At 41.2% G+C, this 71,305-nt stretch overlaps 5 protein-coding genes and 1 long non-coding RNA gene across 7 annotated transcripts in view; 4 read left to right on the forward strand and 2 right to left on the reverse strand.

Moving 5' to 3' along the window:
* Positions 1–19,337: 19,337 nt before the first annotated feature.
* LOC311269273 lies at positions 19,338–19,738 on the reverse strand. Its single transcript, XR_014624067.1, has 2 exons — positions 19,656–19,738; positions 19,338–19,480 (listed from the first exon to the last, which is right to left on the reverse strand). It is a non-coding gene; the product is annotated as an uncharacterized lncRNA (long non-coding RNA).
* Positions 19,681–35,571, forward strand: ubtd2 (ubiquitin domain containing 2). The gene is made up of 3 exons (XM_084373342.1): positions 19,681–20,029; positions 25,591–25,827; positions 33,135–35,571. Exons 1-3 carry the CDS (start codon positions 19,960–19,962, stop codon positions 33,644–33,646), a joined length of 819 nt encoding a protein of 272 aa, XP_084229468.1. The 5' UTR covers positions 19,681–19,959; the 3' UTR covers positions 33,647–35,571.
* Positions 35,572–37,418: 1,847 nt separating this feature from the next.
* il12bb (interleukin 12B, b) lies at positions 37,419–42,208 on the forward strand. The gene is made up of 9 exons (XM_084374511.1): positions 37,419–37,513; positions 38,643–38,736; positions 38,868–38,969; positions 39,917–40,090; positions 40,987–41,092; positions 41,175–41,344; positions 41,608–41,768; positions 41,859–41,977; positions 42,137–42,208. Exons 2-9 carry the CDS (start codon positions 38,643–38,645, stop codon positions 42,183–42,185), a joined length of 975 nt encoding a protein of 324 aa, XP_084230637.1. The 5' UTR covers positions 37,419–37,513; the 3' UTR covers positions 42,186–42,208.
* Positions 42,209–42,430: 222 nt separating this feature from the next.
* Positions 42,431–49,032, reverse strand: ublcp1 (ubiquitin-like domain containing CTD phosphatase 1). Its single transcript, XM_084374477.1, has 11 exons — positions 48,878–49,032; positions 48,266–48,557; positions 47,903–47,994; positions 47,515–47,600; positions 47,268–47,383; positions 46,898–46,996; positions 46,601–46,638; positions 45,892–45,990; positions 45,351–45,467; positions 45,117–45,244; positions 42,431–44,161 (listed from the first exon to the last, which is right to left on the reverse strand). Exons 2-11 carry the CDS (start codon positions 48,417–48,419, stop codon positions 44,134–44,136), a joined length of 957 nt encoding a protein of 318 aa, XP_084230603.1. The 5' UTR covers positions 48,420–48,557; positions 48,878–49,032; the 3' UTR covers positions 42,431–44,133.
* Positions 49,033–49,890: 858 nt separating this feature from the next.
* On the forward strand, positions 49,891–66,874 carry LOC311268922 (RING finger protein 145-like). Its single transcript, XM_084372885.1, has 12 exons — positions 49,891–50,073; positions 53,753–54,004; positions 55,912–56,020; positions 56,192–56,283; positions 58,144–58,379; positions 58,541–58,716; positions 60,203–60,343; positions 60,439–60,621; positions 60,919–61,066; positions 61,220–61,342; positions 61,490–61,723; positions 62,691–66,874. The coding sequence occupies exons 2-12, from the start codon at positions 53,821–53,823 to the stop codon at positions 63,294–63,296; spliced, it is 2,232 nt and encodes a 743-aa protein (XP_084229011.1). The 5' UTR covers positions 49,891–50,073; positions 53,753–53,820; the 3' UTR covers positions 63,297–66,874.
* A 3,638-nt stretch (positions 66,875–70,512) lies between these two features.
* LOC311269633 (transcription factor COE1-like) overlaps positions 70,513–71,305 on the forward strand; it is a 96,304-nt gene continuing 95,511 nt past the window's right edge. For both annotated transcript variants that reach the window (XM_084373936.1, XM_084373937.1), the window contains exon 1: positions 70,513–71,098. In XM_084373936.1, coding sequence (XP_084230062.1) covers positions 70,971–71,098 — 128 coding nt within the window. In that variant the 5' untranslated portion in view covers positions 70,513–70,970. The remainder of the gene's footprint in view (positions 71,099–71,305) is intronic.

Raw genomic sequence — 71,305 nt, forward strand, 5'->3', positions numbered from 1 at the left:
TTGCAACACCCGCAGTGTGACACCCCAACAATTGGAGCACATCCTCCAGTCGCCTTTTTAAAAATGGGAACCACTACTCACATCTTTCTCTCCCCAGGTACTGTCCTTGGCCTCCATGTGACACTGAAGTGGCGTGTCAGCAGAAACAGCCCAACAGTGCCCAGAACCTTCTGCATCTTAGGGCGATTCTGGCTTTTGCCACAGACGAGCTTAAAATTTAAATTAGCTGATTATCTTGTGACAGCTTGCTCTTTAACAAACAACCTCAGGAAATTTGGCGGACAAATAAAGTTGTTTATTTCCTCAGTTACAAATTACTAGAAAATGTTTGTTGCCACTTACCAAAGTCCCTCTTGTGACAAAAAGCAGTGCAGACACAGTTTATTACACTGGATGCTAAACCAATCCTTCCCTTAAACAGTGACAACTGCAACATTGCGGACTTTTCATATTAGCACCAGCACTCACTGTTAATCCATAATGAAATCAGTGATTTGTCAAGTAGCCAGTTGGGCTGAAGAACTGACAGAGAGGCTACGAGCTGCTGACCAAGTTGAGCATTCATCAAAAATTTAATTTCAAAGAGTTCTTCATGAGGCATACATGATGTCCATAACTCCTCAAAGGGCTCTTTGTCGACACGTCGACATGTGATTCTCCTCACACTGCAACCTTTTTAACTGAGCTCAGGAGACAGAGGCTTGTTGTGCTTATTCAGTCATCCAAAGACTTGCCTGTTTGCATTAAAGTGTACGCGTGTGTGTGTGTGTGTGTGTGTGTGGAAGGGGGTGGACGTGCAGTGACAGGTGCAAGCGGTCACAGCAGCTACAGTATCAGCTGCTGCAGAGGAAATACAATCAGCTATACCGACTCAATACACACACACACACACACACACACACACAGCTTTATAACATGAAAACACGTGTATGCGTGTGTGTGTGTGTGTGTGTGTGTGTGTGTAGGTGTGTGTCTATGTGGCCTGTTTCCATGGAACAAGTTTCCAATTTAGACATGTTCAGGCTGACGTACTCAACATGCGTGCCATTTTGCTCTGTGTCTATATGTTGGCTCTATCTGTTAGCGTCCTGGTTACTGTCTTTATTTTCACATTTGTGAAAAAACTAAAAAAAACTATATTTTTTTGACATAAGCACTACTATAAACCTCTTTTTGTCTCAAGTCTGTTGCACCTCTTGGCGAGTAGACTGTTTACCTGTAAACTCAAAAGTGTACCTGACACATGCAGTTGAAACTTTTGCGTCACTGCAGCGACATTAGAACATCGCCCACTGGAACAACATTTTCATCCGGTGTTACGTTTCTCCAGGAAACACGAAGAAAACAGCTCGAGTCACGCCTTGTGAGGAAACCATTTTCCTCTGATGTTCGATTACATAAAATAGTGTATTCTTAGTGCTGAGCGTTTAATTTGAGGGCACATTTCCTTTGAAAGCAGACCACTGAGAACGGACATTAGAATCGCAATGTTCTGATGTTTTATTAGACTTTCTAAGGATTGATGAAGCAGATTTTACCACATCCTATGAGTCACCATCGTCTTTCTTACTCTTTATCTTCACACATCTTGTTATCTCTGTGCCTCTATTTTTTTACTACCCTGTCCCTTAATCTCTGATCTGATTTAAGTTAATTTACTTCTGCAGTACTTTGCATTAAACCAATTGAAAAGAGTTGTAGCTGTATATGTTTAACATCCTCCTGCCTTCCTTCTCTACGTGTGATTATCTGCCGTCACTTCCCTGTCAAACATTTGTCTGGGTGTGTCTGTGTTTTAATGCGTGATGAGGTGTTAACTTGCATTATAGAGCTGACAACGAGCAGTCCGCATCAGTCACCAACAAACACACAAGCAGCACAAGAGCGCACACATACACGCACACACACACCCCTGTTGACAGGCAGATGCACTTTAATCCCTCTAGATGAAAACAGAGACCCTCTGAGCCCTCAGGCCTTTCTACACAGAACACAGAGCTGGAGGTATGCCCTCCGGATACACACACATACACACGCCATGCACGCACACACAAACACACACACACACACACACACACACACCCTCTCTCCTTATCTCTCGAATACGTACAGCAGTATATGTACCTGTGCCAAATGCACACGTGTATGCATGCAAAGATGATGCAGAGTATGCAGAGTATGCATACATAGATACAAGATGTCCTGAGTGTGTGTGTGTGTGTGTGTGTGTGTGTGTGTGTGTGTGTTACAGAGAGAGTGAGATTTGCCAAGTGTATCTTATGATCACAGAGAGTTTATAGATGGTGAGCTTGTGTTGCTGCCTGAACTGAAGCCGACCCAACATCTGCTGCCAAAAAGCAAGAAAGACAGTGAGAACAGACAGATATTCTGTCGGTGCGCTCGTCCGTCTGTCGGTGTCACGTACGTACAAACACACCACATTTCTCCCAAAGCGGTGTGAAACCCAAAAGCAGTGCTGTGCCATATATCTAAAGGTGACGTCGATGTGCGCCTTTGCAACACCTAAACACAGCAGTCCTTCTTCTTGAATATCAACGACCTGCACAGCAACACATGCATGTCAAAGTGTCTTCTTCTTTTTTTTTTTTTGCAATCAGAGGTTCAGTTTTGAAATTTTCAGTCACAAAGAGGCAGATAGAAGGGAACAAACAGGCCAAAGAGGATGTTGAGTGTGAGCTCATGTGGCTATCTAGAGTTTCATCACTACTAAATATAGCAACGTATGAACTCTATTCTAACATTTACAAGACGCCTTTCCGCCTATTTCCTCTGTTTTAAAAAAATATACCATCAACAGCGGCGCAGCCATGGGTGTGCTGCCCATGTGTCATCTAGATCTAAAATAGGAAGTCCAGCAATTTCAAAACAAATCTTAATATTATTTCTTATTTTTCCTTACACTGCTGAAATTAATTTAAAAAATTAGACTAAAGGCGTCCATAGGAGCTGTTGTTTTCACACCTTCCATTTATTGTCCATACAGGAAGCTGTGCAATGCATTCGGAGTGTCATGTTTCGGGTTGCCCGCTCCTCATTTACATTAATTTGACATCTGGCTACTTTATGCAAATCAGTGGGACCTCTAGAAACTCAAATAAAGACAGATTCAGTGTCGGCATAGCTTATCTCTCGCCTAAAATGTCACCAGAAACACATTTCACCAAGCTATTTTTAACACAAGACAGAGTTTCCAAATGAACCGCCATGTTGAACCGGTTTGAAACCCCAGAGCCGACCGCCCATGAGTGGCGTTCGTCCGATCAGGTGCAGCCAGTCGGTTTTTGCGTGGTTGTCAGAGGGCGTAGGCTGTTTTGGTCGAGCGTCCATGGCTCTGAAGCGTTGCGTGCACTCGTGTCAAACAACACCCCTGTGGACACGTACCATGAAAGAGAGACTTCATGTCCCCTTGGCGCGCGCGTTGCCTTTACACTATTCAATTGGCGGCCAGTGAGACATCACTGGGGCAAAGATGTCAAAACAAAGCTCTCTGGACAAGTTTTTTTCAGAGGCCATGCATTACGAAAGAGAAACGCAACAGCAGTCAGAAAAATGCAATCCAGGGAAAACTGGAGAATTTTAGTGAGTGCTGTTTGATATTGCTGCAACAGTTGTGCCATAATGTTTTGGGGGAATTTATTGCAACATTGAATAAAGAAATAAAGTTATTTCTTGAAACTATCACAAGCCAGTACCCTCCTGTTGATGCAGTAGTGTATAAAACTGACAGTAGGCAGCACTCTAAAATAAATCATCTGTTAATGAGATCTTAAAATAAAGAGGAAACTGTTGGGTTCATCTCCACATCACTTTTTGCTTCGGTTCAGGACCACCTAGAATGATATTTCTGATGTACGCATCTGTTTGTGTGCGTGCACGTTTGTGTACTTGTGACCAGGGTGACTGTTCATCTACAGTGGACTTCTGTTTGCACAGAGACATTACATAATGTTTGTCTGTCCTTGGGTGGAGGCATTCAAAACAAGAGCAGGGTACAAAGAGTAAGAGAGAGATGCATGCGGACGACACAGATACAAACAAACAGCATCAGAGAAATACACACAGACAAAATACAGTCAAAGCTGATTGATTTACAGGTTTGCTTCGTATAAGGCACCGGAAACTCCACTTCACTTAGTTTCAGGTGATAATACACTAATGCAAACATAATCCTGAGTATTATATTACGTGTCTGCGAATACATTCTGCTAAATCCTAAACACTTTAAAGTAAACTGTTGAAAAGTCATACATTAAAAAAAAAAAAAAAATCCATCAACTGGTCTGGACTGAATAAACTAGGCTATGCAAAGCGTAGTCAGTGTTATAATGTAACTAAGTACTGTACTTCAGTACAATTTTGAGGTACTTACTTTTTACTCCACTACATTTATTTGATAACTTTAGTTACTAGTTACTTTACAGATTGCGTGTTGCTGTAGAGCCAAAGCAGCTCATTTAAAATTGTTTTTTTTGGTTTTTTTTGGTGGTTGGATGAAAACGCACTGATTCAAATAATAAAAATGTACTTTTGATACCTAACTACATTCAATATCAGACTTTTACTGAAGTGACTTTCACTTTTACCAAAGTAATATTTTAACATGATGTCTTTACTTTTACTCAAGTATGACTTTTGGGTACTTTTTTACAACACTGAGATACGTTTCGTCAGAAGTAAGGGGTATAGGCTGTTTTATGTTTGGCCACCAAGAGAGTAAAAGAGGTAGAGGTCGCGAACTGGCAACAAAACCAGCTGTCTGGCAACTGGCAATAAACATCAAAGGAGAAGAAGAAGAGGAAGAAGAGACTAAACCATCAACAAGAGAAAAATGTAGAGAACTCTGTAGCTTCTTCAAACAGCTTCTTCTTTTCGCTTTCTTTTTCTTCTTCTTCTTCTTCTTCAAGAAGAGAAGTGACAACAGCTGATCTGTTATGTAACTTAACTTTTGACGACACTGGAAGGTGTTTCAATCTCCCACTAACCCTAACCATCGACACCCTCAGCCACAGGGAGAATTTTGCCGCCTCCTTTATCAACAAGAATAAATGTGCTAATTGGCCTTTCTCGTGTCTTTTAAAAAAGCTCAAGGACCTGAAGCGACCGACACACGACAATCCTCCCATTACTTCAGGCTCAGTCAGACCAGAAGCGAGAGAAATCCTGACCGTAAGTGGGATCCTGTGGGAAGAAATTAGTTATGGGAAACACACAACACTGTATCCAACAACCACAAAATGGCTCAACACCACACTGATCAGATCTGGTGGCTTTGGTCTATAAATAAGTCCTCTCTATCTTGCTCACACGTCATTCTGTGGTGGCACAGGCCAAGTGTCTGACTGTAAATGAGACCCTTGATCTGGTTTTGGATCATTGCCCTGAACACTTGTGCGGGGGTTTTGTAGAGGAAAGCACGTATATTTTCAGACTTGTTTTCCCTTTTACAGATTCTATGTACAATGTGTCATTTAATTGAAACTAACCATCAGATTTTGAGCCAAACCAAGAAAGAAAACATTGGTTTTCAGCCCACACTGCTAGGTACTTTTATTTTAGAGTCTGTTTTTTGTACCAATTTAACAAATGGGATAATAAATTATCTTGAAAAGTGCTGGTAGGTGGGTTGTTTTATTTTTTACGATTCTAAGATAGACAGGATTTGAGGTCAACATGGAGTACACTGAAGATTAGGCCTGTCGAGTGACACCTATACAGGGCTGCACCACACCAGCGGCAGGTTTGGTGCTTCTCCAGGTTGAGCGAGAGCCAGATTTGAAGAACTCCAGCTGTCATAAACACAGACAAGACCTGCAGATGTTTAAGGCTGTTCAGAAGTAGAGATGAAGCCCCGAGAAGTCTGTTTAAAACACAAAACCCTAACATCGACCGTCAGACAAAGAGGAGCCCCACTCGACATCTCAACCCGCGGATGCTATTTGGGGCCTTGCTGGTATTCTGGGAGTTGAAAGTCAAACAGTCCTCAGCTCGGGGTGTTAAGCTTCCTATACACTCTGTATAGATTCACTTGACAGATCCATATGTTACTGAGACAAGCAGGCGATCCCATCCAGCTTTACCAGCTCAGTGAGGACAATTTTAAACAAAACGTCCTGCTGATATTACAATCATATGTGTTATTTGACATTTCGCATTTCTTTGCATACCTTTTGCTTCATACTGTAAAAAATATATGGAGACCCTGAAGTACCAAAAGACATTTTTTTTTTCCGAAATGTTGGGTGCACAAAATAAAAAAGAATCATACTTCTTTGAGAATTAGAGGGATATATATTTAAAGGAGCAGCACCATCTAGTACTGAAGATTAACTGGAAAAACGTAAGGATAACCCATGGATATTTAAAAAGAGCTCGATAAAACTGTTTTGCCTAGTCCTGCCCTACAGTGCCAGCCTAGGCAAAGGGTCCATTTTATCCCAAACTACAATCTTTTCCCAAACTTAACCAAACTTTTTAAAAAAAAACACTTATTTTCGGGTGCAAAGCCAGTCAACATGCTCACGTTCAGACGCACCAACAGATAGACGGACATAAACAGTCAGATCTGACTCTGTGGTAGTTACTGCCACCCCAAACCCTTGCCTTTATCTTTTTATCTCAGCTACACACCTGTAAAGACAGACATATAAACACCAGGCAAAATACTCAAAATCACCTCTGTGTCGGTTCACATCACAAAAGTCGTCTCCAGGACCACATTCTGCAGTTATGACGCACACACACGGACTCAAAAAGTGAAAACATTATCAGCCATGACAAGTCAACATCCCAGGGGGACACAAACCCAAGCCTCCAGTGTGATGGTCCTGTGCTTGACCTACTAATCCAGCACAACCTCCTCCCTTTGTGGACTTCAGATACAACGTTTTCTGGCAGAACAATGAGTACTGCCCGGTTACAACACAGCAGGGCAGGAGTCTCTTGGGAATTGACTGCCAGTCAGCCCTGCTGCCAATTTGACCCAGTAGCCAACTGCAGTACTGCAAGAAAAACATCTTCTTGGCCCAGAAAAGTATTTTTCCCATAGACCTCCAGTATAAAGGGACATGAAACTACAAACAAGATGAAGTATTACTTTTTGTATTAATAGTATTTTAATCCACAAACGTTTTATATTTGGGAAAACCTTCCAGAAACCCATTGAAGGTGCTATTTGAAAGAAAAGTTAGTTTTTGAGCCTCATTCCCAACTCGTCACATAAAGACTCTCTGGCACCTTTACAGTGAGTGAGTGTGTTCTCGTGTGTACCTCCCCACTGTTCAAACGACACCTGACTATTTTGTGAGTGTGTCCGTATCTTCGACCGACTGAACACTTGTGGTGCTGCCAACGCTGCAACATATGGCATCACACCAGCTGACTGGGCAGCCTTGGCAACAGGCTGCATGTGTGTACCGGTGCGTGTGAGTCCATATATGCATATTGTTTGTGCGATCGTTCTGTGTGTAGCCTGTGACTGAATAACTCATATAGCCATCGTTTGTGTGTGTGTGTGTGTGGTACAGTTCCAGGGAGCACAGGAAGTTAAATATTCCCTGATTGTCCTGCTGTCGGTCTACATCCCACTTGGCGAGCACTGTTGGCCGTGTTGTATCGTCCACTACCCAACAGAGATCTGACCTGCGAGCAAAGGATCACCTTCATTTTTGTTCTTTATCTTGATTATACAAGCTCCACTTCATTTCTTCACAATGTTTACGATTTATTTACGGTTTCCAGACACCAGCACTGACGGGAGGCTCAGTTTGTAAAGAAAATAAGTGCTAACAAATGTGGACACTGAGGGAATAAACCCCAAACTCATCACAACACAACACTCCTGCCCGACGTCCATGTAACAAAAGTGCCCTATGGCGCCTACAAGTCTCCTCGGCGCCATTCTAAGAAATCTAATCAGCGCACGTTAACAGCATCGGATTACATCAAATCAAGCTCGATTAGATCTAATTAGATTAGGATCAGATCATCACTTAGACACCTTCTTAGCGCTGACAGCGTGAGGAGAGATCCAGCCGCTTTAATTCACGCTGGCTCTCTGAGGGCTGTCGTAACTCCTGCCGTTTCATTGTGACTTTTATTATCCAATTATGCCAGGACGCATTAGGTGACGACTCCGACACAGAAATCTAATTTGACTCTCACTGCTACCATAATCCACATGAGACAGGGAGGTGTCTCAGGCTCACTTTGTGATCACATTTCTGCGTTGCCTGAAGGTGATCCAGCTGTGACACACACACAGGGAGGAAATTATGCAGATAGAAAAGTGAGGAGGATGTGGTATTACAGCTATGCATGCATCAGGCCTTATGTGATGCACACTGGAGCTGAGAGGGCAACACCTCCGTCTGCAGAGGTTTTGTACCAAGCTACCGGTTGGTAAAATACCTATTTAATCCTTCTCTTGTCAAACAGGAGACTCTGCTGCTTTATTTCATTACGTTGCTAATTGCCCTTTAAGCTCTGCCAAAGCCTGCTGGATTTTTCCGCAACCAAAGTGCATGGCTTATTGCAGAGGACACTTGTGGAGACAGAGTACAAACAAGTCGGTAGAAATGTACAGGGGGGAGGAAAATGTAGGACGATGATTGCATTTTGGAGCCCTGATTAAAAAATGTGCCTTTTGTTCACTATGGGAAACCAAAACTGCCAAAATAAAAATAAATAGATAGATATATGAATCAATAAATACATTAATGTGCCATTAAATGCACCAACAATAATATTAAAAAAATAAATGTATTCTATAAAATGTGACACGAATCGATATTTGTTTTAATTTGCTTCCCTTTGAATTAACTTCTTTACTTATTTACCTTTCCTTTAAATTCATTTATTCATTCATCAGTCTGGTGAGCTTGTGACTGCTTCTGATGGCCACCAGTGTGGATAATACTGACATAAATGTAGGCATTAAATTAATTAATGTCTACATTTATGCCAGTATTATCTCTAAGTACATTTAATGGCATATTAATTTATCTATTGAGTATTTTATTTATTTGTTTCCTTATTTTTGATTGTGGCAGTCTTGGTCCTCCATACATCTGTCTGCATTCGCTATGAATGCCTTATAGCGTATTCACAAATTCATCGTGTGTTATCTCTACTCCTTCAGAGCTAATTTCCTGCCTTTTCATTTGATAATCCGGCTGTCGCAGAACAACATTTATGAAATGTATGAGGCTGCTCAAAAGGCTTCAAGATGTGTAATATTGCTCTTCATGCTCAGCGTATATGAAACTATTCAACCCGTCTCTCTGTTTTTGTGCCGGTAGTGCCTGAAGCTCATGTCATCAAGGTCGAACCTCCACTGATCATGTGGGTAACTGCTGTAAAGGTTGAGAAATCACACAAGCAAACATTTCAATTAAATGTCTGTGTATGACTGCGAATAGTCAAACTATAATTACTGCTGTGTCCTTGTGAAAGCCGGTTTAATCCTCCACAGGATATTTATCTCTGCAACATGGTCCGATCGATTTTTCACACTGAAAGAACAGCAGCAGCCTAAAGCAAGAAGTCACAGTCCATTTAATTAGCATTTTATAGTCAAGGTCATAATCATATTTATACAACTGTGCATTTTCTTACAGTTGTTGACTGATGTTGTGCATAAAATGATATGTCATTGAAGTTTTTTTTTACGCAACAGCAGCTGTTCTGTTCTGTATCTGTTCTGACCCTAATCTTCCAATGCACCTTAATTTTGTTTCTCTGGATAACTGTGTTCCCCTTGGCTGTGTCATTTTTTTGGATACTAGAACAATTAACAAACTGAGTCATAAAGAGTCGTTACTTTCAAAAGAGTGGTTCAATTCAACTTTGTTTGTTTTTAATGGCGTCCTGACCCTCTGGCAACAATATATTCACACACAGTATGATTATGTGGGACGGTACGATATCATGAGTTTTGCAGGGTTTGGCTCCTGAACAGACATTCTTACCTGATGATGGCCCTGAAAAAGTATCACAGTAGTCAGGGAAGTTGTTGAGATGTTTCACTAAAACTATCACATGATCAGACTTAGCCTGCTGTTGGACACCTTTTTGGGGTTCTCCTCCCTCTGCTACAGGAAACAACAACAAGGACCTCCGAGTTCGCAACCTACATGCTTAAAATGGCAAGTTATCTTCACGCTAGAACAGTCACTAACAGTACGAACGTAAACAAGCTCCCAGCTCTGACCTTTTCTTTTTTTGCCAATTTATTGCCAGACTATTTTGCAGGGGCACTGTCTCTGCATCCTGGGTTTAGCCCTGCCCGAGATGATTGTGTTTGGTTTAAAGACGTGCTAACAAGCCATAGCGTTTTTTCCCTTATACCAGAATGAATATTGGCGCTGACACAGCACTTTGGAGATAGATGATAGGTGAAAAGTACAAATGTAACTCACGGTGGCATTAAAAATCAGACGATCACCAGAGTCATTTGGATCTTTAGTCTTGGAACCATCAAATACTGCACAACACATTGTGCCAAATCGTGAAGTAGATACAGAAAGTGAAACCTTTTAGCTGCTGGTGTGCAGACTAAAAGCCAGGGAATCGACAGAGTCAGCATACTTCATCACTTGGGGGCCATGAACATGAACATTTCATGTCAATCCATCCTATAGTTGTATGGAGTGGTGGATCGATGGGCAGACGTGACCATCTATACAAGCATTGGAAAAACAACATATTTTTTTGGCGTTTCTAAAATTTGGTCCAACTAGAGTCCAAACTTTATATCTGTTTGCCATATTTCAGAAAAATGTAATGTAATAAATACAAATATTATGACTTTTTTGAACACTTTTGAGTCTTCACTTTTTGCAGACGGTTTTTCTCACAGGCCAGATCTGGATCCAATTGTTTCGGTCCCTTTTTAGGTGAGTGTTGAAGACAACAAGGATCAAACAAGCATATTAATTTATTACAGCTTAGGTTAGTATTTCACTTGAAAGCCCTAAAATACCCCGCTGCTCTAGATCAAAAGCCAGAGCAGCGCAGTTACGTAATAAGATTTGTCTTGGACATCAATGACACACTGGCTGTAGAGATGCACATAGTGCAGTGTAATGTATTGAGTCTGAAGGTTTACATCAGGAGGGATTATAGCTGTGTTTATGGAAGCTATACACTAAGTGGTGTGATAAACTGGTTATACATCCAGTGGACAGACAAATCTCCATACAACTGAGCTTTACCTTAACAAGGCAGGCCTGTGTGTGGGCGCTGATTTGTGTATGACGCACACACACACACACACACACACACACACACACACAGACAACAAGAGAGAGCGAGACAGCCTCTGGAATGATAAGATATACGAAGCCAGTGGTACCGCAGCAGACATGCCCAAAATTAGTAAGAGGAAGTCGGCTCTACCATGTGTCACCATTCCTCCTTCTCTAACCCTTTTAAAGCCGTCGTAATCATGGTAATTTTACAGTTTAATTATGGTTGTGTTGACAAATTAATAGTGAGGTTCTCCAAACTGGACGTCTGTTATGGTCTCATGGCTGAGGGCTTCTGTCCTTGTTGATAACAATAGTGATAATATGTTGAGTTGGAGTCTCATCAAGCATCCATTATACAATATTATACAATATAACTCCTTTTAAAGGAGTGAGTCCAGTAGCTTATCAGAGAGCTAAGAACCCACACTGACATTTGTACCAAATTGGAAGAAATTCCCTCAATGCGTCATTGAGACATCGCGTTCATGAGAATGGGACAGATGGACGGACAAACCGGCTCTTTCTGAGCTCATGAAAAGTTGACTTTATAAGACGTAGTTCTCATTGGACAGCGGGGACACAAACGTAAGATGATCTTGTAGAATATGATGTACTGCTGTAGATGAAACTACCCAACAACGGTTAAAATTAGCACAGCCTTCAACATCTACGGCAGTAAAATGCTGATCTGAATACGTCTTCCGTGGTTATAATAATTTCCGCTGTGTAAAGAAGACTCTTTTGTTGTAGCGATGGATACAGCTATGATTCATGTGTCAGGTTAGCACATCTGGATTTTACGATGCTCCCATTAGTCCATACGGATTTGTCCCAGCTTGGTCAAAATTTAAAGGTGGGAGTGCCCGTGAACAGCTCGTTATGTCAGTGAGCTGTCAGTCCACAGATTTTCAAAGGGATTCAGCTCTGGGCTTGGCGTCAAGAACTTAAACATTCTTGTTCAAAAGCCAGGAAATGTTGAAATGGTTTGATGTTAAGTCATTGTTCTGTTTGGACATAGCTCCTCGCTGCAGAGTAAGGTCTTTGGTATTCACAGTCCTGCATGTGGCTTCAGTCATCGTCCTCCTGTACGGTAAGCTTAAAATTCCCCCTGTCTTTGCAGCTCGAAGGCCCGAGACACGATGCTGCTCCTGTGCTTCACAGAGAGGATGTTGTTAAAATGGTAAATTCAGCCACAGCACTTTGTTTTGCTGAGGAGGTCAGCGTCTAACCTCGACAGGATCATGCGTTAACATCTCCCAGTGCAGCCGTCCGACTGTAACTCTGTCAGACGAGCCTACAGGTCATCAGTCTCCTCCATGAACAGAAGCTCATTCTCACCCAAACCAGCTTTAAATCCTGGTACTTCCATATTTTTCTGTTTAACGATGCAGCCATCTGTGTTCTTGTAAAGTCCTCACAGTTCATATTGATACTTTCCCACAAAACAGCATGTGCAAGAGGATAAAACAGAGGACTTAATGTATCTGCGCACAGATGCTAGGAATTAACTTGGAATGGGTCTTTTGCTCAGGAGGTGAGGTGGAATCACCCTCCACTGTTTTTCTTGTCCCTCAACAACAACATTAGCGCCATAAAGTTCAACATGTGGGGCTAAACGCTGGAGTAACTCTGTTCACTTCAGAAATTCTCTTTAATGATTCAACTGGGGAGAATAAATCTGATTTTATAATTTTATATTATAAATGGTCTTTCTTGTCACATCTTAATAAAAACATAACTTCATGTAGAAATTGCCATTTTGTGTGATTTGGCACCCCCATGTCATAAGAATATTATGTGTTGAAAACGTGTATGTTTTGAGTAAACATGTATGTAATGCTGTGATCCTACCCTCTCTCTGAAGTTTGAAGTTTCTGCATAGTGCATAAACAAGTGATGGGGGGTGGGGGGACGGAGTGGATGAGACAGAGACACCATTCACCCTGTTACAAGACACTGTACCATCAACATGAGGTTAAAGCTGTTATTTTACTCTTTACATCATTAAGGCTGGCCTTTTGTTTTTCAACCTGCCTGCTGAGTGTCTTGCATTTGGGTCCTTTTGGGTTAAAACATCACTTATTATTATCATGAATCATTCAGTAAAAAACAATGTGAAAAATGCTCATCATAATTTCCCAGAGCCCAAAGTGACGTCTTCAAATTACATCTTTTATCCAACGAACAGTCCAAAACCCAAAGACTCTTCATTGAATGAAAAAGAAACGTGGCAAATATTTACATTTTCAAAGCTGGACGCAGCAAATATTTGACATAAAATGACTGAAACAATTAGCAAAATACTTACATACATGTTCTTTTGATTGACTGCTTGATTAATTGACTAGACAGACAAATAGATGTCTCGGTTTAAATTAGAAAAAATAAAATAAAACAGACGGGAAAAGGCAAAAGAAAAACAAGGCAGAGCGATAATTCCCTTTTCTTTAACAACCTGTCTGTCTCTTGTTCACTTGCTCTTTCTTATTTTCGGTTTTCATCCCTTTCCTCCTCTTATTTTCCTCCTCGCTCTGTCGCGCTGTTTTCATTATCAGAGAAGCGTGTGACACGCTGGAGAGTCAGTGGGGGGTTGTGACTGGTTGGGACAGAGCAGGTAATAGTAAATCAATGAAAGGACAATCAACTGCCAGCCGTCTTCGCACACAGCTGGATGTGAGTGATTTTAAAAGCTCCATACAGCCCAGTCTCTGCAGTCATCATCAAACACGCTCTGTGGTTATAGGTGTGGGTGAGGGGTTGGGAGGTGGGGGTAGCCTCTTACAGATAACAGTAAATCAATGGATCCACTCGCAGCTTTATCTTCAACACAGATGGGGCAGTTGAACATCTTCAAATGGCCAGACAATTGGACCAGCAGCATCAGATAGATAATAGGGCAGATATAAGGCTGAGGACTTTGGGCCATCCGAGTGTCAGGCAGTAGAGAATAAATCAATGACAAGCCTATTAACCTCTGTGACAGCTGCTCTGCTGACGAGATGAAAGGGGTGGAAGGAAGAGAGGCTGCCGAAGGAGGAGAAGAAAGACAGTGAGAGAACAAACAGTGAGGGAGATAAGAGAGAAATGTCAGACAAAGGAGAACTTCTGAAGTCTGTGGTGAATGTTGGAAAAGGCCTCGCTCTTCTGTTTTTTGTATACTGTTGTTTTTTCATCTGTAAAAGGAGGCCTGGTGTCTGTTTGCCCTGCAGGGGTTGCAGACAGCTGAACAATTACTGCCAGAGAACGACCAGTGAGGCAGTTTTCTGCTTTCACATTTTCAGCTAACTTGCCATGATTTTCCACAGATGCATCATATCTATGTTGTGTCCAAAGTGCATGTGAGTGGTACAAAATATAGCAACAGAAATGTGACTTTAGATGACTAAAACAAAAAGGTGCTGACAGGGCCAGAAGCCTTGATGTACTACAGGACTGTACCAGGTGTAATATGTTTTATTCACTAAAAAAAACAGAGAATAAAATGATCCTCAGTCATCAAACTCTCCAGCTCCATCTACTGTACTGACTGAGCCATGCACAGACAGAAGACTGTACATTTATGCATTTGTTGTGCTGCAAATATATGCTGGTTTTCTTTGTGATACTCACCATTGTATTCTGTGTAACAAAGTCAGTTGGTCCTCTCTGGCTCGTAGACATGATAAAAAAAACCCAGTATCTTTTCATCTACTGACCCTTATTGAAGATTCACCACCCTGTGTAACATCGATGCTGGAATGGACCACAGGACCTTATCAAACCTCGCTCTGCTAACCGTCTTATGTTTCAAGTCCACTTGAAAAATCTGCCTTTAGTTTTTGTGCACCAAACAAATGGAAAAAATTACAAAGCATTCTCAAGGTGGGCAGTTTGCACAGAGTTTTGTTCTTTTGAAATGTTTGAACTTGTATTTTTTGTGTATCTCGACAACAGTGCAAAGGAAAAAAAACTCAATTATTTTTGAGGCTTAATTAGGGGTTTGAATTGAAATATCAGTCAATTGACATTTTAAAAATAAAAGTTGTGTCAAGATAACATTAGTAAAACTTTATCATAACATTCATTAATAAATGGTAATGGTGAGTTAAATTTAAGTTAATTGTTATTTCACTGTTAACAAATAATGAAATGCTTTATGAATTATTTTCTAAAGCAACATTATGTATCGTTTTTACCTTAAAATATCAGCTTCAGAATCATGTTGATGGTACAGTGTCTTGTAACAGAGCGAATGGTGTCTCTTTCAGTGAGAGGGTAGGATCACAGCATTACATACATGTTTACCACAACACATATCATTGTTATGACGTAATGAGTTTTGTTTGTAGTTAGCACCTTCATTATGTCTGACAAACTGTTGCACAAAATGCCAATTTCTATATAATGTTGCTCTAAGTTAGCTATAGTTCACTGTTAAACAATAAAATGCTTAAGCAGTTGTTTATTGTAAAGTTGCAACTAATACTTATTGTAAATGTTAATAATTACTGTGTAGTTGTTCTTTTTTATACCTATGCAAAGGACATTTTAGAATGCACTTGATTTATTTAAATGCCTTTATTTATATTGTCAATTTTTTTCCCTACCTCAATGATATTTTGTCATGCTGTTGTCTATATGATTGCATGTTAAAATCTTCTCCGATTTGATTATCATATTTCTATATATTACCCATACCATTACAACTTCCATTATTTTTAATTCTGTTTTTTATAACATATTTGTAAGTGTTACGCAAGGTGTGGAAACTGGTCTTATTCTTGTTCAAAACATACAAGGAAGTCTGCAGAAATCAATGCAACTTCCAAGTCTTTTACTTTTGCTTAGTTAGGGATCATATGCACTGTATCAGGTAGCACACTTACCAATGGATCTCATGTTTTCAACCAGGAAGTTAAATTAGAAACATGTCATGATATTATAACTATTTCGAAAAGTTACACAATAGTGTTTTCGCAAGCCAAGACGCTCTCCAGAGTATGTCTTGCTTTAACTGCCACGAGTCCTTCTGCCAATAAAATGTTTTAATTAAATGATTTGTGTGTTATTTACATCAAACTACATCCACAACAGTCACTAGAGGTCACTGTAGTAGTCACAAAAGAACAGCCTATTCTCGCCCTGAACAGTGTGGGTAACATTTCACAGCTTACTGTGGCATCTAACAATGCTGCAGCGAACAAACAGTTCTAAGTCTAGGATTTTAATTGAAACCATAAACCACATTTATAGTTTCCTTTTAACCTTTTAAGGACATAACAATGTGGGTTTGAGATTCTGTGATGTATAACAGCCTCAGTAATCTCTACATAAACTCTCTCCTTCGTCCCTAAAAGAGGAACATTCCTAGAAAATCACTTTCCTCAGGCAACGTACTGTGGCACCTCCTGAACAAAACATCCTGATATGGATGTTTGTATCATGAGTGTACACATACATAGAAGATTCAGCTGAATCTCCTGCTGTGACCTTGATCACAGATGCAGTGACATGCTAAGTGTATTATCAGTAACATGTTACATCACATTACGTCATGCAGACAATCAGAGGAGGGTTTCCATGTAACCTCGCTCCTACATTGATATGTCTTCTTTCAGTTCCTAGTAATGGGAAACACTTGTAATTCCAGACAGCCTTGTTGTAAAATTACCCTCGCTATCCTGTTGCTGTTGTGTGTGTGTGTGTGGATAAACACATGAGTGACTCTGTGTGTGAGTGTGAGTGTGAGTGTGTGTGTGTGTGTGTGTGTGTGTGAGAATGTGTGTCAAGTTACACTCAAGTCTGTTTGGGACAGTCCTAAAGATAGTGAACAGGCAGGAGTGTGTTGATGTGGTGTAACATCGCAGCATTTGGATTCAAAAATACAGCAAGTAGAAGAAAAGAAAAGAGAAGAGAAACTACTATGAGTGTAATTAAGAAGCCTCCTACGTGAGAGAAACTGAAATAGAATCAAATTAGTCACTACGATACCTCTGTCCGTTGTAAAATTTGCATTTTCATCTGCAAAACATAAACAAATCAGTTATGCTTTATATTAAGGTCCTTGTAATAACCGTTAATTTAATAATTTAGTAGGTAATAAGCTGCTTTTAAGACCTTATGAGATGCTTATTAACATTAATAAGACTACAAGTGTTATAGTATAATTACGCACATTAATTCTGCTTATGAGACACTAATAGGCACTTAAAAGAAACTTGCTAACAGTTTATTTGCTAACAGAGTTCTTATCAAGGTTAATGAGATGCTTATCAACTTTAAAGGGGGCATGTTATGCTATTTTTCACATTGATAATTTATTTTGGTGTACTAGAATAGGTTAACATGGTTTAATGCTCAAAAAACACATCAGTTTTCTCATACTGTCCAGTGCTGCAGCGCTGTATTCCCCCTCTGTCTGAAACGCTCTGTTTGAGCTCCTGTCTCTTTAAGACGCCCCCTCCTGAATACCCAGTCTGCTCTGATTGGTCAGCTCAAAGATGCCTGACCCAGCACTGCTAACAACAACAGAGCAGCTGTGCTAAATCAATTCTTACATGCCAAACCAGCCGCTATGCATTAATTATGAAAATGTGTGACATGTTGACGCGGTGTGATGTCACAAAGTGACAGGATTAAAGGCGGGACAACTGACGAGGCGTTTCAGGAGCAGTGTTTTCTGTGGGAGAGAGGAGCTTCTGTTGGTGCAGACTTTGACCTTGATATCTTTCAAGATCTTTTTACATGCACAAGAATATATAACGCTGAAGGAAAAGGAAGAAAAAGAAAAAGCATAATAGGTCGATGTTGAGAGCTGATTATTGATTTTAGAAAAAGGAGTCAAAGACACACAATCCTGTCAGTGGAGCAGAGGTGAAAAGTTTTAGGTTCCTGGGAATTTACATCACAGAAAACCTACTATACTCATCACAAACTGGCATGCTTCCTGCACGGCCCAGGACAGGAAGTTCTCAACAGTGGGTGATTAAAACCATCCAGAACATCACTTGCATATGGACCTTGTTGGTTTGCAATCCGCTAATATGAACACGAAGAAGATGTGAACACTTGTCTCCGACACGCTTTTACACCTGATACAATCCGTACCCGATTAGATATGAACCGTACTCAAGACCACCTTTTCAAGCCGGCCCAGGCACGGTTTGGGGACACTTGTGTTTACACTAATCAATCGAACTGGACTTTGGGGTGACGTGTACTCGGATCTGCCAGCGCAGGCAGTAACAGAGCTGCAACAACGGCGAGAAGACATCTGTGTGTAAGGGAAAGCAGGCAGCGCAGGATAGGGGTCGGTCTGATGGCGTTCACAGTCTGACAACTAAACAGATCCTTCACTCATCAGATATAAGAGAAATGTCCCACACTTCAACAACGTTACAGGACCAAACAACAGTAATGTGGTAGCAGGTGTCTTCTGCAACTTCTAAAAATTATAAAATACCGAATTCATACGTGGATAAGTCGCTGTCATCCTGTCTGTCCTACCGACTCTTCGCCACATTTCTGTCCAAAAAACAGCATCTGTCCCCAGCAGCAGAGCCGGGCGGCTCCCGCAGTTGAATGTCGGTGATTATGTGAAGTGATTCAGTGCAAAAAACTTTAACTCACAATGTCTTTGTCGCCTTCCACTATTGTGTTGTTGTAGTAACATATATAGAAAAAAAATCACCAAATTTAATGATAAAAGGTCACCGCGACAGTCAACGACCAAGTCTTCAGTGAACTTTTCTCCTGGAAAACAGCATCCCTCTCTGCGAGTGAGAGCCAGACAGGGTCCACTATTTACTGATGGTGATTATGTGATGCAAAAAATGTATCTTTGTGACTTTCCACGATGCATGGTGGGTCAGGATCACAACACTTTATAACAGCATGCATATGATTATAAACAGTCGGCGGATACATGTTTAGCGTTATGATGTGTACCGGTGTACCGTCACGCCTCTTTTGGTTCTGCAACGCCAGGATGCTGTATGAAATGACACACAAGTGATTTTATGCCGGCGCTGCTTGGTTCTGTGTGAACAAACAAAGGTGGTCGATAATGCAGAATTACAGTTGACAATACACTGAACCTTTAACCTTTAATATCTAGAAGAGAAAGGATGACCCACTTATCACTGAGGCCAACAGTAACAGCAGGAGGCCTCCTTTTATGTTCTGGCTCCATTTTCAAGGATTAGTTATTTGATGTTGCTTCCTCAGGACAGCTTCTGCGAACACAAAATAAAAGAGCACACGTCAGGATACTTCTCTCATCATCACAGTCTCAAGTCGAAAGCAAACATTTACAATCCCAAATAAAAGAAGATGGCATCCTCTCTTTCTTTCTTTGTTTTTTACAGTGCACCTCTCCTTTGTTCTCTCCTTCACTCCTCTCTAGGTCACCTTGCTCTCCGATGGGAGCTCCTCTGTCTTTCTTTCTGTCTTTCTTTTCTCCGCCTTCCTCACAGATGAAGAAGATGATGCCCAGTCAGTAGCTGAGAGGAAGGGGGTAGGGAGGAAGGAAGGAAAGGAGGAAAGGGAGAGGACGGTAGGAAGGGAAGGAAAGGAAAGAAGGAAAGCGGAGGGGGGAAGAGAGAAAGACGAGAGAGAGAGAGAGAGAGAGAGGGGAGGGGGTGTTCGTGGATGTAGCTCTAGCTGTGGGCCGGGGGGTGAGCTACCTAGCCCGGGCTGCTCTGCCGAAACATCCATGGGTGGCTGTGTGGGGAGCCACCACGACTCCTCGGGCAGCTTAAACGAGAACTCGGACGGCACCGGAGGTAACTTGTCGACGTCTTTTAGCGCCTGCGAGCTCGTCTTTTACAAGGGGGGGCTTCCTCCGGGCTTTCTGCATGTTGTCCTGGCTGGAGGTCTCCTTCGCTTCCCTTTATATCCGAGCCAGACGGAGCCGGAGACAGACACGGCAGCCCTCCCGGGTACCTCGCTCCACACAGCGGGCCCAGGAGGGGAGAAACGACGCCTCGTCTGTACTTTCTAACCCGGGATATATTTACCGTGCGACGCTGCCTCCCTTTGTTCTTTGCTGTTGACTATGCTAACCGGCTAAAACGTAGCATACTGGCAGTTAGCTTGCTAGCTTTTCTGCATAACAAATATGGGTCACAGACGGCAATGGCATGCAAGGAAACGCAGTGGAGTGATACAGTCTGATTTTCATCACGTCTCCGTCTATTTATGAGTTATGTAAGCTCAACACGAGCTGCATTTGTATTTCAGGCCAGGCTTTTGTTTTTATTGACTGTTGTGTATAATAGGCGAGGTGTACTGGAGCATGTCAAGAGCTGGGGAAGTGTTGGGGGAGGAAACAAGAGGAGGTGTCAAAACTTAAAGGCTGCTGTATGATAAGGAAAGTGTTTTTTATTTTATTTTATGGTTTTGGTTTTTATTTGGTGAACAAAGCCTGAGAGAAGGATGCATCAGACATCCAGTCCAGCACATTAGGTTTGTTGTATTAATTGAGTAATAAACAGAAGTGCATGTAATGCCTGAGGTTATGGGGCATGAGAAGTCAAGCGATGCCATTTTAAGTGCGGCTTTGTGAATGAAAATGTGATTATAAAAAAAAGCCTATTTTTAGTTGTACGTCAGTCATTTTCTGGTGATTAAAGCCATGGAGATGTTTTGCATGAAATCTGGTCAGTGTGGGCTCTAGGGGTTGACCGATATGGCTTTTTCAGGGCCGATACTGATTACCTGAAATCAAGGACGCAGATAACCGATATTCATTTGCAGTGAAAAGTAAAATCAGTACTACTCACTCAAGCACTAGGGGTAGACCGAATATCGTCCCTGGCTGAAAATTCTGCATTTTTCCGATTATCGGTATCTGTGATTTATCTGTCAGGTTGCGGATAAAACAAACTGAATTGAAAATGTGTTACTTTGGCTCTGATGCAGCATCCTTTTACACAATATCCTGCCTTCAACGATATCTGATCGGTAACACGTTATAGTTAATAGCCTATAGGCACTGGGTAATCTGAATCTTCACAGTAACTAGTAACTAAATTTATCAAATAAATGCAGGGAGGTTTAAAGTAGCAGAAAATGTAAATACTCATGTAAAGTACCTGGAATGTGTACTTAAGAACAGTACTTGAGTAAATTGTGTGTATTTGTCAGTTTATTTCATCACTGGTTTTTCAAAAATTGACCCAAAAATGTCATTTATACTGCAAATTGAATATCTGTCCCAAATATTGGTTTTCAGTCTCCTTGATTTCTAAAAATCTGTATCGGTATCCGCCCTGAAAAAGCAATATCGGTCGACCCCTAGTGCTTTAGTTGACTTAACAAGTGCAGCATCTACACACAGTAGGTGGCAGTATGCAACTTCAAAGTTAGTTGTCATTCTCGTGATGTAGCGCTGCTGCAACTGTGTAGAGCCGCACAATGTAGACGAGAGCCACACATGTTGTTGCCGGTGTGGACGTTTTTCTTACAGGTTTGGGAGACGACACGATTGTAACTTGTTATGTTTTGCAAGTGTTTGGAGAGGACGGACAAAGTCTACAAGTTTAACACAATGAATCTTAGGGCTATTGAATATTAAATCATCCACCTTTGCTCGCTACATCTTTGTTACCCTTAGTGTGTCAACTACAGGTTAGGGACTTCTTCTGTAAATGTAGAAATATGAAATTATTGGTTATTTTATCGGTATCTGTGATGAGAGGCAGGTCATTATCAGTTATTGGTATCAGCTGGAAAGAATCCACATCTTCCATCCTTTTTTTAGTAGTGTATCAATTACTTTCAGGTGATTAAAGCCATGAAGATGTTTTGAGTGAAATCTGGTGTGAGCTTGCACAAAAACTGGCACAGGTAGTTTGAAAACATGCAAAATGATGCCATTGTGTTATGAATCTCAACACCCAGTTTGTAGAGATTTTTATCAAGCTGAGGTATTACACAAGTCTGTACTGTAGTTTCCTGGTTGTCTGGTCTGGCCCGTGAGTTATTTTAATCACAGATTGAGAGATAGAGAGATGGGGTGGGGGCGGACTAGAGATGATGAGTTATATATCCTGTTAGGCATTAAACTCCGTTTTTGCACTAGAACATACTAGAAACACTTTAACCTCACATTTTTCAGGAAACAAATATGTTATTGCATCTCAGAGAGCGCACATCTATATCCTGGTTTCGTAGTCGTCTTTTTTGCCCTTACTGCTGTCTTGACTTGTTCAACTATCTCTCAGACTTGTAGATGTGACATAAACAGGTTTCAGAGATCCCGTTATCTGTGAAGGAGTGTGTGTGTGTGTGTAACAAGAAGCTACACAGTGTTAAAACGGATGCAAACAAGCAGCTGTTATTTGACACCTTGCTTGGTGACGACAGAGACAAAGCAATTAGACCTGAACACATGTAAATGTATCTGTTTTCCACACAGCAGGTGTCATAACTAGACTTTCCTCGTTCAAGCAAACTGATATTTTAGTATAAAACTGCCTTTGACACGTACTGGCCTACATACATCCCTCAGGGTTTCTGGGAATTACTGAAAGACAGGCAAGTAGGCTAGTGTGTGAAGGTAAAGTATCGGTAGACGGATGAGCTGAAAAGTGGGCCAAGCAGTCAAGCTGGACACAACACACAAGTGCGCACAGGAATTGCAGGCAGGTATTTCTGGCAGATCACTGCATGCTGTACAGCATTCAGTTTCAGTTCAGTTTCATTGCCTCAGTAGGCGTTACAGTCTGTACAGTGTACGACACCCTCTGTTCCGAGACCCTCGTTTTGAGTAAGGAAAAACTCCCCCAAAAAAAACCTTCTACTGGGAAAAACAATGAAAGAGGGAAAGGAAAGGAGGGATCCCTCTCCCAGGAGGAACAGACACGCAATAGATTTTGTATTTGTATGAGTATGTGGATTACAATGACAACATATCTGATACAAATACATTATAAAATATATGTGAAGGGTGTGGGCCGAGGAAGAGGACTGAGCAGGCACATGACCTCCTCTCCTCCATGGTGACCTGGAAGAGGACATGCCGCACAAAAAAATATCAGAATATAGACAGATTTTAATCAGAAAAATAGATGAGGAGGCCCTAAGGGGACGATGATCCAGATGCCGCATATGTGAGGCACCGACAGCCAGGAGATAGAGAGAGGTTCCCGGGCAGCTGCCCATCCAGCAGAGAGGAGCCCGAGTGAAAAGAGAGGACGAGCAGGAGGAGAGACGGAAACAGCCTACAGCTTGAGGGAAACAGAAAGAACAGAAATTAGAGAAATGGGGTGTCAGTAAGAAGTGTACAGATTGTTTGTTGTGTCCTCGGCGGCAGAGCCGACATGAACAATAAATACTAAGGTTAAGAGATTTATTGAGACTGAGACCGTCCCGCTGGAGGACGTTATAGTGGCTGGTGCGACAGCCGAGCTAACTGAAGAATAAGGACTAATTAAAAGTTAGACAAATTTGGATTTAAAGGCCTCAATAGAGTCTGATTGTCTGACGTCAGCAGGGAGGTTATTCTGGAGCAGGACTGCCCAAAGTGCTCCATGAGGTTTGATTTGGCCCACCAGATGTTTCTTGTGGGAAAAAGAAAACAATATGAATCGCTGTTTATGTTGTAGGCCAGAGTGACACATTGTGGACGTAGACAGGCAATCCAGGGAACTTGGGGTTCGAGTACTACAGGAAGCCTGAGAGGCAAGTGAAAAAAAAAAAAAAGAAATAAGATTATTCGGGTAAGACATCACCTCCTGCATGTTTTAGATGTTCCCCTGCCCTAGCACACCTTGTTAAAATGAATGTGTCGTTGTCAGGCTTCAGCAGAGCTGGATGACAAGCTGATCACTTGAATCATGTGTGATGAGGCAGGGAAACATCTTTAAACATGCAGGACAGGGGGGCCTAGGACCAAGATTGAAAAACAATAACTTAAGTCATATATACAGGAGAGAAAAAATTGATCACCAGGACTTTTTTTCCTCACTTGCCTCTGAAGGCTTCTGTGTAATTTCATTTTGCATCTGATCTCAATAGGTACTTGTTTTTGGCCTGTGGTCCACCATTAAGTTTCAGTTTTGGCCCTCCAAGGGAAAAAGTTTTGGCACCCCTGTTCTAGAGGAAAGGAGCATGATTGAAAACAAAACCAAAAAAAAACTTTGCAGCCAGCTGACTTCTTTTTAACTCTTGGGACGAGCAGGAACCCTTAGTGTGAAAGCTTATTGCACGAGGAATAGGAATAGGAAACTATTATTATACAGCTAAGTTTGGTGTAATATAATCAAATTTTCTGGTTTTACTTATTCTAGCTGGAGCATTCTGAACCATCTGAAAACTTAAAGTGCAAAAAGCTTGTGGCAGACAGACGACAAAGCACGACAATAATCAAGTCTGGATGAAACAAAAGTCGTGATGAAGGATCTCTGCATCAGTCAGAATGAGCAGCTGCTGACGTTGTAAAGGACCAAACCCATTTTTTAATACTTATGTCATTATTTGTTCGAGTTCACTGCTGCAACATCTAAATTTCCGCACAGGCACCATTAAACTTTCATCCGATCTTGTTGGTGTCTTTAAAAAAAGAGAATACTCTTGTGTGTGAAAATTGTGTATACACGTGACCTGTGGCATCATACACAACCAAACGGGGGGAAAAAAGTTGAGTGTAAACAGTCAGTTAGAGGTCTTATTTACTACAAACAGCCAGTTGAAGGTGAAGGTGGTGTTATCAGAGTGTGCCATGTGATCATCAGGGAACATGTGTACCAGCAGCAGGTGTAACTCAACACCTTGATCTGCCATCCTCCTCTCTCCTCTCCCTGTGTGTGTGTTGCACGTACACCACACACACACACACACACAACCACACACAACCACACACACACATAGAGGCTGTCCTGTACCTGTCGTCCCTTTCGGTGTTGATCCAGATGGTGTTATTAATCAGCCATTCTGCTGCAGATGGAGCACCGTAGATGCTATAGCCCGGACATTTTAACTGGGTTTAGTAACATAATACTTTGAGCTTCAGTTGTGACTTCGGTGTGTGTGTGCTCCATGTATATAACACAAGATGGTGTAGGTTTATGTTTAATCTGTAACCTGAGTTTAGTTGTATACTTGAGTAATCTTAAAAGACTGATCCCAACTCTTTCTATTCCCTCTTTCTCTTCCCTACATCACCATGTTTCTTTCTTTTCTCACATCCTTCTACTTGCTCCACCCTCACTTTCATTCTCTGTCTTTTTCCATCTTTCCTGTCTGCTTCCTCTCCATCTCCCCATCCCCCCTTCTGTCTTCCTCTATCTTTCTTCTCTCTCTTTCATTCTTCTCTCCTCACTCTCTTCGTCTCCCCTCCCAGTGGCTCTAGGGCGTAACCAGCCCCTGAAGAGAGAGCGGCCTAAATGGAAAAGTGACTACCCGATGACTGAAGGCCAGCTGCGCAGTAAGAGAGATGAGTTCTGGGATACGGCGCCAGCATTCGAGGGCCGGAAGGAGATCTGGGATGCGCTGCGGGCTGCGGCCAGCGCCTTTGAGAGCAATGACCACCTGCTGGCTCAGGCCATCCTCGATGGGGCCAGCATCACACTGCCGCATGGTAACACACATTTCCACAGTAGTAGATTCCCTCATAGTGTTTTACTCCCCATGAAATACCGCTGGGTGGACTTTATGTAGGACATGCAGTTGATGATTACCACCTCAAGAATTTCAGCTCCCTCTTCCCAAATTCTCTAGAGCTACTCAGGAACTCGGCTGTAGTTCTTGTTTTCTGTGCTAGTTTTGATATGCATGAAGTTCTCTTTTCTTTTTAAGCCTGGAGGGATTCTTGGGTTTGGCCATGTGCGTGTGTACGTGCGTCCATCTGTCCGCAGCTCATTAACATAATATTTTTTGTACAAATTAATGACTGAATTCACAATTTTTGGAAAACCTGTTTTATGGACTAATGATACCTAGAGTGCCACAGTGGATCAACCTGTGCCACATTTCGGTACCTTAAAAGCAGAATGTGTTGTGAATTCAAATTAATTATAATAAGATTAATTTTGAGACAGTCATAAAACTTCATCTTTTCGACAAGATTTATAATTTTACAATCAGCTAGGCTAAAAACAAGGCTTACCTATACTGTTGCAGGCCACATTTTGGGCTTTATCATGGCTCAAAAACTAAAATCCATTAAAATGTTTTTTTCTCATTTTCAAATGGAGCAACTGCAGATATATTCATACATGACATGACCCACGATACTAAATGAATCCCTGTTTTTGTCATCTTCATCGCAATCTTGTTTCCAAACTTTCAAGATGCAGAATAAAAACTTGATCGACTAAGAATTTATCTCGCTATCGAGCAACTGATTTAGTCCATGCAAAAAAAGAAAAAATGTCAAATATTTGCAGGTTCCTGCTTCTTAGACATCAGGATTTGATGCTTTTCTTCATACTTGTAAGTAAATTGATTATGTCTGGGGTTTTGGATTGTTGGTGGGACAAAAGCAAGACATATTAAACAGCAGATTAATCAATAATGAAAGTAATTGTTAGCTGCAGCCCCATGTTGATGGACATTATTGTCCAACAATGTAGTAGTCAAAAGAAAATGAATGAGCTACTCACAGCTAGAGACAATTTAAAACGGTTATTGTTGTTAAAACTCATCAGAAAGCAACAACAAAAGAAGTGAAATCTTTGAAATTGTCAATTTCTGCAGTGACGTTTTAAAAATGCTGTTTTGGCAACCATTCGATAAAGATGTTATAAATAGAAAAAGAAACACGATGCGTCAACTGCACAGACACTGAAAGATTTCGGTGAATAGTTTCAGAACAGCCTCCACGTTTCTCTAACTTGAAAAGTGGAAGCAAACCTCATGACAAAGCCGAAAGTTCAAGCAGGTGTAGAAAGAGTTCATATTGCTTTCTGGGTGAAGGAGAGAGCCGTCCATCAGTTAATGTACAGACCACTTTAGAAAACATTTGTCTCAAGTTAATGTGTCTTTGGCCCTAACTGAGATTGTGAGATGAACGCACATATTTACAGGTTACATTAGAGATGCTACTCAGGGAGCCAGCATGTGTTTTGAGGCCTGCACAGGAAATCCCTTGAACTTGTCGTCGAATTTGTTATTGGTCTCATGATTTAGCACCAAATTCAGCGGTTTTCAGATAAAGCAGATTCATTTATCTGTCCCCGATCCATATTTCCTGAAACCACAGGGTTTTCCGTGGTGGCTTATCCATTTTAATTTGGCAATATACTGCAGAGTCATCCAATGAAACTAATAATACTATCTAACATCACTACCACTGATGACAGAACGTAATTCCTGTGGCACATTTATGAGGGGCCACAACTTGGCATGCAACAGGGAGCTTTGTACAAGTTGTCAATCCTAATCTGCCAGATGTTGTGCAGTGTATGAAATGAAGGCTATTGAAAGTTAAGGTTGTCTGTGTAGATTGTCTTCTGTAGCGTCATCTGATGTTGAACTTTCATAACAGGAAATGCCTCTGTGCTGTCCTTATTTCCAGCTTACAGAAAAATTAAGAGTTTAGTGAATACGGACAGGATTCCAAGCATTTACAGTTTTCAGCCTGCATTTAGAACGAGTTAAAGCTGCTCCGAACGTCTAAGTGTATCTCAATGACCGCATTTTAGAGTTCAGGCTTTAGCTATTAGGAGGTATGTACTTCAGAAGGAATCGATAAATAATAAATGATATGGGCGTGTGCTTGGTCTCCTGAAAGGAAGATTTAATGAGGTTATTACTCACGTAAGTATACCGAAGATAGTGCCTCTTCTAAAACACACTGGAGAGCATCCATATAGAACAAATCAATAGAAAATTGACAAAAGCTCTACAAAGTAATTATCAGCTGCTTCAGCAGGTTTTCTATTTGTGGATGTGCGTCTATGTCCTTATTCCTAATTCACATTACCTCATAATCACATGAGCTCCACTGAGGCGAGGAAAGGTCATCTTTTTCTTGTTAAGATGGTGTTGTGGTGAGTTTCGGCCAGTTTTGTCCCAATGGTGGCATTCTTGGTTTGACCACACTTTCAGAAGAAGTGAAATCATTGAAAGTAAACGTCATCAGCAAATTGAATGCCAATCATCTCATCACATGCTCGGTTATAAAAAATGTTTTCATATTCTTACCTGTTATTTCTTACAGCACTGGCACTGCATCACGAGTAGTCTATATTTGAAGTCAATAAATAATATGATGGTAAGCAGAACCTTACTTTTGGCAGTTCATTTTGAGGGCCAGGCCACTTTTTTTTCTTAGGTGAACTCAGGAGGAAAGCAGAGGTGGGCAGCAGAATTATTCTGTCAGTAGGCCAACAGGGACACAATCTCAAGTCTTCAAAGATGGAAAAACAGCTCTACCTGAATAATGTTAGGTGTAGCAGTTGCCAGCAGACAGGCTATTCATGCATGTAAATGTATTCCGTGTCTTGTCTCGCGCCGTTCCTTTTAGTAGTTTGTCCAGGTCAGATCAGATCCCGCTGGGCTGCAGCTGTGGATTCCCCAGGCCTGACATCACCATTTCACTCATCCAGCACTCCGGTACAAAAAGCAGCTAGATCACTTAAATATTTTACCACTCACAACTTTATGCCTCTCTGTTGCCCTCTTTTTTGCTTTCACAATTCCAGTTTCGGCTGAATGATTGACGGTCTTGGCCCTGTTCCACCACCTTAGGCTAGACTCAGACTACAGGACTTTTAAAATTCTAACCGACTGTGAAATCGGGTTGCGTCACACACACACGGAGAAAATTTGCAGATGTTTGTCTCTCTAATCTCAACCGTGCACGCACTACTACTGATATTGGCGCATCACACACTACACACCCTACCAATTGAGATGATCGTGCCAGAGGGAGTGATCTACCAGTTCACGATCTTGTGGGGAAGCAGATGTAAACAAATGGAGACTGGCGCAACAACTTGCTGTCGTTGTGTTAATACTTTACAGTTAGACAAAACAAAAGCAGAAGAAATTGGGCTGGATTAGAAAATGTTTGGGGATTTGGGGGTTTGTCTGTTCTTCAGTGAGAACTGGAGGTTCTGAGGTTTTAGTTGTTAGTTTTAATATCTGTCAACAGTAGTATGCTAGCTGATTGGTTCCAAGATTGTTTGTTAATTAACCAAAGTAGTCCATCCAATAATTGAGACTGACAAACAAATGTTGCTGGCTTCATGGCGACACTAGATGAAAAGTCAGGTGATCACCAAAATCAGCAGGATTCATCCTTCTGGGACTGTGAATGTCTCTTTAAAATTTCATGGCAATGTATCCAATAGTTGCCAACTGAAAGTGCCATCCCTATAGCCATGCTGTTGGCATGGTGGAAAATGTTAGGTCACTGTGGCCTTGGGTTACTTAAACGCCAGCTTTTTAGATGCAGTCAGGGATACTCCGAAGTCTTTTAAAAGCATGAATTAGGAGCTGAGTATTACATATGCATCTATAGATGGGCTCATTTTTCACTGTATATAATTCGATTGGAGATCTGTGGTCATCAAAAGTGACTCTGAAGCAGAAAATGGGATCCATTTGCATCAGCCGTTGGTCAGCATGCTGGCTTCCTTCCATCCTGCCACAAATAAAAGCATCATGTTCACTGATTCACATCAGTATGTGCCTTGTGTTTTCAGCCAGAACAGAAACTCACTTTTTGTTTGGCAACACAAAAAGCTCTGCAGCAATAAAGCATTTTTCATGTAAACAACTGTTTCTCGCTTTGATCATAAAAATTTAATCCGGCCCTTCATTCTGTATTCTTGTTTTTTTTTTTTTTTTTTTTTATGAAATCCCACAACCAAAGGCATTAGCACCACCTGGAAACTATTAGCATTCTGCAGCTGAAGGATAAACACTAAGGTGGAGCCAACTGGAAAGAGAAAAGCGAGAGAGATATACAGACACAGAGTCTCTATGTCTCTGTTGAGATTTGTGTCCTAATTGTGTTTATACATTGTCAGTAAATCATTTTCATTAGATGAAACATTGTTCTAGTATCTCACAGAAAACCTTTCCAATCTTTCTTCATGATGATTTTTCAGAGTGTATACATTTCATTCATCTAAAATACCTGTTTGGTCCATTTACATATGACTTCCTCCTGCTAAAATACTGCCACACATGCTGGTGCTGGCAAACTTGCTGCTGCCTCCACCTTTTAAGTTTAGAGTCCTATCAGGGCTCAAGGTTAAAAAAACAATGGCATTCATTGTCTTGCTTAGGGCTCACTCTTATATACCCTGGGAATTTATTCTGCATTGTGCTCCCTGTTTTGGCTCAGCATGCCGCTTGGTGAATTCAGGGAGCATCTTCAGAGCCGAGCCATCAGCGCCAAGCATAACTGTATTTTCATTTGTTGCTATAAATGGTTAAACCTACGACGGGAGTGTTCCTGACTGAACGTTTCCCATCACTCAACAACAGACACCCACCACAGTTAGGAGATGGCACACTTGCTTACTAATTCCTTTTTTAGACGAAATTCATCAAACGTAGTTCCCCATATCACTTTTTCTGTGCTACTATAGCTGACAATGGAATCTCATCATATGGAAGTGGTCCTTTTTTAAAATCTAAATTAAGTTGGAAAAATGATTCATGCTACTGGTACTGCAAACTGCTGTCAATAAAACACAGACACCAAATCGGCCCGTCAGCCAGCTGAGACCAAAAAGGACCAATTTCTCATATTTGCTCAAAGATCTCTTTTATTCTATCTTTTGAATAATAGGAAAAAAATAACACAACATGCTTTTTAACAACCAAAAGAGATGACTTAATGTGATTTCAGTTAGACTTTAATATATTTCTAATCCGACTGATCTAAAGAACAGTTGACATCTTTGAATGTAGTTGCGCTGTAAGTGTGGTGAAACTATAATGTATTAGAAGATGGTTAATCTGAATCCATGGATTATTTGCACGTTATTTCAGTCATGTCATGTTCACTCATTCTGACAACAGCGGCGAATTTGCCTACGTATTTGCCTACGTATTTTCACAGTACAGAATGAAGGATATTGGTATGTGGTTGAAATAACTTACTTTTTTAACACCTTTGTTTGGTGCGTGTTGTCGTTAAGGTGACACAAAGTCATGCTCTCACTTTTCACATCTCAGTCTCAGTCTCACTCTGGTAGACCATGACCTTAGCAAAAAGTTGCCCTAATGCCCCCACCTTACCACGGCAGCAGTCATCTTGAGAACAGACCAACATCCTGTGGGCTTCTGTTGACTCATCTCGGTCTCACTTACCACAAAACTTGCGTCTCTCCAAGCGGCTCGTGCCTCAATTTAAGTCATAAAACAACACAGGAGCGGTGCAGTGACCTTTCGATACACTGTTCAGGACTGTGTAGAGGAGTTGTCGCTCTTGCGGGGAGAGTTTTCACGCTGGTCTTTGAGTATTTGCTTTTAGGTTATAGAATGTCAACATCATTACCATCTTGTCAAAACTGATGAAGACACAAGGTGTTGGAGACAGATCGGCTGTTTTAGTAATAAGCCGAGTAAACCTTGTGATCAAAACACCCATTGCCACAATAAACACCATTTTCAGGTGTGAGAGAAGTGACATTTCAGCATGGTACAAGGGGACCTGTCTGAAATCCCCTTGAGGGCCCCCCCCCCCCTGTGAATACCACAGTATTAAGTTTCTGTTTGTGGAATAATTTGACCTCTACACTACTTCTTGTTTCCCCCTCTCTCCACCACCTCTTTGCTCTATATCTGAATCACGGTGGTGACATAATGCATTTTAATGTAATACTCACAGACACACATGAGATTCCCTGTTCTCCTACTTTCACTCATCTTTCCTTTTTTTGTTTTCAACTGAGTTGGAGTCTCATTTCTGCATTTCATCGAGGGCAAATATTGTCTTTGTCTGCTGGAAAGATGATGACAAGAGAAATAGCGAGGCGCATTTCATAATTTTCTCCCCAAATCACAAGTTATTCAGAACACGAAACGGTGGTTTCGGTAGGCTGATGAGAGTTTAAAGCTTTCACTATGTGTGTGTGATTCTTATAATATGACATGCATTGCATATAAGTTTTTCTATGGCCCACCAGACTCTCAATGGAACTGAAGATGATAATGTTATGATAACTGATAGGAATAATGACCAAGACATTTGTCTGACTTCAATTAACTTTTTGTTGATTCTGGCAGAACACATTGACAAACAATGACAATGGTGAAACAAATTAAAGTTGGTTTTAGTGCCGTACCACCGGACTATAGAGCAGCTTCTTCCCTCAGGCACTGAGACTCCTCAATTCATCCCCAACATGAATAAGTCAGAATCAGGCATTTAGAATAACAATAATAATATAGAAATAGCCAATCTTCTGCTGATGGTCTTGTTTACTTATTAAATGAGTATTTCATTGAGACTGTTTAAAAACCAGGTAAAAGTTTCTTGTAGTATGTTTAAAGCTGAAAGTGGGGCCTGTTGGCCAAAGTTGGCCCACACTGACATTGAACCGCGGTTGATGTTAAGAGTTAAAATACTCCTTAAATAGGCCTATGCTGGATCCCTGTTGTTAATCTTTCTTATAATCTGAGCACAGCGGCCAGAGTGACAGTTTGTGCAAGAAGTCAGTCAATGAAGGGAACCTGGGATTCTACATGGAAGCTCTGAGATTGCAAAAGAAAAAATGTTTTGTGTCTCACTTGCCTCTCGGGGGATCCGTATGGTACCATTTCAGTCTTAACAATAGCACACAATACTTACTTGGCCTGTGGTCTGCCATTAAGTTTCAGTTTTGGCCCTTCAAGAGAAAATGTTTGTCCCCCTGGTTTAAAGAATGAAAAAAAATCTTTAGCATTTATCAAGTGACGACACTTGTTCTTCTTTTCTTCCAGGAGCTCTGACTGAATGTTATGATGAACTGGGAAATCGTTACCAGCTGCCAGTCTACTGCCTCTCTCCTCCCGTCAACATGATCGAAGAGCGCTCTGAAGAGCTTGACGGTTCAGATCCCGACTCCGGGGCGGCGGACCCATCCACGGGCAGCGCCAGCGACCCCGCCTCAGGAGGGGAGTGCCAGCTTCGGCTGCGGCTCTCCACGGGTCGCGACCTCCGGCTGGCGGTCCGTTCCACGGACACGGTGGGCATGATGAAGCGCCGCCTACAAAGTCACGAGGGAGTGCCTGCCACAACCCAGCGCTGGTTTTTCTCAGGTCGGCCACTGACAGACAGGCTGCGCTTGGACCAACTCAACATCTCCAGGGACTATGTAGTGCAGGTCATCCTCAGCCAGCCACCGCCACCAGAGCCGGTATCGACACCAGGACACACACCAGAGGCCTCTGGGCCAGTGGCAGTGGAAGGAGTGGCTGCACTGCCGCAAGAGCCCACGCCGGTCGAGAATTAACTCCAGGTGGCAGGAGACGGCGGTATAAAAAGAGGAGGATAACAAGGGAGATAAAAGAAAGTTGATTCTGACTTTTCTCTTTTGATTTGCACTCTTCTCTTCTCTCTTTGTTTTTGCTGAGAAGGGCTTTGTTTGGGCAGGGGTTGGCTGTCTGCCGGAGCAAAAAGACTCTTGAATTGAGAAAAGACTCTTCCTTTTTGGTTTTTGAAATTTTGACCTTTTTGAAGTCTTTTTAACTGTTCCTATGGAAACCAAACAACAAAATGAGAACTTTGTCAGACGGCTTAAAGGGTTTTCTTAGCAACACTGATGTTTCGAATGTTTCAGTTTCCATTCGAGTTCTGCTCTCTGGCGAGACTAGGTCAGCAGAACTCCGTTCATGAGGCTACAGGGTTATACATACATTTCATACACATTTTAAACAGACTGCAGATAACAGAGAAAGTAACACAGATAGTTTAACAATCATGACAATTATTCAGGCGAGTCTTAATTATATGTGAATCAAATCATGGAGCACTTGAGTTGGGGATGAAGTCAGTATGCTCACAGCTGTAAAGAAAGGTTGGAATAGCAGGCTAGTAAACCGATGTGTCGTCTCTCTGCCGCTGGATTAGACGCTTTATTTCACTCTGTTTCACAGAACAATCAGAGCAATCATGTAATAAACATTAAGTAGTCAGCCTGTGTGTGTGTGCGTGTGTGTGTGGACAAGCGTGTGTGCGTGGATGCCTATATATGTTCAAGACACAACCACACTTATTCATGTGGCAAAACGATGGGACATCAGAAACACAGTTGCATATTTTGATTAAAAATAGAATGTTTTTAATTAAAATGGATCATTGTTTCTATTCCTCGGTCTCTGTCTGATTGTTCGCTTTGAATATTTTCATGTTTTGATAGGTGGGAGAAAATGATGGCAGTATGTCACAATTTATGATTTACATTCTCTCTGTGTATTTGACTGCCTGTTTATGGCTAATGATCATTGTTTAAAAGGTTAACGCTACCAGTATTCAGTTTCTTAAAGAAGGGAACTTGTAATACAATTAAATGTCTTATTGTAGACATATTTGCTGTTTCCCTTACAAATATCAGGATGTATTAAACAGTATCACACATTTCACATTCACCTTTTTCCTGATAACCTTGTTAACTTGGGACAATGTGTGGTAAAAGTACAGAAACTATTCATTCCCATTCGTATTGTGGCTTTCAGACCACAGATTGGAACAAAAAGCGACTGACATAGATTACTGGATTTTTGAAGCCTGATATCACTTTTTTGCATTAGACATTTTGGTAATCAACTTACTCACTTTCTTGTTGAGAGTTAGATGAGGAGATCAATACCACTCTCATATCTGTACGATAAATATGTAGCTGTAGACAGCAGAAACATACCCTAGCTTAGCATAAAGACTGGAATCAGGGGGCAACAGCTGGCCTGACTGTCTGAAGGTATGAGGATGAGCCTACCAGCACCTCTAATGCTCAGTAATTAAAGGTCACATTATGCTTAATTAAAGGTTTATACTTTAGTCTACTAAACGTCTACACGTTTTCTCATACTGTCCATTGCTGCAGCACCTATATTCACCCTCAGTCTGAAATGATTGGTCAGTTCTCACAGGCCCAAGCAGGCACCGCCCACCATTTTCTTTTCGTAATTTTGCTACCACAGCTGCGTTGAGGGCGGTGACTGTATAGTTGTGACATCACAACCTTACAGAAGTCCTGGCGGCTTTTATAAAGTCACAACTTCTAAATACAGGCTGTGTGCCTTTCTCTGTAAATTTTGTGTTTTGATGCTTTCACAGCAGTACCTGCTTCATGATCAGAAAAGATCTCACTATCTACAGTATGGCACATTTGATCTTGTTTGTTCAACCTGTACACGAATAAAAATGTCAAACTGTAAATTGCGGTTTTATGACAAAGTTTTATGGGGAGCTTTGTGCGGTAGTTTCAAGTATTGTCGTCATCGGGGAACAAGCAGAACAGGCTGACTTCCATCGTTCCAACACACTTAGCTTTAGAGATGCTTTTAGGTGGATTTATTAATTTTTTTTACCTTTGAAATAGCCAGGCTAGCTGTTTCCCCCAACTTCCAGTCTTTATGCTAAGCTCAGCTCATCATCAAAACTGTACCCAATCGTCACCTTTCACTGCAGATGTATATGCCAGCACTTATAACCCCATGATAAGCTTATATTGATTGTTAATATTGTGCTTGAAGCTGGTCCTTTATGTTGGGGGACTCCATTTCTAACTGACGTTATAATTAGCTTCCCCTTTCCCTATTTCAACTTCCTTATTGGAAACCTACTCAAGACAGATCATGGAAAATTCCTCAAAAAACACAATGATGCAAAGAGGCCTTTGAGAGAGAAGAAGCCATTGTAAACATTGTGCTTGAATGAAGTGGTGCCAACTGGCATTCCCAGTCAAGTAATCAAACACCGCTCAGCCAGCGGTGGAATGAGGAAAGAACTAACCTGTTGGTCAACATCCTATCTGCCGATCACTAAACACGTTAACTGCCGTTCATAACTTACATCAGTCACTCAAAAAGCTTTTATATTTTTAAAGTCACATTGTGCATGAGTAACAGGCAGAGGGGAAGTGGTACGCTATGTGGGCAATGTGGCATTAGGTCTCATGTCTTCATTATTGGCTTTTTCTGGAAATGCCTTTTGACGTCACACCTGAATTAGATCAAGGTGTTAATACAACATTGTTTCCGTTTGTAGTCAGAGAAGATATGTTACTTTTCATTATGGTAGCTGTGAAAAGAGAAATGGAGGTTTTTTATTATTTGCAGAGTGCGTAGTTTGGGAGTGTGTATGACATCATGATATATGATTCAGTGCAAAGGTTATTTTGTCCTGTACCACAAAGCAACCTTGAACAACTATAGTCATCTATCACCTTTTTTCATAAACACACAGTGATGTTGAATAAAAAAGAAACCTCTTACTATAATCAAGTCAGGAGTGTATTTAAAGGAAATGCCTGCCTGTCATTACAGATTGACATAGTTGAATGTGGTGGTTAAAATAAGTTCAGAATGAACAATGGAAACCCCTCCATAAATCATTGCACAGGTAACTTCCCAACTGTGTTTGTTTTGTTTTTTTCACATGGTCAAAGAACATTGTGCTCACAAAACTAACTAAAGGAGGCGTCCATGTGATGTTTCCCTGATTAAAGCATTTCTCTTTTATTTCATCCCACTGACATCTTCCCTTTTCCACTTCAATGGAGTTGCTCATGCAGAAACTTTTGCTTTCTTGTTCTCATTCCTGAGAATGCTCATGACCATTCTCCAAAGTACCTGTTCAGTTTTCACCACCGCACGCTGTCATGCTTTCACAGTTCCCTTTTCCCGCGGCTTCTGTCTCTATTGTTGTTCCGACTTCCTTCCTCAAGTGTGGCTGCACTTACACACAATTTCACAATGGAATATGATATAATTGTGCTTTTGTCCTCCTCTGTGGTTATCTCCCTCATGACTGCATGAATGGGGCTGAACATAAGATAGAGAGTCAGATGGAAAACTATGTGAAGAAATAATCCATTCTTCTGCTTCATTATTAATATGAATTCCTTTGGTGTTTCCAGCTGATGGAATCATGATTTAATGTCATCATCCTCTCAGGTAATAAATCCCACACACCCACAGGCAAAAGTTCCTCTATGTGTCTAGGGGTTTTTCGACCTTCTGCTTCTGGACTGCATATATACAGCAATAGTGCGCCAAGTTCATGCAGACGAACTGAACTCAAGCTCAGCGCAGCCATCTCACCTCTCACCAAGTCAGCTCTCAGTTGTGTAATTTTTGGATCAAGTCCAGCTGTCAAGGTAAGATCTACTCACTCATTCTCTGTCCTGTCTGTCTTGTAATCAGGGTACAGACCATATATTTAAGGAGGATTAACACTTGACTATGATGATTTATGAATCAATGCAGGATCTATCAGGAATACTTGTTGCTCAACAACAACTTATCAGGTTAATACAACTTTGTGTGACCAGTTAAGGAATCTTCATTCACAGCTTCTACATACTTTGATTGATATGCGATCATAAGTAGCTGGATTTCAGTCACATAAAACTTAATTTCAGACTCATGTTAAGTGTTGCCATTCATTCTAATATATTGAGGTTAACACGTTTCATTGGTCTCAGACTCTTTTTTTCCTTACAGTATCATAAAAAAAAAATACTTTCACTCATGTGCTGAAATTATTTAAATGCACTTTAGAAGTGCTGGTATGCATGAGTATAGTGGTTCCCAAGAGGGGTTGCAAGTTAATAATAATTAATAATTTACAGAAGGAAGATAAAACTTTTTGTTTGGAAACTACAGGCTAATTTTCCTTCTTAATAGATAAAATCAAGATAAAACTAAGAGGAAAAAATATCGAAAGGAAGAGATTTAACACGCTTCAACCAACTCACAAAAAGATGACAGCCTGTCTGCTGCTCTCAGAATAAGGAAATCTAGTGACAGGAGAGACCTCAGACATAAGATCCAGGACACAGATTTCTCTCCAGATACAAGACAAAAATCTTTGGTTGAACTGGTCACAGCTTGTAGAAAAACATATACATTAAGAGGTATAGAGCGGTTGCAAGTAGACATTGCTTCATTTTAAGGGCTCACAAGAGAAAAAGGTTGGGAACAACTGTCCTACTTGAGTATCCACATTTTGGGATACTTAATACTCAGAAATAGTGTACTTTCTACTCCACCACATTAGTTTTAGGATTGTAGATATATTTCTGATTAAGACTTTACTTGTATTTGTAGAATGTCAAGTTTTCAGAAACTGTGAAAACACCATTATCAATGACAATTTTGTAAGGGATTTTTTTCTTCCTAACAACCATATTTATTATTGGAGTCAGAGGCTAATAAAAATATTAGAACTAATGAAAAAATGGTTCTAGTCCCTGTACTATACTATTGCGTTGTCCTTTCTTTCAGATGCGCACGCTGCTCCTCATGCTTCTGTATGCTGCACTGTGCAGTGCCAGCTCTGACAGCAGCCAACACCAGATAGAGACTTTGATGGATAATGGTTGGTACCTCCTCGTTCCTCTACGGACTAGTACTTTTCCTTTTCATTTGTCTCTTCACCTCACATGCAATAAATGTTGATTTAATATGCTCTGTGTGTATGTGCGTGTCTCTTGTCTATGAATAAAATAGTTCTGGTCCTGAGGTTGCCTAATGAAGAAGGCAGCCTGGTGTATGTTCCTCTGACCTGTGGAGAAGCTTATCAGGACCAGCCTGTGACTTGGAAGAAAAACGGTAATACAACTGTTACTGCTACTAAAAGAACTACCACTGATATTACTTCTACTACCACTACCACTTCTGATGTGCCAATATATCAGATATGGTATGACATGATATGATATGATACGACACTAATGAGTCTAAATATACAGATAACACATTGTGCAAAAAACAAATTCTAACAGTTTATGATACAATATGTTAAGATATGATAGGATATGTTACAATATATGTTACTATACGATGTATTATGATACAATATGTTATAATACGGTATGTTATAATACAAAACGTCATGTTACGATATATGTTATGATACGATATAATCCGATATGTTACAATACAGTACGTTATGATGTGTTACGATACAATATGACGCGACATGTTGCGATACAATATGTTATGATATGATATATAGGAATATGATACAATATGTCACGATACGATATGAAATGAAGCAAGTATTACGATATGATATGTTACGATATGATATGTTACGATATGATATGTTACGATATGATGTTATGATAAGATATAATACAATATCATATGATATCATATGCTACGATACAATAAATTACAATACGATATGTTATGATACGATATGATACGATATGTTATGAAAAGATCTGTGACCACACTATATCATACGATATCAAATGTTACCATACAATAAATTACCATACGATATATTATGATACAATGTGATACAATACAATATGATACGGTATGTTATGATAAGATATGTTACAATATACAATATGTTACAATATGTTATGATAAGATATGTTACACTATACAATATGTTACGATATGTTATGACATGATACAATACTAATGAATCTTAATACACAGATTTTTCTGCAGAAAATTAAACTTCAATCATATAGCACATTATCTGTTTTATGACAAACTGATCATAGGCATCAGTGTTACATTGACCCATGCTCTTTTCCCAGGCGTGGAGGTCCCAGCTCTGCAGGGGAATCAGGTGAACGTCCGGGTAGAGGAGATGAATGGGGGAAACTACACTTGTCACCTCGGCCCAGATGGAGAATACCTCAACCACACCGTGATCATGATCCAAGTGGAAAACAAGACTGTCATACTGAAAGAAAAATCCCATGGGAAAGGTAAGATAAGAAAGATGAAGGAAAGGGGGATGAAGGGAAAGAACAAAGCAGCTACACTGTGTAAGAAATGACCAACAGAGACAGATAAAGATTTGTTGTGTTATTGGAGGAGACGGGAGGATAGATGTCACTGAATAGATAAGAAAGATGGTGGGAGAGTGCAATAAGATGGGGAATAAATAGACAGAGGTAGAGGGCTGCGGTCCAAAAGCTGACAGTGTTCAACAGATAAGATGAACATTGAGGTATATGTACAAAGAAAGTGGACAAAACAAGGATCAGAGTTGGAGTAATGATGGGAAGGAAGGATGCTGCTGGACAGAGAGAGGGACAAAGAGAACATTAGAAATGGAAAGAAAGTAAATCCAGCACAGCATCTTAAATTCATGGTGATACTTTGATGTAATCGCTGTAGCATAAACACGCTTGGTGTAGTATGTGGCTGACATAATGTGCACACCCATCATCATATTGTTAGTGTTAGTGGTTCTGAAAAGAGACCCGAAATGTATTTTGTTTCCTAGATGAAAGCCTTTTCTCCTTTGCTTTATTGGAGAAATGAAACATTTTTTTAAAAAGGTTCTTTTGCCACCTTTCACAAATCGCAAGATCCTGTAAAAGCTCTGAAAGCTTCGGCACTGTTTGTACTAAAAAGACTTCATCCTTTCTCTGGTTTTGTGCCATAAGGCAATGTGTTTTGTGCCTGATTTGATTGAACAAAATGTTAAATATAGTAAACAAGCTGGTATGAAGCTGGCAATCTTCTCCTCGGTTGTTTGGCCTGTTCACAGTAATTAAATTAACATCCTAAAATTAATCTTGCAATGATTTATTGATGTCTAAACGCTGGGACATTCAACACAAACAGAAGCTAAAAAGGGTTTTTGCTCCTCCAGGTCACATCCGCTGTTCAGCACCTAACTACTCAGGCTCCTTCAAATGCACCTGGGCTAAAGCAGAGCACAGATCCAACGCTGCCGTGCTCCTGGTGAAGGCCGAACGGTGAGGCTCACACAACACTCATCCCAGATCATGCACCCTGTTGTAGATGGTATTTGTACCAACCAGTTTGTCTTCATTCCAGTCATTTGGAGAATATTCCCTGTGTGGTGGATGCTGACGGATCCAGCATTCAGTGCCAAGATGCCAGCTGCCCGTTCAAAGAGGAACAGCATCGCATCTCCCTCATCATTTACATATATAGCTACTCTCGCCTGGAGGCCTACACAAAGACGTTCTACCTGAGAGAGATCGGTAAGTGGTTGTATTTTAATGCCAGTGTTAGAAAGAAGATGGCCAATGGGTTTGTTTTTGAGCACTTTGACATATATTATATATATATATTATATATTTCAAACCAATATTTGCAGTAAAAATAAAAATAACCAGCCAGCGTAATAATCGGTCTATCCCTAATTGGTTGGATAATAAACAACAAAACAAGCATCAGAAAACTCCTCACTGTACTGTTTCCTCCCCGTCTCCACCTTATCCCTCCCCCTCCTCGTCCTGTTTAGTGAGGCCGGAAAATCTCCAGAACCTGCAAATCATTGATGGGAAGAATTTCACCTGGAGCTACCCTGGCACCTGGGAGAAGCCCTGCAGCTTCTTCAGCCTGCAGTTCCAGGTCAAGGTGGTCCACAACGAAGACACGTGTCACAGCGACAAGCCCATAAGGGTAATTAATACATCAGCTCCCAGTTACACATCTCTATAGTGTAAAAAAGCATCTGTTTGTCTTCAATATGTCTCCTCTTCTGTTGTACAGTACCAGGACGCTGAGGTAACCAACTTTGAGATCGACTTCAAAACCAGGAGGTATATTATCTGTGTGCGAGCTCAGGACAAGCACACCAGAGGGCCGTTTGGCCCCTGGAGCTACTGCTCGTAAGTACCGTCTATTACTCAATCCATTGAGATTAAGAACTGTTTTGACTGAGTATTCTACAAAAGTAGTGTTTATGATTTTTCTCGAGATAATACCAAGTCATGCCACAAACATTGATGTGATCCACACTGACTCACTCCAACCTCTCCTGTCTCCAGAGTGAACAAAAATACCGTGAACTGCTCTTTCCTTGAGCTGCAGCCATAGAGGAAGGAAGAACACAAGGAGTGAAGAAGACGTTTTTATACTCCTGTTTATTTTATTTTTTTTAATTTCAAACATTTTTGTAAAAAGATTTAATATCTGTAAAGTATTTATTGACGACTCAAAAATCATTCTTAATAAATTGAACATTTTTATTTACTGCACCTTTTGGCACTGTGATTATTATGATGAAATGTTTCAATACTTTAAAAGATTAGGACTAAAGAAAGAATGAACAATACAGGCAATATTGGTACAAAAAAAGGTTTATTGTCATATTTACAGCCAGGACGTCAGGGATGTGATGAGGAAAACACAAAAAGGTAGATCTCAATAAATGAAAAGGAGTTGAAAAGTCCAAGAGAGCTGTAAACCTGACAAGATCTGAAAGAAATCACATCCCCCGTTTCCAAGAGCTTCAGGTGCTACTTGTTCATAAGGAGGGGAAACACCTTCCCCGGACACTTCCCCTTCTTCATCCATAACTTAAAATAAGCGTTGACAATAAGCGCAGACGATGAAGAAGCAACCAAAGAACAAACTGTAAAATGAGCGTTTCATCATCATCCCTCATTCTCACTTTGTTCGTTAACATTTCAAGTTACCAAAAACAGTTCAATAAAAGCTCTAAACAAAACACAGACCGACGAGTTCTGCATCAAAAAACAAAAACTAGAACCGACTGACTGTGTGCAACCTTGTGTGCCGCCACAGTGGTGGCATGTAACAATGGAGATACACTTCTGGGCAAATATGCTCACACACCAATCCACCTGACCATCTATGTGCCTTCAGTACTGTGCATGTATACAGTACACATGTGACATCCTCTAACCCACAGGCCTGCCGCTAGCGAAGGAACGACAGATTTCTGCTACGACCAGTCTTGATCTCAACAGCTTTTTATGTCGAAGCAGCTTTGAGGATTATTGCATATTATCATTAAATTGTGTGGGTTGCAGATGTCAATTTGATGTTGAATGTACTGCAGTAAGGTTCGTACTTGGACTGGGAGCTCGGGGACCAGGGGACTGTTGTTGTTTACACTGCTAGCATAAGGGGCTTTGTACCAGTGCTAGCCGGTCAGCATGCTAACTTCAGTAGATATCTCTGCAACAGGCGATATAGATTTCATAACGTCAAAACTGAATTTTCTTCATTCTGTTGATAATTTTTGTTAATGTTTTCAACTTAAATTCTAAACACATTGCACCTTTAAATTGTGGATATATCCTAAGTTCGTGAAGACACTTTTAGATACATGTTATGTAACTTGTTCCTATTCATTATTTTCTGTTGAACTTCAGATTTAATCCTTTTCAATCCTTCCTTCTCAAAGATGTAAACTTAAGCGTTGTACAGGGTGGACGACAACTTAACCGTAATGAAATTATATTTGTCTTTTTTTAACTTACTTGGTAGAACAAAGATGCTTGATAATCAAAGTATTTACTATTTTTTAGTCATGTTTTCACGTTAAGTAACGTGAAAATGCTGTAAACCTCAGCCATCTGGAAGATCGAGCAGGTTTAACAGATCTCAGATATTTTCAGAAGCTGTTTGACTGGATTTCAAGATGTATTTTAGACTAGTTGGCATGTAGAAGTAGTTTTTTAACCCACACAGGTTTTACCACACTGACTGGTAGTAACTGCAATTATTTCTGTAATAAATGCAAACAACAGTTGAAAAAAAAAAAAAAAGTGCGAGATTCGGGGGAGAGACAGAGAACATGCAAATATAGAAATTGGGAAGCCCATCTCAGTCCTGAGCTTTTGAGTGTTGTCGGCTGGAGGGTTAGTGTTGGATCTGTCGTAAGGTTTGAAATGAAGGACTTGTTATAGTCAAGTTTGTGTGCGTGTGTGTGTGTGTTTTATGTGTGTGTGTGTGAGAAGTGGACCATGGGATGGTCGCGCCCAGCCCCAGTCTTTGCCGAGGATGCGGTCCCCCCTCAGTGGTGCTGCCTCTTAGATAGGTACCTATAGACACACATGTACATATTTCAGATTTTAGACATATTTCGATGAATTCATTTTGATCTCAGACAGTGATGAGAGAAATGTGATTGTCCCCAAGGGGAAATTTGTCCTGGGCACAGTGTTTGCTCACATAAAAAAACAAAACAAAACAAAAAAAAAAGCGTTTGACACAATGCTAGACAGTTGCTTCATAAGAGAGCATCTTAAAACATAAAAGAAACACAGCCGCTTGAAAAAGATCCTGGAAGAAGAGCTACAAGTTGCTGTTTTCCACAAAGATTTAGCATTAGAGTTCAGAGGATTGATGGAGACTGAAACAAAGATTGCTTCAAGCGGCTTGATTTGCACTGACACAGAGGCCTCGTCTTGATGGCAGAGGATCATATTCAGAGACGAGGGCTGTGACTGTCTATTTGTACAGGCTCTGTATGGACTCATATTCTCTTTCCTATTTATTCTATGTTAGACTTAATTCGCTGTGCAATAACCCCTATTATGTGCAATCCGTTCTTTTACATTACTACGTTTATTACTGTGCATCACAGTTATCTCTGTGCAATACATACACTCAGATACTGCAACAATTCTGGTGCAATGATTTACATATTCTAATGCATATTGCATTATGTTGATTATTTATTTCCTTGTTCCAGATTACTATCTTTACTCTAGAATTTCTACCTACTATTTGGCTGTAGATGTTTGTTTACTGTAGTCGTTTTATTGTTGTACGTTTCATATTATATGTTTATATTGAAATTGCATTAGAAAATAGTCTCTGCTGCAGTCCATTGTCCAGGTTTTCAATGTGGTTGTCCAGTTATTATTGTGTGTGTTCTGGATGTACATTTGTTTTAATCATTTTCTTGTAAAAAAGAAGTTCTAACAGGTTTTACAAGCATCTCACTACTACTTTGCAATCGTCCTTATTATTGTCAAGCATGTGTGTGCGTACCTCTCCCAGTGTTTATGGTTGAGTCCACTGAAGTCTTCAAGCTTGGCGATTTCTTTGAGGTACTGAGCCAGTTTATACAGCTCCCTGTCCTTCTCCCTGTTAAGATGGGCCTTCATGAAGGGCCGGATCTATCAAACACAGACACACACAGAATAAGTTTCAGCAAAATGTGAGCATAAAGCCAACAATGATGGGGAAGAGAAGAGAAACGATGCAGTGATGCTGGCCGGCTACCTTTAGTCCATTCTGTGGATTCATGAGGAAGTTTCGTCCGATGTCATCAAACATTATGGTGTTCTTCCTGTTGTAAAACTCTCCGTACTTCCCCCATATCACACCCAGAGGCTTCACCTGGACACACACGTCAGCAAACACACTATATAAGTGCTTTTATCTTATCACAAAGCCAAAAACACCAGGAAGAGACATGTTATTATTTCTGTGTGCGTGTGGCCCTTTCTCTAATTGATACTTCACCACGAGTGTCACTGCACACAAACTCACACCTTCAGCTGTGGAAGGCTCTCCAGAGGATACCATGCATGCCGGGCATGGTGCAGTATACATTCTTATACTGTTGTTGCAAGTTGAGTGAATAATAAAACGTGTTTTCCCCTTTTTCTAAATTTATACTCACTGCGTATCCTGTGCTTAAAGCCCACCACACAATGAAATATATAGAAAAAATACACATAAATGCTTCTGTTGCATCAGTAATGTGTGTTACTGCCGCAGTGAAACAGGCCGATATTTATAATTTATGATTTGTACCAACCTCAACAACTCCTCTCTTAGGGGTGTGTACTGTGATCATCGCTGCACTGTCCAACATGAACGTTATCTTGTAGTTTGGGTTGTCTGTCACTCCCAGCTCCTACACACATACGGACACACAGACAAACACACACACACACACATAGGCAGACAGTAGTGTGAGTTTCTGTTCCCCTCTAAACCCTCAATACTGGAGGTTAAATGGATTAACACTGCCACCTTTTGGCAAGAAAGAAGTGACAGTACAGTCATGGTGACAGTCAGATAGTGATAATCAGATTTCTGAAGACAACACTTATATGAACCAAGATTATTATAGTGAACTAAAACTAAACCAAAAGTTTAAAACTAAATGTGAAAAAACATTTGAGTTAACTGAGATCAAGAAAATTATGAAATTATTTTGTGTACTCACAAAACCAATTCAAATAAAATACAAAATACAGGAATTGTCATTAGTTTTAGTCTATCAGTTTGGAAGGAGTTACATGTGTTTTATTCACATGACAGTGATTTAATTGCAGTCACAGTGTTGTGCTTGTGTTGCAATACCTATTCTGAACTTCTTAAATCTTGCCCCCGACAAATATCCCCCTTAATGTAATGGAAAAAACTAAAACCAACGCTGAAACTACTCAAAAATTACTTGTAAACCAAACGTTTTTAAAAAATCAAGGAGGACAAGACAAAAGGACAAGTGAAATACTTACTTTCATTTTGGCATCAATCCACTTCATACTTGTAGCAGCTAAGGAGAGAAAGAACATGTGTAAGATGTATATTCCAAAAGATTCCTGAGAACCAACACACAGAGGAAATCAAAAACAAAAAATAGTTATAACATAGTAAGTAGTCAATGGATGTAAAACAAAAACTGTTGTAGTGAGGTAATCTAGTGACCTACGAGTAACAATATTTTTCTACTCATCTACAGTAATGCATGCAAATAGGTCCAGTTAACACCTTGGAGAGTAGAGGAGAGGAGAGGAGAGGAGAGAGATACATACACCAGATGACAATGTCGTAGTCCTCGTAGGCTGATGTCAGAAACTCGTGAAGGTATGGTCTCATCAGCTCCTGACCCGTTTCTGCACATGACTTGTGATCTAAACACACACAGCATGCAGACATCAATGCACAATGTCCTGGATTAAATCAGCAACTGATAGGCTTTCAAACAGCGATGGATTTAGAGTTTGTTAAGCATCTTGTTGTATTAACTACAACCACAGGAGGAGTCAGCAAAATACAATTTTTGGACCCTGTGGCCCTCTCTTAACATATGCCTGTGCACACATGAAGAGAAGAAAAAGTGGAGATCCGATATTACAGTAACATGCAGCCATACGGTCAGTTGTTTCCCAGTCATATTCTTACCGAACAGTGTGTAGTCCACGTCCAGTACCAGCAGCCTCTTTCCTTCTCTGGGAGGGTTCAGCTCCTCCACCTTGTAGTCTTTCACTCTGCGGGCTATTTTAGCCAGGTTCTCCTCTCTAGACACGCAGCCAAACATTTGTATCTCAGACACACACAGACATATTCCCTCACGCCCTCTCACAAATTTTGCTTCTACACAGCCAGACACATTTAAAAAAAAAAAAAAAATCACATTTAAACATCTAACCTGTTCTCCACTTCAATGACCTCCTCCTCGATGTCAAAATCATTGACCACATCATCGTTTTCAGGGGGAGGGGCTAAAACGTCTTCCTTCACAAAACAAAACAGACACGCACAGTTTAAAGAGCAGCAGTGAGCCAAGGGACACCTTTATCACAACACAGTAAATAAGTCTAGTTAGGGGACATTTCGGCCTACAAACATGAAAACACTGTAGTCAGCAGCTAGCGGTTGATCTACTTATTCCCTCAACATCTTTTATGTCCAATAAAGCTGCAGATCAGCCAGTTATTCAGGCACATCACCAGTTATCTGAGCAAACAGTCCTTTAGTCAGCGTCCCAACCAAATGTCTACGTAGTCAGTTAATTCCTCTATCACGCTTTCACCTACCAGGCTCTCCTCTCTGGTACCCATCATCATGATCTTGGTGTTTGGCTTCAGCTTCAAAGAGCCCAGCTTCACCTCATCCTCTGCGGGTTTACCTGAAGGCAGAAATGAAAGGCATCAGACTGAGAAATAGACACGCTTGAGCCAAAACCCCCCAGCTAATTATGAATGTGGGTTAACATAGCCAAAGCCTGTGGAAGTGAAATTATTTGATCTGAAGTTTCATATCAATCGTTAACAGTAAAGCGACAGCACACAGAGATATGAAGTCCTGATATCCTGCGCACCAGGTTTTTATATTATATGGCATTATTTACCCTAGCTCCTCCAAGTATAATGCACTCATGATCACTGATGCCCTCTCACCTTTGACCTTGAGTCCCAGTAGTTTCTGTCTCTCTGGCAGCACCCCGGTCAAGGTCTTAATGGACTGTTTCAGGTCCATCACTGTGTCCTCCTCAGACAGAGAGCTGATGGAGTACTCCTGACCTCCCCACTTTATGATCACTGACACCGACATGGCACACACGGGCTCTTCACACACATACACACGCACACACTCGGCTGCAGCTGGAGTGATGTATGCACAGGCACAGACGAGTGCACACACTTAGAAGCGGATATTTCCAGCTACAGTCACAAGCATGCGGACGGACTCCTAGCAAAAAGAGGGGATAGTAACAGGGGATGAGTCAGGATGGCACACTGTAGCTGGAGCAGAAACACAGAAAGTAGCTGATGGTGAAACGCTGAGATTGAAACATGACACCACCGTTGTTGAGCATGTGTTGTTTTGCTCGGCTAATTCAAGACACGACGGCCAAATGCCCCCTAATCAGAGCAAACACCGACAATCTCTGGTGTTGATATTTTTAGCATGAGATGGCTAACACTGACTAGCAACAATGTAAACACGCGAGGTAACCTGCCAACTAGCTAGCATTAGCTGACTGTGCTACACGGCTAAAGTATCCTTACCCGGCTGAACAAGCTAACATGTGATTATCGGCAAACACTGTCAAATTTCGTCGACAAGTGAAATGAATGAATGAAGTTTGCCCGTCGGTTTCATTCATCGGCAGGCGCACGCACGCTCTGTTCTTCCTGGCGTCCCGAAAACTGCCGGTAGTGACGTAGGAGAAACTTCGTAACCATAGTGACCACATCTCCATAGATTAACATAAAACCGTTTGATACTTCATCCGGAAAAGAAAAGAAAAGAAAAGAAAATGGAAGAAAAGAAAAGAAATAAAGGAAAGAAAAGAAAACACAATAAATAAAGGAAAGAAAAGAAAACAAAAGAAATAAAGGAAAGAAAAGAAAAAGAAAAGGGGGAAAAAAAAGAAATAAAGAAACAAAATACAATGACAGCTTCTTTCTTTCTTGTTTGCAACTCAATTGTTAACCAGTACAATTGACGGACTGTACATTATGCAGGCTACCCAGGATTCCCTTGTAAAGCAGCAGCATTATCCTGGTGACATAAAATAATTTGAATTTTAACTGTTGGATTTACCTATATTGTTTGTGGTTTTTTGGGCACTTACAGATACCATCTCTGGTCCAGTGAATGACATAGTTTGCATGCAGTTACATTCCCTGGCACTTCTTATTACAACGGTCTAACGTGGCAGCAGAGTATTCCACTTTTTCTTTTTTGTTTATTTTGTTTTTACTTGGATCCTCACTAGTTATTACTGTTCCTTAAAATAAATAGTATAATATAAACACATACTTTCACATTGCATCACATACAGTAAATACAAACAGTTACAATATCACCAAAACAGTGAACACATCACAATTTACCCTGCATTTAAATTGAGAAGGCCTAACTTTAGCAACACAAGGTTAGACAATCTTTTAGTACAAGTCCAGATCTAGTAAGGACCACCACTTCTCACAAAGGTATTAGAATAACAAATTAGGTTCACTTCAAGGGGCCGAAGGATTTAATGGGGACAGCCTATACTGCGCATGCCCAGTACATCCTCCTCGGTACTTTGGGGTAATGGCTGCTAGGTGAGATGAGCGGATCGGCCGCATCCTTTGAGTGTGAGGCGCTTCCATCGAGAGGACCGTTAACTCGGGCGGTGCCGAGTTAAAATGGTCGATATCCGACCCGAAAAGCATCCCGAAACTGTTGTACATATTGCGAACATCGTCCTTCAAATGTAAGTTCCCTTTTTCTCTTACTAGTCCTGGCCGGGCGCCATAGCTAGCTCGGTATGTCTAACGTTACCAGCTGCTAGCTAGCTAGCTACCTCCAGTTGGACTTAGTGGCTAGGGGGCAACAGTTTATGCTAACGCTAACTAATCTTTAAATGGTTTAAGCTAATCTTAACTGCTTTTATGTGGACGTGTGTGGATGTGGCCGCTGGTGTGTAAGGTGGTAGCGGCAGAGCCAAGCTAACGCCTGTAGTTTGTTTTGTGTTGGTTGTTGACAGTAGCTAGCAGAGCTCGGTGCTAGCTGACTACGTTAGCTCGAATTGCTGGCGCTGTGCCTGCTGCCTGCTCGATGCAGCTCATCATCCCCACTCTGCACGTAGGCTACACTGTTATGGCTGTATTACCAACTTGACACATCACGCCTGGAGAAACCGAAGCCTCGCATTTGGTTTGTCGCTCCTATAAATACGCTGCAACATACAAACCAGCGTAGCTAGCAAAGTGTTGCAGTCATTTGCGACGTAGCTTAGAGATTTTCTCCCGTCGAGACCGCGGGGTTACTAGAGTTCATGGTGTAGCTACCACAATAGATGCAGCACTCACTCATCCATAAGGTTTGTAGTGCCAGTGTTTCAGTTAAGCGAGTAAAGGTATAAATACGCCCATTTAAAGTAATCCAACTACTGTTTGCACTGTAACTGCTAATGGATTACGACAGATAAAAATACAGTGGTAGACGGCCGCGTTATATAAGCTCGTATTCTGCGAAGTGATCTCTCTCTGGCCAGTGCTAGTCGTGGTGAATTCAGAGTTATGTAAGTTATCAGGGTCCTGTCCCGGGATACAGGGATATTAATGGATGGAAACTCTGCTATTGGCAACTTTGATGTATTCTCGAGCGTTAAACAGAGATTGAAAAGTTGTCTTTTAAGTGCCACAATCAGAAGGTCGGTGTGGAAGTGATCAAACTTTACTCTGCTGAGTATGCTTGAGCCTCTAAGAATAGTTTCAATCTGCAATTTAGAAAGTAGCACCCTGAGTGAGGAGGACTCGGGTGTGAAATGCCTGTGTTGCAGGTTTGCAAACAAAGTTCCTAAAAGACTGTAGTAGCTCAGCTAGCATTAAGAAAATAAAGGGCCCTTAGGTTTCAGTTTATGGTACTGTTACTGCTGAGCCTGGTTAGCGTTGATTGCTTCATTGGAGATCATCAAGTCTTCAAAATGAGTTTGAACAGGGAACAGCTGGATCACTTAACCTGAAAACAACAATAGACTCCGATTGCCTTGTCAGTCAGCACAGGTTTTTCACAATGGTGGTTAAGTTAGATTGGGAAACAATGATTATATTAGGTGTGTTTGCTTTACTGAGTTATTTTTTATGCTTGTGATCTAGTGGTCGTTTGTTTTGATTCATTGGGTATTTGTGTTTCATCAGCAACTGTAATATAATTTAGTTGGGGAAAGGAAATCAAATTGAAAGGCAATCTTTAGTATAAGAATAAGTTGGGCTGCACAGCTAATCAAAATAAATTACGACATGGCCGGGTGCAGAAGCAGCAATTTCAACATCAAAAGGTAAAATGTATTATAATGAGGTGAATGAGTGCTGCAGTGATGCCTGGCTTCCTAGAAGATGTGTTTGTTTGGTACAGACTCCAACAAATGTCACATCATCAGGACTTCAATTGTTTTTTAGCAAAAACGGAAAAATTGTGATGCAAAAATGATCGTCCCCACATCAAATCGCAGGAGTAATATCTGTAGAATAAGCGCAATATAATTTTTTTCAACCATATCCTGTATCTCTAAGAATAAGCAGTGTATTATCTATTCTGCAATCATGTTAATATTTCTGATGAATTCAACACAATAAGTAGGCTTAAGTAGGTTTCAGTCAGAAGCCCAGCAGCCTCACAGTCCACTGATGTCAATACTTCAGCAATGTTAGGCCTAGTGATGACAAAAATGTTAGCCATCAAAGATTATGCCGTACCATCTGATGTATGTGCCTCCTTTTAATATCTCTGATTGGGCCATTGCTGCAGGGCAATGTTGCAAATCAATGAGCAGGACAGTTTTACGGCAATACTGGATTTACAAGATTCTTTCATCAATATGATGAAGTGCTTCCGGACACTTTTTATCAACATATTTGATTCCCATAGTCCCCAGCTGTTTTCTAAAAAGTTGTTTACTCAGTTATATTAATGAAAAAGTACTTTTCCACTAATGCTGATTTTATAAAGCTCACATACTGTGATAGAGAATGTTAACCAACATGTCTGCCACTAGAAAGTGTTGTAAAGAAAGAAAATAAACACAGTACTAATTGTATGCAGTAAATATAAACAGAACAGTGTGTGAAAAGCTGGGGAAGCGTATACGTGAATAAGCAGTTTTGCCAGTATGCCTAATTTGTCTGGCCTGTCGCTGAGTCGCACCTGCATTAAAACACCTGGAAGTGTTACCACATTGTTTATTTTCCCAGTTGCTTGTCCAGTGCTCATGCTAAGCTCTGCGCAGTTGGTCAGTGTCTGGAAGCAAACAGCCTGGATCCCTTTACATGTACTCAAGTCTTGATTGATTATTGATTTGGATTTAACCATGTGAATCTGTTCTTTGTGTTGCCACTCTTGGAACTGGAGCAACCTTGTGATATTCCTGTGGCATCTCTGCAGACACATCCTATTCCAGACTAGCTGTTTTTTCATGTTAGTGTTTGTTGCATTCCTGAATGAGCAGCAGAGAGGAACATGACACTCATGAGTTGAGGGTAGGACGACTGCCTGTAAACAAAATGAGTTGTTTGGCAGTACTGTTTGTTTTTGTTGACTGCCCCACCTGACTGATCCTCCCTGCACAAACACACAAAAGAATTGGGGAAGCAGCAAGGCCACCGGTTTGTGAATTTGTTCCAGATAATCATTTTAACAGCATTAAAACTCACAATACCAAGTCCAAAATTAACAACTTTTGAATAGCCTAATATCTGATGTGATTTGATTGGTTTCAGCTATTTAGATGAGAAAATGTAATTTTATGTATGTTTGTTGACTCTTGGTGTTCCGACGAGTATTTCTGAGTGTTGTTTTGTTAATATAACTTGTGGGATAAAAGTTTTAAAGTCTCCAGTCAGTGCATGTACAATAACCTGTATTGTTTGGTTCTGTCATATTATTTATCAATGACTTAACTGAATGGTTGAACAGTTTGCCAAATAAGTGTAATTAGTGTAAGTTATAGTGTCATTTTTCAATGAATCTGCAAGTATATATAGGCATTTGTGTAGCTTTAGCTTCAAATATGAAAAGGCCCGTTGAATGTTATGAGTGTTATAAGGGTGGGAATTTTAACACCACCCACCTGCCAAATGCAGGAAAAGTGCCAGCCACAATAAAATTTGACTATTGTTAGCAGTTAGTGTGTTTTGCATGCATTTCTGTAGCCGTTAGAATAAAAAGCCTGTTTGATTGTGATCCAGCTTCATTTGAAATTATTTGTTTTCTTAACCTATCTCTCTACCTCCCTATGAAACTCCCTTCACTCTCGACCCCATTCCTCCTCCTTCTCTGCTGGCTGGCATTCATCCTTCCCTCATTTCTTGCCCTCACCCTCTGTTACTGCTTCCTTTATTCTCTGCATCCTATTAAATATCTTTTTGTGCATTGTTTCTCTTTCCCTGCAGTGCACCCACTGTTAACATCCCGTCGTAGTGGTCAGTTCTGCCTGCCGATCAGAGGTAAACCTGAGGCCATGGCAGTGAAGGACCGTGTCGAGGCGGTGCTCAATGTGGGTCTGCGAGTTCCCAGCATCATGCTGCTGGATGTCCTGTACCGCTGGGACGTCAGCTCCTTCTTCCAGAAGATCCAGCGTTCCAGCCTCTCCAACAACCCCCTGTTTCAGTACAAATACCTGGCTCTTTACCTGCACTACGTAGGTCAGTGTTGGTGTCTCACACACACACACACACACACACACACACACACACACACACACACACACACACACACACGCTGTCTGTTTCAGCACAGTCTTCTTTCTTTAATGGTTCTTCAAGGATAAGAATAAAGCAATCATCTTATACAAATGTCTTGTTCTATCTGCACTACATAGCATTTTACCTATTTGATAATGCAACATGTATTAAAAAGCTGTAGCGTATAGTATGTCAGATATAACGGCCCACAGTAGGTGTTTTGTTTATACTATTTGACTGGGCTATCAGCTAAAGTGCCTCCTGTTCCGTTGGTTTTATCATTAGCTGAAGTTACAACAGTCACAATCTTGGTTGGATTTGCATGATTTTCTTCAGCATTGTTAGCCCTCTTTACCCAACTCTGTCAGTTTCAGATGCTCATACATGCTGGTAGGCAGTAAGCCATGATGAGGCTGTGCTTTGGGCTGAATTCAGGACAGCTTGTTTGGCATGACGACAAGTGGAGTTTGACCAGAACTATCCTGTTTGTCCGATGGTAAAATAACAATAGTGGATGCTGTGTGAACCAGTTTTCCTCCTCCAGCTGTGTGGTTTTTGCCCCAGCAGTGGCATTCTGGCAGTGTGACTCAGCTGTGCCAGTCAAACTTGATGTGAGACCAGTGTCAAGTGTGTAGGTAGCTCTGTCGACAGAGAAAGTTAAACAGTAGAACTGAAAAATAACAAACGAAAAGGCTTTCAGAGTGCCATCCTTCATCAACACTGAACTATTATCCAACCTTTTCCCCAGTCTTGGGTTGATGAATTCCCCATGGACTTATGCTGCTTATACTTGGCTAGCCTAATACAAATACTGTCTTCTGCTAATACATCCTACCCCCTCTCTATGGGTGCTGCCATTATCGTGTGATGTCAGACAACTGCTTCTTCATGAGGTCCAGGTAGATGGATTTACCAGACTCTGCAAGTAGGAACTCTGCTCTTGAGTGGCCTTCCATTGTACTTTTTCTAGGAGGAGGTCAAAAATGTTCAAGATCCGAGTTGTCTGGAATGCAGCATTAAATTTAATCTCTTAGCAGTACAGTTAACCCTGAAATACAGAAGTCTTTTAATAGTGGCAATTACATTTTTGGTTCACCACCACAGAAACACACAAACATAACATCGGTGGTGATGCTTCCATGCTGTGGCCCTGGATTGAACTTTAACTGGATGGTCGCCAGTTTTGTGAGAAGTTCTGTGTGTTCCACTTAAATATCAATGAACATGTTTACGATTGTGAAGCCTTTGTAGGCTGCTGTTAATCTTGTCATACAAGTAAGGACACAGATCCGTTCCAGCCTGTATTTCCAGTGACACAGAAGCACTGAAACACAGTAGCATTGATGTGAGGGTGAAGTTGACACAGCAAAGTCTGAACACGCTTAGCCTAACATAAACTGAGCAAGCTAAAAGAAAACCGTTGGTTCAAACCACAGACCAGCACAGTGTTGAGTTTTATTATGTCTGCGTTTGTGAGTGTGTGCTGTCAGACTTGGCTGCAGTTGGTTAATGAGCCAATAGGCTTGGTATGTGCTGATTTGCGCTGTGGGTGGACAGACAGAATAAAAGGGGAGAGAGGCTGTGAAACCAAAGTAACTGTTGCTATGCACTGAGGAGCTTTAGGTAGCGGACTGTTGTACGATAAGCCTATTGGCAGCAGTGAATGTTTGATTGACTGTCAAAAATAGCTCCCTGCAATTACATAAGAAACATCTGTCTCACACACACACACACACACACACACACACATACGCATCAAGTATGTGCAAGAAAAGCTTTTGTAAGTATTTTCACAATCTTTCTTTGTGCTGTTTTTGTTGATTGTCTCAATAAGATTGTTTGTGTCTGCATTTCTGATGGAATCGCAGGTTATATCTTGAGCCTGGTGCTCCTGACTCTGCCTCGTCAGCACCTGGTTAAACTCTACCTGTATGTCCTTACGGCCCTACTACTATTTGCTGGTCACCAAGTCTCAAGGTACACACACACTATTAGACATTATATAATGCAGCTATCCCATGATCTGTTACTCCTTTTGCTGGTTCAGATGAGAGGTTAGGAATCTTTGTGTTAAGTTATAGGACAGTGTTGTATAATAAGTCACAACAGATTCCCTGTAAATTGAGTGTTTTGGTCTCTCTTTGTCAGGGATTACGTGCGCAGCGAACTGGAGTCTGGCCATGAAGGACCTGTCTACCTGGAACCTCTCTCCATGAACAGATTCACCACTGCTCTTATAGGTATATCATTACACATGAATGCATGAAGACACACGTGCAGTATACATGACGAGGCATGAATGCATCGTACAAAAAACTAAACCTAGGCAGGCTGATACATTTCATCAGCTGCTTTCACAGCTCAACTCTTCCTCTTTACAATTTGATCTCCCTCTTACACTCTCCGTCCTGGTCGCCCATGCATGTGGAGAGTCTATAAAAGTCTGGACAAAGAATTACACAGATCATCTGTCACTTACAGTCCTGCAATTTACACTGTTTCCACTAAAGTATCCATACGTAACCTGCGGTAACTGTACCTCAATGGGAGATCTGCTTTCTGTTTCCACCACGGACAGTACTCTTACATGTAGGCGGGATTGTTACTGGCTGGGTGTTGTGGGGAAACAACAGGGGAGACTGGCCTTAACACGTGAGAAGCTGATGCTTTTATTAAGTGACATAATTTGACCTATACTGTACATGATTGCCCGACTGACAACATATGCAAACTACTGCACTTTTTTCCTTTTGCTCTGCTCGCATCCCTCGTCTCTTTTCTGCCCCTCTCTCATTTTGCTCAATACGCACAGCACAGCACAGCACACGTGTGGTTGTTTATCACAACAGAGAAACAAGCTTTGGTTGAGAAAAGGCTGCAGGCAGCAAGACAAAAGACTGCTGAAAAAGAAAATAGGAGTTTGGGAAATTCAACATCAGAGCACAGAGGATGAGACGACTTGTTCTGACTGACCGATCAGTGGTCTACAGTGTTTTAACTCCACCTTTTGGAATCGGATCGGTATGCTAGTAACCTCAAAAGAAGGGTAACGAAAAACAAAATGATATTGAGAGTTTCATTTGGTACCATCCACAAAAAAAGAAACGAAAAAATAACTGTTATAATCTGTAATGAACTGAACTGAATGGGGCTGCTTGGTGAACACAAGGCTATAGTGAGTGAAGGGACTTAGGCCCTGCTCACATATGACCAGGTATTTCTTATGACAAAGCTTTTTCTATGCGTTTTGGCCTTTCTCACACATGAAGCAGTGTTTTGGGTCACTGAAAACATTGATTTTGGAAAACCCCTACTAGTGGAGATATTAAGAAACTCTGTTTTCACTGTTTACATCTGGACGAGCTTAAGTTTAACCTTAACTCTCTGTGACTGAAAATCCATCTTCTTGAGGAAGTGACCTCTTAGCAGAGATGCAGCTCTGTTAACTTGTCAGCTGCAATCTTTCTGTAGAGTAGGTGGAAGAAGAAGATCAGCATCTGTCTAATAGAGTTTTGCCAAAACTTGCTTGGGTATATTTAAAAGCATCCCTTTAAGGTCACCTGGCCACTCGTGGCAGAAAACTTACTGATGACCAACTACTACTACCCCTAGTACTGTAAAGCTGGTCCATGTTGAAATGTAAAATGTTACGAGTCCATAGGACCTGGTTTCATCTTACTAGAGAGTAGATATGGAGTCTCCTGTGCTATAAATAGACCATACTGAGAGCTGATTTCACTGCACAGTGAAAGCCTGAGAAAGCAAAAATAACATGGTTACAGTGACAAAGATATACTGCTGTGTAGAGAGAGAGACAGAGAGAGAGAGAGGCGGGGGGCGGGGGATTAAAGCTACTAATTATGAAAGTGGACTCCAGATTATTTCTTATCTTTGTGAGTGTTTGTTTGGCTTTTGTAGCTGACATATTCTCATCACTCTGGGGCGGATTTAAATACTTTCAGATGGTTCTTTTATTTGAGCTCTCAATAAGACAAAAACCACAGGCCATGCATCGGAACAAGCTGTTCCTAAACCACATTTGCAACAGTGTGCACACAATCATGCTTCTGTACGTGCGTCTTCTTTCATCCTTTTTTCAGGTCAGCTGGTGGTGTGTACACTCTGTTCCTGTGTGATGCAGACCAAGAGGATTTGGCTTTTCTCTGCTCACCTCCTCCCTCTGGTGGCCAGACTGTGTCTGGTCCCACTGGAGACCATCGTCTTCATCAATAAGTTCTCCATGATCTTCACAGGCCTGGAGGTCATTTACTTCCTGGCTTCTAACTTGTTGGTACCATACAACCTGGCCAAGACTGCCTACAGGGAGCTGGCTCAGGTAATGTATTAGATATGTGGCCTAATCGTGCAAGCTCTTTCAGTTTTTGTGACAGGATTTCAGTAATAGTAGTCCTGAGAGATTTCCTCGTATGTAATATTAATGTGATTCTGTCTTTGGCCCGATGACCTCCATATCTTTCTCTCTCTCTCGTCCCTCAGGTGGTGGAAGTGTACGGGCTGCTCGCATTAGGAATGTCTCTATGGAACCAGCTGGTCCTTCCTGTTCTCTTCATGTGTTTCTGGCTACTGCTGTTTGCTCTGCAGATCTACTCATACTTCAGCACCAGAGACCAGCCTACCTCAAGAGAGAGGCTCCTTTTCCTCTTTCTTACCAGGTAAGACCATAGCAGTGATTAAACTGTGTGGGGCGTCATAGAGAGTTTGTTTATATTGTGTTTTTTGTGTTTGTTGCGTCATATGTTTTGTGTGGCAGGAGCCATCACAAGGATTAATATATCATACAGAAACGCATGAAGTACAGGTTTAATGGAAAAGAGAACATTAGGTTTTGAGATACTGCGTCGTGGGTCACAGGGTTGGGCAGCTGTACCTGATGGTGTCACTTGGCAAAGGTGACCACGAATCTCAATAGCAAATTTCATGCAAACTGGCCAGTAATCGTGGAGGTACCTTGCCTTGGACCAAACTGACATCACCCTGCTAGAGTTAATAGGAGCCAAATCAGTATATTATAGGTCTCCTGGACCAATTCAATTTGCTAAAATAAGGCTATGATTTCTATCCCTCCACCCTGGCAAGAGCTGTGGCCAGAGGCATTTTGTTTTTGGGTAGTCTGTCAGTGCATGTCCAACCATTCCCATTCTTTTGAACGCAATATCGCCGAAAGGCCTCGAAGGAATTTCTTCAAACTGGATCCACATTCTTCACATGTATTTTATATAAACTACTTGTATCAGATTTTCCTTATTCGAATCGAGGGTCTAAGGACAGAGGATGTCGTTCACTGTACAGATTGTAAAGCCCACTGAGGCAATGTGATTGTGATTTTGGGGCTATATAAATAAAATGTACTTGAACTTGAAACTATAGGTTTTAGGCTATAACTCAAGAATTCATACACTTATTACTGGAGTCCGACCAGTTTATTGGTTGGCAGATATTATCAGCTGAATGGATGTATCAGTATTGGAGTATAGGTTGTCCTGTTTGTGCCAAAATCAAAACTATTTTTTTCTTCTGGAAATAAGTTTATTGTTGAACTGTAAAATATCCTTCCTCTGTGACATATAAGTGTTTCATAACCACAATATATATCGGATATCATACTTTTTTGCTCCAATATCGGTATCAGCATCAGACCGAGTATTGTTCGGGCTCCACTAATTACGACAAAATGACACAAAGGTCAAAGGTCAACTTTACTGTGACATCATAATGTCCTGCAAAACTTTTTTGGCCATTCTTGAATGCAGGAACAGAAGGGGAGATGGTGAACATGTTCCACATTTGGTCAGATACTGAATCTTGGGTGTCCATCTTGAAACTGTGCAGATTATTGAAATGCCAGGTTGAAGATGACTGTGAAACATTCTTGTTTTTTTTTATTTGTAGCTTCTTCTCACTTTCGCCAAGAACTACGCTTAATATGTTTAATTATATTCCTTCAAATTCTTCACTACTTAGACTTTATTCTGACTCTGGACAGACATGGACTTAAACTGCAGCTTGACTGGTGCATGGATTTTTACAACCACAAGGCTGTTATTCTAGTTTGGGTGTTTTATTTGCCTTGTTTTGTAACCATCTTTTACTCTCCACCTTCTTTCTCCTTCTTCTCCCTCCCTCCCTCCCTGTCCTCAGTATTGCAGAATGTTGTAGTACACCGTACTCCCTGCTGGGTCTGGTTTTCACCGTCTCCTTCATTGCTCTGGGAGTTCTCACACTCTGCAAGTTCTACCTTCAAGGTTACAGAGCCTTTATGAATGACAACACCATGCACAGGTCGGTCAGCGAGGATGTGTGTGTGGGTTTGTTGAGGGTGTCTGTTGGTGTCTGGCTATTAGTTTTAATCACTTTGCATGTTCATTTCTGTGCAGGGGGATGACAGAAGGCATCACCTTGCTGATCCTTGCTGTCCAGACCGGCCTCATCGAGCTTCAGGTCATTCACAGAGCCTTCCTCCTCTCCATCATCCTCTTCATTGTTGTTGCTTCCATCCTGCAGTCCATGCTGGAGATAGCTGACCCCATAGTCCTGGCCCTGGGAGCGTCCAGAGACAAGTAAGATAAATTTACCATACATCTTGTTTTAATTGAGAATTTGTTTCCTTTACAATTCTTATCCTCCGTCATCAAAAACAGATTTCTGCTGTGAAAAATGCTGAACACTTGAGTGCTTTGGCTTTGCTGCAACTCACTTAAAGGTCAAAACTAAGTGACAAACATGTTTATTATGACCTCAAAGGACAGGAAATGTTTTTGAAAACAGGAAAAAAAACCTTGGCTGAATGTGTTGAAGCAAAATTTCCATGTTTGGCACAGATGAAGCTGATCCTCTTCTCTTGTCTGTCCCTTCAGGAGTTTGTGGAAGCACTTCAGAGCGGTGTCTCTCTGTCTGTTCTTGCTAATCTTTCCAGCCTACATGGCCTACATGATCTGTCAGTTCTTCCACATGGACTTCTGGCTTCTCATCATCATCTCCTCCTCCATCCTAACCTCCCTGCAGGTAACACACAAGCAGATAACATCTCACACACACAGACACAGCATACAGTAACTCCAGTTTTATCCACTGTGCCTGAGGATCCTTATGAATCTATAATTTGTGATTAGTTATTCAACTGAACAACATCAAGACACTCCCCTCTGTCACCCCCAGGTCCTTGGCACTCTGCTGATCTACGTTCTTTTCATGGTGGAGGAGTTTCGTAAGGCTCCAGTGGAGAACATGGATGAAGTTATCTACTGTGTCAACGGGACCTACAGATTGCTGGAGTTCCTGGTGAGTGTCACACATGCACACATGGTATACAGTTTTGTAAAGGAGCACAATTGAGATGGCAGGATGTTTATAAAAGGCAGTAGCATTGTTGATATACAGTGTTGCATCTGTTACATTAAGACATTGGCTAATTTCCTCCCCTGCCAGGTTGCGGTGTGTGTGGTGTGCTACGGCGTGTCAGAGACGGTGTTTGGGGAATGGAGTGTGATGGGCAGCACCATCATCCTGGTCCACTCGTACTATAATGTCTGGCTCAGAGCCCAGCTGGGCTGGCAGAGTTTCCTGCTCAGGAGAGATGCTGTAAACAAGATCAAAAGCCTCCCCACGGCTAGCAACACACAGCTGGAACAGTACAACGACATCTGCGCTATCTGCTACCAGGTATGTGCTGGTTTTGTGTGTTTCTGTTTTTGGCCAAGAATATATTTCAGTCTTCAAGTTAAAGCTACCACCCCATTCCAAAAATTAAACAGAATGTGATAATTGCTGAATACTGAATTTAAAACAGCATAGGGGCAATATACTTCATGTTTTACATCATCAACTCCATAGGTTTTTGTAAATATTTTTCAAATAAATTGGGACGGGGACATCAAAAGTATATGAGAGTTGTTTAATGCTCCAAAAATGCCTGTTTGGAACATCCCGTAGGTAAACGGGTTAATTGGTAACAGGTGATAGTATCAGGTTTGGGCATGAAAGGGACACCTTGAAAGGCTCAGTCGTTAACAAACAGGGATGATGCAGGTTCACCCCTTTGTGAAACACACGATTGTGAAAAGATATTACTTCAACGGCTCAGGAACACTTTGTTAAAGGTGCAATGTGTAGGAATTTTAGCTTAAAACATTCAGAATAACAATTTTGATGTTGATGTTTGTATTGCTAACCAGCTAGCCCCTAGCCATTTTATAACTCAAGAGGTGATAGTCAGATAGTAAACAAAACCAGTACTCCCCCAGTGCTCTCAAATCCCAGTCCTGGCAGAATCAGTTAATACGGCCACCAGCTGCACAGTTAACTGAGCTAACTAACAGCAGCTACAGTAAGCAGCAGATAGTTGTTACTCTGGCAATATGCAGCCCCCTATTTTCTTGGAGTATACATTTGTCTATCCAGGTATCCAATTCTTACATATGGCATCTTTTTAAACTCTATTCATTGAACACAGTTCATTTGCAAATTATTGCATTCTGTTTTTATTTAATGTTTTCCACAGCTTGTGTTAATGTTTTAGAATCAGGGTTAATGTGGATCTGATGCATGTTAACATAGGCCAAAGTGGTTTTAAAATGTCAAGGGAAATGTGACAACACAGCCGATGTGTGTTTGTGCTCTTTCCTTCCAGGACATGAACAGTGCTGTGATCACTCCGTGCAGTCATTTCTTCCACGCTGGCTGTCTGAAGAAATGGCTCTACGTCCAGGAGACATGCCCCCTCTGTCACTCGCAACTCAAGAGCCAATCACCAACCACTACTGTCCCCAACCAAGACGCCCCTGTGGCCAATCAGAGCCCTGCAGAGCAGGACGACGCCAATAAGAAGCAGAAAGAAGGCACACTTCCAGAGGATGGGAAGGAGGAGGGAACAGGAGAGCAGGAGGGAGATAATGGACCTGTCATGTCAGCTGGAGAAACCTCCTCCTCCTCTTCTGGTGTGCCCTCTGCTCCCCAGAACCTGAAGACTTCATCGTCATCTTCTCCTTCCCCACTTGTGACTGAATCTAAGAACCAGCTGCCCACAGATCATCCCTCGTCGTCTTCCTCCGACACATTGGACATGTCCCCTGCCCCCTCCAACTCTCACCACTCGTCCTCGCAGGCTGAACCTGAGCCCGCCCCTCAGCTAAACCCAGGCTTCCGACTGGGCAGCCGGGAATCATCATCATCATCACAGCCTGACCAGCCCACTTCCCCCTCTGATGAACAGTGTCCTCCTTCATGCAGCCTCTGAGCCCCATCGCAACACATTAGACATACATGCATGCACATATAAACACACAATCTAAATACTCCATCTGCCAGTATTCTGCCTATATTCTACTCGTCCAGCGGTTGGCTATCCCATCATGTCAGAAATTCAACTCCAGATTCCTCCATTTTCATTTGGAGGAGAGAAAAAAATCCAAAAACAATCTCTAAGCAAATATTCATCACACAGCATTTAAAGGCCATTTTTTTGGGCAGTTGTCTTGGAACAGATCATCTCAATGTGTTTCCATGATGAGTTTAACTTTCATGCCAGCAATGATTTCATTAGAGTGGGCATAACTTGTTCCATGTGTTTCTTTTTCCTTTCCCACAAAAATGGGAAGGCAGTAATCTCATCTCATGAATAATTGGTAGTTCTATGTCATGTCCACGAAATGTGAAATCCTGAATGAAACTGAAGAATCACATTACTCCATTTTTTTTTGCTGTTTTCCTAGATTTTCACATTGATATTAGACCCATGGTGACACTTATAGAATCAAGCTTATTTCCTTCTTATTTCAGTCCCACACATTTCACGTGATGGTCGCTCCCATCCTGCCTTTTGTTTGTGCAGCTGCACTCTCATTGCTGTACACTTCATAGTATTTGGGTTCTCTCTGTAGTCCTGTATGTGCCATGATCCGTGGAGGAATGGTTCAAAATGTTCAGAGAGCCTTGACGGGTTGCTTTTTAAATAGCGACTCACAAAGTACAAATTTCTCCATCGGTTTTGATAAAGATTTGCGTGTATTAGTGAATACACGGAGCATCAAAAGAGATTGAATGTTGTTTTCTCGAGGCCATCACATGACCTGAAGCCTGGTGCTAAGCAGAGGATACGTGGTGTGGTCTAGTCAAGTGTTCACATGGAAAAAATAATTTCATGTGTCAAGCTTCAAATCAAACTTGTTTGGCTGGTCCCAGCAACAACAGCTCTACTCCTCATCGCCAAACTTTTGTATTCCTGTTAAAGAGATGTTATTTTTAAGATAATTTTTACATTACTGCTTTATCAGACAACACGCAGTGCGGACAGACTGAAAATGAGGGAGAGAAAGGGAGAGGACGGGGATGACATGCAACAGAGGCCACGTATAGTTTGTGTTTGACCCTTCAGCGTTGTGAGAACGTGCAGTGTAAATTAGCCCTCAGAGCCCAAACTTTGTCGTCTTTGGCTTTAATTCATTCATGGTACTTATCCGCACTCATCGTCCCGAGCTCAGCTGATTCACAAACGCATTCACTGAACCAGTACATCCAGTGTTTGTCATGGAGCCAGCAGTTGTTGACTCGACTATGGCTCCATCCAATCACATCAGAGCACCCTCACCATCCTCTTCCTCCTCCATGAAATGTTTCTACCAGCAAATTGAGCCACTCGATAGGAAAGCTTTTTTTTTGTTTCACACACATGCTTGCACCCACACACACAGACACTGTTGGCTCCTGTGAAGTGTGTGCTGGAAAGTCTGAAGGTTTAATAGAAAGACCTGAGAATGCAGAGTCCTGATGCACGCTTATTTGTAGAGCTTGCACGCTGCCACTGTTACCATAGCGTTTATTTGTTTGTCCCCCAGTGTGCTCCAACCTGGCTACCGATGTTTTTTCTGCCATTTTTTTTCTTTTCTTTTTGGGATTGCATTTGCACTAATGTCATTTATACTAGCGATGCTCCAAAGCCGTTTCTGTGGCTGTCAGCAACCAAATACCCTCTGATGTTGTTTGTGTACGAGGAAACAGCCCAATCTGTTTGTGTGTAATGTATATAAATGTTGCCCTGTATGGCATCTATATTAAACCAGAGGAGTGTTGATATATAAATAAGATGAGGGCTCGATTTCTCCAAGGCTTCCTGGTGGTTCGATGGTCTTTGTTACTGTACATGTCTGTGGACAAAGACAAACTTGGAAGCCTTCGGGAAAGCGAGCGCTCTGACCCGTGAGACCAGCCAGTGTTACTGCCTCTCCGGTCTGTATGACGCGTCCTCAAGCTGGTGTGATCACTCCGGTGCCCTCTACTGTTAGGAGTGGGATCAGCATGGCGCAGACGGACAGGAGACGCACTAGTTAACCATTGACAGTATTACTTACTACCACTATTACTAAAGGTCTTATTACTATGAATGACTTTACTGTTGACATTGGAAAGCGTTGGCTGCAGGGCTGAGAATGAATACATTAATACTCGATGTAGGATCCAACCTGGCCAATGCTCGTTTATCTATTTGTGTTTATTTTTTTTAAGAGATGAAATGTAGAGTTTGATGTATTTTGCACATGTTCCTCTGAAAGGTGAACATAAGGACATCTTTCTGTATTCTCATCAGCTCCATTCCTTAGTCTTTGATTTCATACAAAAGCACTTGAAACCTTTTACACACATTTTAAAACAGCTTCATACTCACTCGTTTTTTTTTTACTGTGGAGCATTTGAACTGTGTCAGGCAGAGAGATCACCTGCATGATGAAATGTCTCCACGAGGTGATGACTGTCATTGGCAACTGTATGTGAATGTGCATCGCAGTATTAAATGATACATACCTGGCAGAGAGGCCTACCAGCTGTTGATTCCAGATGTGTTTGCTCTGTTTATACTCCATGTTGGAGAAATTGCAGTTGTTGCAGTCACTCTCCAGGCTCTGAACTGTGACATATTGTTTCATACTGTCTGGGACAGTTTAACATCAAATGTTTTAACCGCAATCCAAGCTCCATGTTTAATATTTGACTATTGAACACCTTCATCTGATAACTGTCGAAAGCTTATGGACATTACATATTTAAAGCTTTTCAAATCTTTAAATGCATTATTTGCATTTCAAAGCACCTCTGAGATTTTAGCTGAGGGATTGACTTCATGTAAAATAGGGCTGCAGCTAAGGATTACTTCACTATCGATTATTCTGCCAGTCATTCTCATGATTGTTAAAAAACGTTGTCCAACCAACAGTCCAAAACCCCCAAAAACTCTTCATTTAGTTAGTTTCATCATAAAGAACGAAAATGCAACAAATCCTTCAATTTAAAAAGCTGGAACCAGCAACTACAAAATTACTAATACTATTGCTCTGTTCTCAAAATAGTCAATCAACTATACTATAACCAGTAATCAGTACGACTATGATTACCAGCCAGTATAATAGCTGAAGTCGGTCTCTCATCTGAAATCCAGATGTTTCTGAGACAATACTTTGCAAAATCATGACTATAACATTAAAATGTAAGCAAATATAATGGAATCAATAGCTGCCACAGAGCTCTGAAGGACACGGCTCTGCTGTCTCGTACTGTTGCCTCTGACTGACGCACGTTATCATGTTCAGGGCGGCTCTGACCGAGACTCCCTTCACATCTTTGTTTATTTTCTTTCTCTTCTTTATGTCTGATTTAGTTTTTCCACACACACATTTAGGACCTGCTCTGTCAAACCTGACTCTGAATGCCAGTTGTGTTCTGTTAAAAAGCCCCACGGTTGATTTGTGGACTTAATGCCTGGCATTGCCTTGGTTATTTTACAAAAATTGAATGTCAGAAATAAAATGAACCATCCACTCTGGACTCAGCCTTGATTTTATTTCAGATGCCTGATTTAAAACCATATCATGTAATGGTGCTGCAGCGCTGCTCCTTATAAGAGGTAATCTGTATTATTATTAGATTTTTATTGGAAGCAGTAGGCCTATTATTTAAATTTAGTCTTGTAATTTGAGCCGATAAAAGATGAGTAATATTATAGATGATACTTTTAATACTTACAATTTCCAACACTAAAATTGTAAATATCAAATAATTTAATGGTGCACTATGTAGTTTTGGTGAAAAGAAATTTAAATCGGAAGAAACTAAATAAACAATGTCTTTGTTTTCATGACTGAAAAAAAAATACTGACCTTAAAGGACAAGACAGTTTCATACTGTTTTACTTTGTTTATATGTGGCGGACCCTGCCATCTTTCTAGCTTCAAACAGTGTTCTGGGGACCTTATTTTCTTTTGGGAACAGCTTGTTTATTGTTTATTCAGTTATGGAAAACATAAATATTTCAGTTTTTTTATTATTACCTTATTGATATTGTAAACATTAAAGGTATAGTTGGTAATCCTGTTCAGAAACAGTCTTTGTTATACTGGGTGAAATGGTCTTTCCACCCTGAGAGTAGTCCATACATAATGTGTTCAGAAAAAGGACTGAAATAAATATATGTATATATATATATATATATAATTATTAAAAATTAAACATTATATATTTAAAAAAGAACATTGAGGGTAGAATTTCTCTGATAATTTAAAAGAAGAAAAATGGAATCAATATTTATAAAAAATGTTCCCAAGTGTCCACAAGTGTGAAGAAGTATAACTTTAGTTTGAACTCACAAAATCTCAAACCTCATGTTTCGAAAAACTACAGACTGCAAAACTCTACGCTCAATTTGACTGTTTTCACTCAGACAGAAATTGAAAATCACAGTTTTTGCACACTATCTCATCCTGGCAATTCAAAATACAACCCCCTAACAGCCAATCAGTCTCAGTCACTTCTTACATGTTCAGGCTCAGCTGGCAAAACACCTCGACTCTCTTTAGGGCATAAAAGAAGCCTTTGGAGCAGCATGGAGGAGAAGATCAAGAGCAGGAGGAGGAGGAGGAGGAGGAAGATCGCCAGCCTGTACTTCTAATGAAATGCTTACAGTTTGACTTGAACTCTAACAATGTTGAAGCATCGACTACAAGTTTACAGTGTGACTCTGGGAGGCTGGGTTGTGAGTTCTCTGTGTCAACGCAATACTTGAGATATATTCACAGTGTTGTATCACCAGTCTAGACCTAGTCAACTGAAAAAAGTAAAGTGCTAACGGGCTGGACTGTTACATTCCCTGTGTCTGCCTATAAAGCTTGTAATTTAAAATGTCTTAGTTTTCACAATTGAAAAAGAAAAAAAGTACAGAAAAAAAAACAATGCACAGTTTTAATCTTAGACGTAGGTCGTCAGCTTGATTTTCTTAAATATCCCCTCTGTTAAACAGCCTGGGTTAAAACTTTTTTATGAAATCAGAGTGGTTTTTTTTAAGAAACTGAGCCTTTAGTTTCAGGAAAGTTGTTTAACCAACTGGGAAAATGTATTATTTCTGTATGAAGTTTGGTCTGTGTGTAGTTGGACGAATCAGACAGAAGATGGCGCTGTTGTGCTGTTTTTTAGAGCGAGTGGGAGCTGATGCGGGAGACAAACCGCAGCTGGAGACGCACACACACACACACACACACACGGGGACAGTCTGTGTCACAACACTGCTGAGCCTCACTGTGCACATCAGTGACTCCCTACCGGTTTATTTACTGTGTTCATCTTTAATCTGCCGGGTTGTTCCTGCTCAGTCGGACTCGTCCATATTCACTAAGTTCCTTGATTATATTTTTTATTCTTTATATTATCTGTTATGATTTCATCTCGCGTTTAAAATCTCTAAATTTAGATTTTAATGCAGATTAAATATCTGTGACGCTCAATTCAACTTTAAAGTGACCTGTGGACACTATTGGTATTTGTCCTTTTGAGCATTCTCATGATATAAAAATCTTTTAGGACCTTTATGATAAATTTACTAATATTTCAGGGTGTTTATTAATCGATAATATCCTTTCCTAACAATTTAACAGGAAGCTTTTGATTCATTATAAATTGCATTTTATAAAAAAAAAAAAAAATTTTTTTATTTCTAACACCTGAAGCATTACATCCATATTGTCACATAACCCGCGTGAGCATGCGGAGACAAACCTCCTCTGTTACTTTATATATTTTAATTGTCTAACTTGCTCACGTGCTCGGATCGATGCAGCCTCTTTGACACTCCTCCACTCACATACGTGTCTTTCTTCAGTCCTCCACGGGCTGATCCTCCACTGTCTCTCCCTCTCCCTCTCTTCTATATGCAGGAAACTGGAGCATAAAAGACTCTTATTCTCCATAATCAAGGTCAAGAGCGTTTTTCAATAACCTTTGGGAATTAAACCCTGGAGCTGCGCCAGTTCGCCCTGCCAATCATCCCCACAGCCGGCTGAATAATACAAAAGTTGTTGACCTTTTGCACCTCGGCGGATCGATACTCTGCAGCTTTATTTTATTAGAATAAAAAAAAATAATAATAAAAAAATGAGTTGACGGGATTATCTATTAATATTTGCATTTGGGTTTTGGATTCCCTCTCGGCGGCGTGATAAATTGTTTCAAATAACAGATGGTGCTGCAGGGAGAGACAAAGCGGGGGGATCTGGTAGCAATTATCCTCAATTATGTTCATTGTTATTTTGAGCTAATTATTGTTATTGTCGCTTTTGTTTGTGCGTCTTGCGGCGCTAGCCTGCAATAAGGAGGCCTGCGGAGGACAATGGGGAGCAGGGAGATGTTGTGGCGATGAAGTATGGCTTTTATATTTGAGCCCAACCGGTTGGTCTAAATAAAAACCTCCGTGTAAATGCACGGGCCGAGGTTTCAGATCAGATCCACCGAGTGTCTGCAGCTGAAGCGAACATCAGCTGATCTTCATCCGCGCAGACGAGAGCAGGGATTCATCCGTGGGACTCATGTGGCCTGATGGGTTTCTTTTTTCTTTTTATGATCAAGAGCGAGAAATAATATTGTTGTTTGGTGCTTTGTTTTAAAGTTCCGATCAAATGCTGCAGAGTTCAATATTGTTTTTATTGATATTTTCGTAATAAAGGCAGATGTTGGAGACGATCAAGACGTGACTGTGTGTGCGCGCCCTGATGAAGTGCCGCTGAGCAGAAACTTTCGCGGGCGATTTTCAAGAATTAATCTCCACATTTGCAGAGAAGAGACGTTTCTGCAAAGTCTTCTTTAAACAAGGACAGAGGACAGAGGAGAGGACAGAGGACAGGGGAGAGAGGACAGAGGACAGAGGAGAGGAGCTCCGTGCCACTCCACGGCGCGCACCGGACCTCACTCTTTGTTTGGGGGCGTCTCCTCTCCTCTCCTCTCCTCCGGTCCCCTCCCCTCCTTCTCTTCCCATCCCACCTCCCTCTCTCTCTCTCTCCCCCCGGGGCGGGAGAAGCTCGTGTTTGGTTCTCAGAGAGAGAGAGAGAGAGAGAGGGAGGGAGAGAGAGAGGGAAGGGAGAGAGAGTCCTTTGGGAAGAGTCACAAAGCGTTTTCCTCAGAGAGGGAGCGGAGTGGCGAGAGCTCGGGAGTCATCCGAAGGAAAGCAGCGCTGCTCTGGACACCACAGAGCCCTCGACGCGTCCCGGACCACTGGGCTGAGGGAGAAGAGGAGAGAAAGCGAAAAAAAGAGGAAGAGAGAGGTGTCAGAGGATGATGACATCTGATCTGGGTGATAGCTGATCTCTCTTTTCTGCCTGACAGCTTCAACTGTGGATCTCAAAGCGCACCAGGAGAGACTTTTTTAAACACCTCTCCACACTCCTCACAACACTCGACTGGCGATTTTAAACCCGCGTTTTAAGTGTTTGGACAGTTTTGGACCCGATGTGATGTCCCGTCTGTTTTAACACACACTCCTTCAGGACAAGAATTAGCCGCTTTGGGTTTTCCCCCGCAGCACAGAGCGCACCCCACGTTGCTTAAGGATCTACAGGAGGACAAGTGCACAGCTCCAGCAGCGAGCCACGGAGGTTTGTTCATGTTTGGGATCCAGGAGAGCATCCAGAGAAGCGGCAGCAGCCTGAAGGAGGAGCCGCTGGGAGGCATGAATGTCCGGAGCTGGATGCAGGGGGGCGGCGTGCTGGACGCCAACACGGCCGCCCAAAGGTGAGCTCTTCCCCGGGCGGAGACGCGCAGCGCTGCTCCTTCATTCACGGAAACAAAGTGGTGTCTTCTGTCAGGACTCTGCGAGCTGATGGGAGCTGCTGTCCGGAGGAAGACTTCTGGATTTAACTGTTGCTTATTTAGATTTTTTTTTTTTTTTTTTACTGTATAATTTAAAGACAACGTGCTGAACAGTTAACAGCAACATGT

Source organism: Pagrus pagrus (assembly GCF_965226575.1).
Source record: "Pagrus pagrus genome assembly, chromosome: 14".
NCBI lineage: Eukaryota > Metazoa > Chordata > Actinopteri > Spariformes > Sparidae > Pagrus > Pagrus pagrus.

Bases quoted from the DNA above. Each gene is read 5' to 3' on its own strand.
- LOC311268922 (XM_084372885.1), top strand. From the start codon at position 53,821: ATGGCAGTGAAGGACCGTGTCGAGGCGGTGCTCAATGTGGGTCTGCGA. The intron at 58,717-60,202 runs GTAAGACCATAG...CCCTGTCCTCAG, and splicing joins CTTTTCCTCTTTCTTACCAG to TATTGCAGAATGTTGTAGTA. The intron at 61,724-62,690 runs GTATGTGCTGGT...CTTTCCTTCCAG, and splicing joins TCTGCGCTATCTGCTACCAG to GACATGAACAGTGCTGTGAT.
- il12bb (XM_084374511.1), top strand. From the start codon at position 38,643: ATGCGCACGCTGCTCCTCATGCTTCTGTATGCTGCACTGTGCAGTGCC. The intron at 41,345-41,607 runs GTAAGTGGTTGT...CGTCCTGTTTAG, and splicing joins GTTCTACCTGAGAGAGATCG to TGAGGCCGGAAAATCTCCAG. The intron at 41,769-41,858 runs GTAATTAATACA...TCTGTTGTACAG, and splicing joins ACAGCGACAAGCCCATAAGG to TACCAGGACGCTGAGGTAAC.
- ubtd2 (XM_084373342.1), top strand. From the start codon at position 19,960: ATGGGTGGCTGTGTGGGGAGCCACCACGACTCCTCGGGCAGCTTAAAC. The intron at 20,030-25,590 runs GTAACTTGTCGA...CTCCCCTCCCAG, and splicing joins GAACTCGGACGGCACCGGAG to TGGCTCTAGGGCGTAACCAG. The intron at 25,828-33,134 runs GTAACACACATT...CTTTTCTTCCAG, and splicing joins CAGCATCACACTGCCGCATG to GAGCTCTGACTGAATGTTAT.
- ublcp1 (XM_084374477.1), bottom strand. From the start codon at position 48,419: ATGTCGGTGTCAGTGATCATAAAGTGGGGAGGTCAGGAGTACTCCATC. The intron at 47,995-48,265 runs GTGAGAGGGCAT...TTCTGCCTTCAG, and splicing joins ACTGGGACTCAAGGTCAAAG to GTAAACCCGCAGAGGATGAG. The intron at 47,601-47,902 runs GTAGGTGAAAGC...TGTTTTGTGAAG, and splicing joins GTACCAGAGAGGAGAGCCTG to GAAGACGTTTTAGCCCCTCC.